The sequence below is a fragment of the Salmo salar genome, chromosome 18, assembly GCF_965601325.2.
Source record: "Salmo salar chromosome 18, fSalSal1, whole genome shotgun sequence".
NCBI classification, from domain to species: Eukaryota; Metazoa; Chordata; class Actinopteri; order Salmoniformes; family Salmonidae; genus Salmo; species Salmo salar.
Genome location: NC_138308.1, coordinates 96,961,533 through 97,022,554, shown reverse-complemented (window position 1 = coordinate 97,022,554; position 61,022 = coordinate 96,961,533). Strand labels below are relative to the sequence as shown.

At 41.9% G+C, this 61,022-nt stretch overlaps 5 protein-coding genes across 7 annotated transcripts; 4 read left to right on the top strand and 1 right to left on the bottom strand.

The window, feature by feature from the left end:
* The first annotated feature begins 3,232 nt into the window (after positions 1 to 3,232).
* On the top strand, positions 3,233 to 5,226 carry LOC123728775 (uncharacterized). Its single transcript, XM_082965371.1, has 5 exons — positions 3,233 to 3,369; positions 3,929 to 3,993; positions 4,593 to 4,724; positions 4,927 to 5,014; positions 5,090 to 5,226. The coding sequence occupies exons 1-5, from the start codon at positions 3,248 to 3,250 to the stop codon at positions 5,100 to 5,102; spliced, it is 420 nt and encodes a 139-aa protein (XP_082821497.1). The 5' UTR covers positions 3,233 to 3,247; the 3' UTR covers positions 5,103 to 5,226.
* A 10,897-nt stretch (positions 5,227 to 16,123) lies between these two features.
* Positions 16,124 to 23,749, top strand: LOC106578175 (equistatin-like). 3 transcript variants are annotated; one of them, XR_014381507.1, is made up of 9 exons: positions 16,124 to 16,635; positions 17,129 to 17,193; positions 17,783 to 17,914; positions 18,280 to 20,321; positions 21,388 to 21,453; positions 21,590 to 21,690; positions 22,114 to 22,288; positions 22,971 to 23,079; positions 23,227 to 23,749. XR_014381507.1 is itself a non-coding variant. In XM_014156808.3 (5 exons), the coding sequence occupies exons 2-5, from the start codon at positions 17,142 to 17,144 to the stop codon at positions 18,290 to 18,292; spliced, it is 285 nt and encodes a 94-aa protein (XP_014012283.2). In that variant the 5' UTR covers positions 16,487 to 16,635; positions 17,129 to 17,141; the 3' UTR covers positions 18,293 to 18,435. The 3 variants fall into 3 exon arrangements, 1 of the variants encoding a protein (XP_014012283.2); XR_014381506.1 differs by lacking the exons at positions 21,388 to 21,453; positions 21,590 to 21,690; positions 22,114 to 22,288 and adding an exon at positions 18,117 to 18,204 and having other exon boundaries at positions 16,475 to 16,635; positions 23,227 to 23,715; XM_014156808.3 differs by lacking the exons at positions 21,388 to 21,453; positions 21,590 to 21,690; positions 22,114 to 22,288; positions 22,971 to 23,079; positions 23,227 to 23,749 and adding an exon at positions 18,117 to 18,204 and having other exon boundaries at positions 16,487 to 16,635; positions 18,280 to 18,435.
* A 3,153-nt stretch (positions 23,750 to 26,902) lies between these two features.
* Positions 26,903 to 29,493, bottom strand: LOC123728776 (equistatin). The gene is made up of 5 exons (XM_045701700.2): positions 29,425 to 29,493; positions 28,065 to 28,128; positions 27,267 to 27,389; positions 27,082 to 27,177; positions 26,903 to 26,955 (listed from the first exon to the last, which is right to left on the bottom strand). The coding sequence occupies exons 2-4, from the start codon at positions 28,114 to 28,116 to the stop codon at positions 27,098 to 27,100; spliced, it is 255 nt and encodes an 84-aa protein (XP_045557656.1). The 5' UTR covers positions 28,117 to 28,128; positions 29,425 to 29,493; the 3' UTR covers positions 26,903 to 26,955; positions 27,082 to 27,097.
* A 13,949-nt stretch (positions 29,494 to 43,442) lies between these two features.
* Positions 43,443 to 44,687, top strand: LOC145861660 (equistatin-like). Its single transcript, XM_082964507.1, has 4 exons — positions 43,443 to 43,503; positions 44,147 to 44,278; positions 44,481 to 44,568; positions 44,644 to 44,687. Exons 1-4 carry the CDS (start codon positions 43,452 to 43,454, stop codon positions 44,654 to 44,656), a joined length of 285 nt encoding a protein of 94 aa, XP_082820633.1. The 5' UTR covers positions 43,443 to 43,451; the 3' UTR covers positions 44,657 to 44,687.
* A 9,072-nt stretch (positions 44,688 to 53,759) lies between these two features.
* Positions 53,760 to 55,075, top strand: LOC145861659 (equistatin-like). The gene is made up of 4 exons (XM_082964506.1): positions 53,760 to 53,818; positions 54,462 to 54,593; positions 54,796 to 54,883; positions 54,959 to 55,075. The coding sequence occupies exons 1-4, from the start codon at positions 53,767 to 53,769 to the stop codon at positions 54,969 to 54,971; spliced, it is 285 nt and encodes a 94-aa protein (XP_082820632.1). The 5' UTR covers positions 53,760 to 53,766; the 3' UTR covers positions 54,972 to 55,075.
* Positions 55,076 to 61,022: the final 5,947 nt, after the last annotated feature.

Below are 61,022 nucleotides of genomic sequence, written 5' to 3'. Positions count from 1 at the left end.
CAATCCTTTAATTATAAAAGCAAAGTGTTTTATTTTGACTTTTATTATGCCCACTGCATGCATTTTTTTATAATCAAATATAAAAATAGTTTTTTTTCAGGACAAGGATTATTGTGACTTTCAAGAATGCCTGAATTGCTTCACCTTGCTTTTCTGGTAGGCTCGATGCAAGTTTCACCATACAATTATTTCAGACATACAATGCAAGTTCCACCATGGCACGGACCATGATGATACATTCGCACAGACCATGGCGGTACGTTGGCACAGACCGCTTGTTTATTCCACACTCTAGGTATGTTTTTTTTTTTGGGGGGGGGGTGAAGTTATTACGTCCAGTTGTTTTTATCGACACAAGACAGTTCAACAGAATCTCACTGTAGCAGGCAATTGTCACATCTTTTTTCTATGCAAACTTTCTAAATGTCGACAAAATGTTTAAAGCTGAAGGTCTGGAGGAGGGAGAGTGAAAGTAGGACCAGGGTTTGTGTTGTTAGGAGAGGAGGAGGGGAGAGAGGTATGGGAGAGGGGAGGAGAGGAGTAGGGGAGAGAGGTATATGAGAGTGGAGAGGTTAGGGGAGGAGAGGAGGAGGGAAGAGAGGTATATGAGAGAGGAGAGGTTAGGTGAGAAGAAGAGAGGAGGAAAGATGACCGGTCAAGGTGTTATTAAAGGGATATTGTGAGATTTTGGTCTATTTAGCCCTCTTTCTTTAGTTTGAAGGACGTTTTTTAATTAACTACTGTAGCTTCAGCACAATTGCTAGCTATGAGAGCAGATCCCAAAGACTTCTAGTCATTGCGCTGACGCTAGTTAGTGATCACTGGAAAAACTACCTTCAAAGTCCTTCAAATTGCATGCAGAGACAAAATCTGACTGGGAAAGAAGAAAAAGGTTTTAATTGCCAAAATATTGCACTATCCCTTTAAGGAGGAAATAGCACCGGTTCCAATCCAAGTGCCATTTATCAAACTCCAGGCAGTGCTATGGTCAGATGACATGAAAATAGAGCTCTTTAGTTATGAACATCAGCGGTGGTTTCGGTGTGGAAAAACAGAAGCACGTGCAGTGAAGTACCTCATACCTACAGTAAAATATGGTTCTGCATCTTTAACGTTTATGAAGCTATTTTGCTTCCACTGGTTCTGTGGCCCTTTTTAAGCTCAATGGCATCATAAACTTTACCAAGTACCAGGACATTATAGCCCAAAAAAACGAGTTCTCTCTGCCAGGATGCTGACGTTGACCGCAAGTGGATATTCTAGCAAGACAATAACCCCAAGCACACATCAAAATCCACAATTAAATGGATAATTGACCACATGTTGCAATGTCCTGCTTTTTAAATTTTTACCCACCTATCAATAGGTGCCCTTCGTTGCAAGGCATTGGAAAACTCCCTGGTCTTTGAGGTTGAATCAGTGTTTGAAATGCATTGCTCCACTGAGGGATCTTACAGATAATTATATGTCTGGGGTACAGAGATGAGGTAGTCATTCAAACATCATGTCAAACATTATTATTGAACTCAGAGTGAGTCCATGCAACTTATAATGTGACTTGATAAGAAAATCTTTACTCCTGAACTTGTTTAGGTTTGCCGTAACAAAGAGGTTGAATACTTATTGACTCAAGACTTTTCAGCATTTCATTTTTCTTTTATTATCAAGCTGCATTTTTTTGGTGAAAATTATTTTCCCCAAATGAGAAACTCAGTTGCGGCAAATGTATTCCAGTTGGGCTCTACACATTGTAAAGGGGATTAATGTGCTTAATTTTTAAGAAGTTATTTGGCCACTTTAGTTGTGACACAAACCTTATCAAAACATATGAGGAGGCAGGGTAGCCTAGTGGTTAGAGCGTTGGACTAGTAACTGAAAGGTTGCAAGATCGAATCCCCGAGCTGACAAGGTACAAATCTGTTGTTCTCCCCCTGAACAAGGCAGTTAACTTCTCTGGAGAACACACTATTCAACAGCCAGTGAAATACAAAACAGCAATAATCTCATAATTTCATTTTCTCAAACAATAACCTATTTTACACCATTTTAAAGGTAAACTTCTCGTTAATCTAACCACATTGTCCGATTTCAAAAAGTCTTTACGGCGAAAGCATAAAATTAGATTATGTTAGGACATAAACTTCACAAGAAAAACAACACAGCCATTTTGAAAGCAAGTATGCATCACAAATGTGATTTTGGATCACACTATTCCACTACATGAACCTTTCTGATCCTAGACCCATTAAAACCTCACGACAACTCCACTACTTGGCTCTATCTGATCCTAGATCAATTAAAACCTCACCACTATTCCACTACATTACCCTTTCTGATCCTAGACCCATTAAAACCTCACCACTATTCCACTACTTGGCCCTATCTTATCCTACAGCAGGCCGGCAGCCTGGGAGAACGGGACACTATCGTTCATCACACCTTATAACTGTTCTGCTGTAAAATCTCATAACCCAAGGAGTTCTCTGCAGCTGCCACCACAACATACATTTTCGGTGATTTATGTTCCATTTCTGTGGTACAGTTGATAACCATGGCTATGAATGCTAAGAAACCAACCTTACTGAAACACATGTTATTCCTATCACTCTCTATTGGCAACGGCATACTCACAGGGAGCATCTCTGGATCCCTCGAAACTGGACCCATCTTCCTCTACAACTCTCTTCACTGCCTATGAAGACTCCTTCATTGAAAATGACTCAAGTAAAAGTGAAAGTCACCCCGTAAAATATTACTTGAGAAAAGGTCTAAAAGTATTAGGTTTTAAATATACTGAAGTATCAAAAATAAAAGTATAAATCATTTCAAATTCCTTATACTAAGCAAACCAGACGGCACCATTTTCTTGCTGTTTTTAATTTAATTACGGATAGCCAGTGGCACACTCCAACACTCAGACATCATTTACAAAGAAAGCATTTGTGTTTAGGGAGTTTGGCAGTATGGATGACCAGGGATGTTCTCTTGATAAGTGTGTGAATTGGACCATTTTTCTGTTCTGCTAATCATTCAAAATATAACGAGTACTTTTGGGTGTCAGGGAAAATGTACGGAGTAAAAAGTACATTATTTTCTTTAGGAATGTAGTGATGTGAAAGTTGTCAAAAACATAAATAGTACAGTAAAGATACCCCCAAAAAACGAATTATTAGTACTTTAAAGTATTTTTACTTAAGTACTTTATACCACTGGCTAATGGTGTACATCGGGATCTCTCGTTGGGTTAATGAGGCAACTAGTCACACCTGTGACAGGTCCTTTAAAAGGAGAGGTGGAAGAGGTAGACCATAACTCACAGACAACAGAGAGAGAGACACACCCAGTGAATTCCTTGGAAGAGTGCAGAAGGTCAGATTGTGTCATTATTTAATAGAGTCTCTGCATCTCAAATGGCACCTTAATCTTATGTGTCCCTGGTCAAATGTAGTGCACTATATAGGGTGCCATTTTGTGGAGTGACCGCCCTGCATTTAAGAGCATAGACTAATAGTTACCTTTGCAGTAAATGGGTAGTCTATGACTAGATCTAGGCTGCTTCCCAATCCCTATGTAGTGCATTATGGGCCCTCGTCAAAGATGGTTCACTACATAAGAAATGAGGAGCCATCTGTGAAGGATACATATTCCTGTGTGCCAGGCTTATCTATTGTATGCGGTTGAAGAGATGATACCTGAGTTTTGGCAGGAGACTAGTAGCACCGTGTTGCCAATACTCGGTTCTTGGGGTCCTCAGGACTGGATTTAGGAAAGGCTGCCTTAGCAGTTGCTTAAGTGTTGTAATTAACACAGGGTTTCCTTAACCTCTCCTCTAGTTCCACCAGCCATTCCACTGACTTGGAATATTCCAGTACTATCACAGCTGATTAAAATTCTCAACTAATCCTCTCTCTCTCTCTCTCTCTCTCAGGAGACCTATCATCATGGCGACATTGACCATCATTCTGCTTGTCAGCACGGTTTTTGCTCTGGGAGGTAGGAGTTACATACCTCACACCTGCATTTTAATAAACATTAGTGGGTGTTGCTCTGTCCTATTTTACACATGCAGGTGTGACTTGGAAATGTTTTCATAACCGGTTCTCCATGGGACACCCTCTGACACTGGAATAATCAAGGTTGTGCCTTGCTGAAGGGAACATAGATGGATATATGAACTACTGGCCTAACGGCAAGGCTACCTGCCACTCCTCTAGTTCCAGAGATGTATATCGGTGTCTAGATGCTGGACTGAGGTGTTCTGATATGATTGGTTTAATCATTCAACTGTATGTATGACTGGCTTGTCTAGCAAGTATCAGTGTCACTTCTTGATAGAATTTACCCCCACTTTTACAGTCTTTTTTTTTTCATCAGCAGTTATACAATATGATACAAACACAGGAACTGAATTGACTGTGGGCCCTTTAAACAAGTAGCAGAATTTCCATTTTTAGCCAGGAAGTCCCTAGGTTGCATCTGAAATGGAACTCTATTCCGTATAAACTACTTCTGAGTAGGGTCCCACACGGGAGGCAACCCAAGCTTCCAGAATGTTATGTCTACGTTACAATGTATGTTACCTGTGTGTCCAGATGCTATGAAACGACCCAAGACCCCTTGTGAGCGTGCTAGAGATGCTGTGATAAATGGCCCGCCTGGAGTCTACGTCCCCACGTGTGACTGCCAGGGAGAATACACCCCTGAGCAACACTGGGGATCTACAGGTTAATGCTCACCCAGTCTTGTACAGCTAACCTTGTGGGGACACACAATTCAGTCCCATTTAAAATCCTATTTCCCCTACCCTTAACACAAAAACCGTACCTTAATTCTAACCTTAACCCCCTTGGAAATAGCATTTGACCTCATGGGGACTAACAAAATAAGACTTATGCAACAGCTTTTTAACATGTCCACTTCTGGTAGGTTCCTCTTGGTGTGTTACCAGAACTGGACAAAAGATCCCGGGTACTGAGACTCCACCAGGCACTGCTTCTGTCAAATGTGCATGCAGGTACACTCATTCACTAAATGTTCATTCTTTGCAGCTTGTTCTGAGTGTTAATATTTGTTTTTTGTTTAATTATAGTGGCGCTCGCTGATGAGAGGCATTGGAACCAAGACGTTGAGAAGACTTTGCAAAAACATTGGAATTACTTTGATGCTTGTCTTTACAGTACTATGGGCGTTGATTCACATTCTATATGAATAAATCCAGAGCTAAAATTGTTGCTTCACTTCCTTTATTGTTGGTGTTATATGCTGAACCAGTCCATTTCTGGGAAATGGAAGGAATAAGGCTATGGTGACCGTATTACCACCACACCTGTGGTCATGAAGGCAGTCAATTCCATGTGACTGGGCTTTTCCAAGCTATGCTGATGGTCATAAGTAGCCTACTATACTTGATAACTGCCTGGTACTCAGCACTTTATTGCCCTCTAATCACTGACATCAATGCAAATGTAATTGCAAATCAACTATTGGTCACATGCAGGTTATTAGCAGATGTTGTGGGTGTAGCAAAATGCTTGCGCTTCTAGCTCCGACAGCGCAGTAATATCTAACAAATTACACAACGTGTATACACTTAAGTAGGAATGAATTAAGACTATAAACCTATGGAAGAAGTTACAGTATATACATATGAGATGAGGAATGGCAGATATGTAAATACTTTTGACGTGGCCAGTGATTCCTAGCCGCTTCCTATAGGTAGCAGCCTCTAAAGTGCTAGTGATGGCCTTGCGAGAGTAGCTATTAAGTCTCTCGGTTCTGGCTTTGATGCACCTGTACTGACTGCCTTCTAGATGATAGCGGGGTGAACAGGCAGTGGCTCGGGAGGTTGTCCTTGATCTTTTTGGCCTGCCGGTGACATTGGGTGTTGTAAGTTTCCTGGAGGGGGGATAATTTGTAATTCCTTGGCCAGACCGCACCACCCTCTGACGAGCGTTGGCGGCAATACAGCCTGACAGGATGCTTTCAACTGCATCTGCAATGTGTGGGTTTTAGGTGACAAGCCAAATTTCTTTATCCACAAGGTTGACGAGGCTCTGTTGTGCCTTCACCACACTGTGTGGGTGGTTCATTTGTCTGTCAGTGAGGTGTACGCCAAGGAACTTGAAGCTTTCCACCTTCTCCACTGTGGTCCCATCAATGTAGATAAGGGGGTGCACCCTCTGCTGTTTCCTGAAGTGCACGATCATCTCCTTTTGTTGACATTGAGTGAGAGGTTGTTTCCCAGGCACTACACTCCCAGAGCCGCCCTCCCTGTAGGCTGTCTCATCGTTGGTAATCAAGCCTTTTAGTGTTGTCTGCAAACTTGTGTTGGAGGCGTGCTTGGCCACGCGGTCATGGGTGAAAAGGGAGTACAGGAGGGGATGAGCACTCACCCTTGTGGGACCGCAGTGTTGAGAATCAGCGGAGTGGAGGTGATGTTTCCTACCTTCACCACCTGGGGGCGGCCTGTAAGTAAGTCCAAGACCCAGTTGCACAGGGTGAGGTTCAGGGCCTCGAGCGTAATGATTATTAAATGCGGTGGTTGGTGCGACTGCTACCATCTATCCACGGTTTCTGGTTAGGGTATTGAATAGTACGAAGCACAGGCACTTCCTGTTTGAGTTTTTGTCTATAGGACAGGAGGAGCAAGATGGAGTCGTGGTCAGATTTGCCGAAAGGAGGGCGGGGGAGGGCCTTGTAAGCATCCCGGAAGTTTAAATAGCAATGGTCGACTGTATTAGCAGCGCCAGTAGGACAGTCAATATGTTGATAGAATTTCGGCAGCGTAGTCTTCAGATTTGCTTTGTTAAAGTCCCCAGCTACAATAAATGCAGCCTCAGGATATGTGGTTTCCAGTTTACATAAAGTCCAATCAAGTTCTTTTGAGGGCCGTCGAGGTTTCGGCTTGAGGGGGGATGGAAACGGACGTGGCGATGACGGAGGAGAATTCTCTTGGGAGATAATATGGTTGGCAATTAATTGTGATGTATTCTAGGTCGGGTGAACAAAATGACTTGAGTTCCTGTATGTTCCTAGAATTACACCATGAGTCATTAATCATGAAACACGCCCTTCTGCTTCCCCGAGAGTTGTTTATTCCTGTCTGCGCGATGTACTGAGAATCCTGCTGGCTTTACTGACTCCGACAGAGTATCGCGAGAGAGCCATGTTTCCGTGAAACAAAGTATGTTACAGGCCCCGATGTTTCTCTGGAAAGAAATCCTTGCTCTAAGCTCATCAACTTTGTTAACCAAAGACTGAACATTAGCGAGTAATATACTCGGAAGCGGTGGGTGGTGTGCCCTCCTCCTAAGTCGAACCAGCAGGCCGCCTCGAGTGCCTCTCCTCCACCGGTGACGTTGTGGGTCGGCCTCTGGAATAAATTAAATTGCTCTGGGGAGAGTGAACAAAGGATCTGCTCCAGGGAAGTCGTATTCCTGGTCGTAATGTTGCTAGTTCTGCTGAGTTACCGCCGCTCTAATATCCTATAGTTCTTCCCGGCTGTACGTAATGACACAAAACATTTCCTGAACTAATAATGTCAAAAATAGTACACAAAGAAACAAAATACTGCAAAGTTTTCTAAGAGCTAGTTGTGAATCTGTCATCTGTCGGCATTTTATTTTTATTCGTTTTTTTTATTGAATACTCAAAACATACAATATACTTGCAGTGAAGCCGCTCAACAACTACATCATACCAGTCATCCACAGATTCCCATTCAGAGCGACACACAGAAGCATCCAGGGTCAATGCTCTGCTCAAGGGCATGTTGGCCGATCTACCACCAGGCCAAAAAACGTGAACCCGACCCCTCCAAGATCCCCCCCACATTCCCCCAATAGCTGTCCCTCAACCATTGGAGACCCCTCCCACAGTACCCCCAGGATGAGAAAAATAAATAAAAAATACAATTAATTCCACTCACCACCCCCAAGAACCCCCCAATGCACCAACAACCAAGAGAATGAAAGAGAAAAAAGGAAAAGACAGAAGAAAACAGCAAACAACAATGCAAATATAAAACAAAGGGCATCAAGGACAACTAAAATTGTAACAGCAATTCCAACTATATATGTTTGTGTGCATGTCTGGCACTATTACATCTATGTGTGTGTTATTATATGTGTTTATTTGAATGAGAGTGTGTGTGTATGCATGTGTACAAACACCTGCACGGCATCAGCCTCAGCAAACCGGCATTAGTTGTAAAAACACTGCCACTTAGTGTCATTCAAATGTACTTTTTATTAAGTTTTATGCAGAATTTTTTTATTTTTTACTTGTTTCTTAGAATGATGGTCAATCTCTCACACAGCAACTCCACACCCACTTGTCTCCAATTCCACATACCAACCCTCAGCCCATCCCATCTATCTCTGTTGGCCACCCACTTCGGGTTTCTACGCAACACATATCTTTCAACTATGCTGTGATGTTTAACGTACAATTTCAATCTATTTAATCGAATAGATTCCACAGATTGCGAGTTGAAGATAAATACTTTTACTAAGAGTGTTAGCATGTTAGTAATTGACTGACCTGGTCTCTCCAGATCTCCTAACAGTACTATATCTAGGGTCAATTTTAGATCAATGCTATGCATTTTCAGCCATTCCTGAACCTGAACCCAGAAACAGGCTACCTGAGGGCAATACCAAAATAAATGGTCTATTGATGCTGTATCCTCACAACAAAATCTGCAGAGCTTCGATGATTTTATGCCCCAAATATTCAACATTTTGTTGGTAGCAAGACTTCTATATAATAATTTCTGCTGAAAAGCACATAGTCTTGAATCATGCGTTGTTTTATATATCAACTCATACGCCCTGTACCATGGAATAGGTACATCATAAATCTCTTCCCAACTATTTTGCAATCTGTATGGCACAGTTGTCAACATCCTGGTCCTCTAATGAAACTGGTATACTTTCCTATTTATGCTATTTTTATTCCTCCGCAAGTTTTGATCCTTTATGTTGGGCAGACAGACCAGTTCCCTACCTCCTCCTGCTGCCACCTGCCTCCTCCTTTTTTGGAGTAATGCTGTAATCAATTGGTTGTACTCTTGGATTGAGCAGACCTTTCCTTACAATTCTGATAACTCCATGAAGGACATAACTATACCATTCCAATTTACAATATCATTTAAGAACAAAATACCCTTTTCAAACATCTTTCCCATAAATACAGGTATTTTATCAACCAGCACAGTTGAGTTCAGCCATAATGTGTTGTAATATTTGTTGTATCTTTTCAGGGGATGAAATTGAAATTGTAGCCAGCTCTGCAATGCTTGTTTGAAAAAGAGAGCTACTTTGAAAAAAGTATCATTTTCAATTCATATTTCGCTAATATGATTTCAAAAAATAATCATCAGGAGTGGGCAGCGCAATAAGTAAGTGAGTAAACTGACATATGACTAAGGAGTTAATCAGGGCCATTTTTTCATAAATAGACGTATTTACCTCTCCATGGTTGCAGGATCTTGTCTATTTTTACAAGTTTTCTATTGAAATTCATTGTGTAGAGCTTATTTTTATCTTTTGTGATATGAATACCGGAATACCGAGTACGTCTACTTCACCATCAGCCCATTTTATAGGTAAACATGCAGGGTAATGTAAAAGTTGTATTTTTTAAGGATCCAATACGTAATATTGAACACTTATCATAATTAGGTTTTAGTCCAGAGAGTACAGAAAAGTTATCTAGATCTTCAATGAGACAATGCAGGGATCTAGCTTGCGGACTTAATTTAAAAGTTGAGTCATTGGCATACATTTTTTTTTATTTTACCTTTATTTAACTAGAACAAATTCTTATTTTCAATGACGGCCTAGGAACAGTGGGTTAACTGCCTGTTCAGAACAACAGATTTGTACCTCGTCAGCTCGGGGATTTGAACTTGCAACCTTTCGGTTACTAGTCCAATGCTCTAACCACTAGGCTACCCTTCCACCCCATACATGGACAGCATTTGTTTTAAACCTTGGATATCTAATCCTCTAATGCTGTTATTGGATCTGATTTTCATTGCTAGCATTTCGATGGCCATAACGAATAGATATGGTGACAGCAGACACCCTTGTTTAACTCTTCTTGACATTGCAAAACTCTCTGAGAAGTAGCTGTTATTTACTATTTTACACCTGGGGTTGCTATACATTATTTTCACCTATTTCATAAGAGAATTACCGAAATTAAAAAAAAAGCAGGCATTTATAAATGAAATCCAGTCTTACTTTATCAAATGCCTTTTCAAAATCCGCTATAAATACTATTCCTGGCTTCTTATATGTTTCATGATGTTCTATTATTTCTAGTAGTTGTCGTATATTATATCCAATGTATCGTCCATGTCAAAAACCTGTCATTAAACCCTTTTAATTTTGATTGCTTTGCATTTTGCTAGTATTTAAGCATCACAACATTGAAGTGTAAGGGGCCTCCAGTTTTTTAGATAGACTGGGTCTTTATATTTGCCATCTGGGTCTTGTTTTAATAATAGAGAAATCAGACCTTCCTGCTGAGTACCTGACAGACTACCATTTCTGTAGGAGAAGCTAAAACAATCTAACAATGGAGCTTTTAGTATATCAATGTAACGGCTGTCTACGGAAGAAGTGGACCAAAATGCGGCGGAGTTAGGGTTGTCATTTTTAATGTTACGAACACCATACAATTCACAAAACAACAAAACTGACAGCCAACACAGTCCTGTCAGGTGCAACAACAGTGACAAGAACAATTACCCACCCCACACAACGGAAACGTAGGCAACTTATGTGTGACTCCCAATCAACCACAACCCTCTACAGCTGTGCTTGATTGGAAGTCACACGGCCAAAATTAAATGAAACAATAAAACACTCACTCCCTTCTGCCACGTCCTGACCCAACTACACCCTCTACTGGTCAAGACGTGACAATCAAGAAATACCTGATATACCTCTACCGGTATGCCATCAAGCCCTGGGGTTTTTCCAGACTGAAAGGATTTAAGTCTCAAAAAGTTATTCCTCTGTAATTTGGCCTTCACACTGATCTTTCTGTACATTTGTTAATTTTCCATTTGTTATATTATTTGGAAAGAATTCCTTACCATAATCTTCATTCAGTGGGAAAGGATGAGACGGAAAAGTGAACATCTGCCTAAAATAATTACCTTCCTCTTTTAAAAGATAATTCGGAGAATCATAGACGACTCCGTCTTCAGTAACGAGTTTCTGCAAATTATTTTTGTTAGCGTTCCTGTATTGGAGATTCAGGAAGAACTTGGTGCATTTTTCTCCATATTCCATCCAGTTTGCTTTATTTTTGTAATAGATTACATTAGATCGTTCTTGAATAAGTTCCTCAAGTTCTTTTTGTTTTTCCTCTAACTTATTTTGTATCTCTGCAGTATCATTTTTATTGCTATCTACCTGTACTATTAGTTCATGGATTTCCCTTGTTAGTCTTGTCTCTTTAGCCAGAAACTGTTTTTTTAATGTGTTGTGGTCCCCAGCATCAAGATATGTGTCGTCCCAAGTCCTCCTGGCCGTGCTGAAGCTCCAGTTTCAACTGTTCTGCCTGCGGCTATGGAGCCTTGACCTGTTCACCGCACGTGCTACCTGTCCCAGACCTGCTGTTTTCAACTCTCTAGAGACAGCAGGAGCGATAGAGATACTCGGAATGATCGGCTATGAAAAGCCAACTGACATTTACTGACTTGTTGACCTGTTGCACCCTCGACAACCACTGGGATTATTATTATTTGACCCTGCTGGTCATCTATGAACATTTGAACATCTTTGCCATGTTCTGTTATAATCTCCACCCGGCACAGCCAGAAGAGGACTGGCCACCCCTCATAGCCTGGTTCCTCTCTAGGTTTCTTCCTTGGTTCTGGCCTTTCTAGGGAGTTGTTCCTATCCACCGTGCTTCTACACCTGCATTGCTTGCTGTTTGGGGTTTTAGACTGGGTTTCTGTACATCACTTTGTGGCATCAGCTGATGTAAGAAGGGTTTTAAAAATACATTTGATTGATTTGATTGATTGCAAGTGATGCACAATCCAGCTACGCTCTGAAGACGCAAGTCTACATGGGCTGAGATGCAAGTTTACGTGGACTGAGTTATAACGTGTGGGCTGTGTCCTGTTCTGGAGAGTGAATTCATGACATTTTGTGACACAAAATAGGGGAGGGTATAAAAGAATGGGGAAATGGATAGAAAAAAAACTGAAAACAAAAATTGCCCTACCAACTAACCATACACACATTAAAACATCACCACTATTCCACTACCTGACCCTGTCTGAACATAGACCCATTAAAACCTCACTACTATTCCACTACCTGAACCTATCTGACTATAGACCCATTAAAACCTCCCACTATTCCACTACTTGACCCTATCTGACCTTAGACCCGTTATATATAATGCCATACAACTCTCCTTCCGTGGTCTCCAACTGCTCCTAAATACAAGTAAAACTAAATGCATGTTCTTCAACCGATCGCTGCCTGCACCTGCCCGCCTGTCCAGCATCACTTCTCTGGACGGTTCTGACTTAGAATTTGTGGACAACTACAAATACCTAGGTGTCTGGTTAGACTGTAAACTCTCCTTCCAGACTCACATCAATAATCTCCAATCCAAAGTTAAATCCAGAATTGGCTTCCTATTTCGCAACAAAGCATCCTTCACTCATGCTGCCAAACATACCCTCGTAAAACTGACCATCCTACCAATCCTCGACTTCGGCGATGTCATTTACAAAATAGCCTCCAATACCCTACTCAACAAGCTGGATGCAGTCTATCACAGTGCCATCCGTTTTGTCACCAAAGCCCCATATACTACCCACCACTGCGACCTGTACGCTCTCGTTGGCTGGCCTTCGCTTCATAATCGTCGCCAAACACATTGGCTCCAGGTCATCTACAAGACCCTGCTAGGTAAAGTCCCCCCTTATCTCCGCTCACTGGTCACCATAGCAGCACCCACCTGTAGCACGCGCTCCAGCAGGTATATCTCTCTGGTCACCCCTAAAGCCAACTCCTCCTTTGGTCGTCTCTCCTTCCAGTTCTCTGCTGCCAATGACTGGAACGAACTACAAAAATCTCTGAAACTGGAAACACTTATCTCCCTCACTAGCTTTAAGCACCAGCTATCAGAGCAGGTCCCAGGTCACTGCACCTGTACATAGCCCATCTATAATTTAGCCCAAACTACTACCTCTTCCCCTACTGTTTTTATTTATTTTATTTATTTTGCTCCTTTGCACCATATTATTTATATTTTAACTTTGAACTTTCTTCAAATAACAAATCTACCATTCCAGTGTTTTACTTGCTATACTTTATTTACTTTGCCACCATGGCCTTTTTTGCCCTTACCTCCCTTATCTCACATCATTTGCTCACATTGTATATAGTCTTATTTTTTTCTACTGTATCATTGATTGTATGTTGTTTTACTCCATGTGTAACTCTGTGTTTTTGTATGTTGTCGAACTGCTTTGCTTTATCTTGGCCAGGTCGCAATTGTAAATGAGAGCTTGTTCTCAACTTGCCTACCTGGTTAAATAAAGGTGAAATAAAATACAAAATAAAAATAACCTCACCACTATTCCACTACTTGACCCTATCTGATACTAGACCCATTATAAACTCACCACTATTCCACTACATGACCCTATCTGATACTAGACCCATTAAAACCTCACCACTATTCCACTACATGACCCTATCTGATACTAGACCCATTATACAGTGGGGGGAAAAAGTATTTGATCCCCTGCTGATTTTGTACGTTTGCCCACTGATGAAGAAAGGATCAGTCTATAATTTTAATGGTAGGTTTATTTGAACAGCGAGAGACAGAATAACAACAAAAATATACAGAAAAACGCATGTCAAAAATGTTATAAATTGATTTGCATTTTAATGAGGGAAATAAGTATTTGACCACCCTCTCAATCAGAAAGATTTCTGGCTTCCAGGTGTCTTTTATACAGGTAACGAGCTGAGATTAGGAGCACACTCTTAAATGGAGTGCTCCTAACCGCAGCTTGTTACCTGTAAAAAAGACACCTGTCCACAGAAGCAATCAATCAATCAGATTCCAAACTCTCCACCATGGCCAAGACCAAAGAGCTCTCCAAGGATGTCAGGGACAAGATTGTAGACCTACACAAGGCTGGAATGGGCTACAAGACCATCGCCAAGCAGCTTGGTGAGAAGGTGACAACATTTGTTGCGATTATTCGCAAATGGAAGAAACACAAAAGAACTGTCAATATCCCTATGCCTGGAGTTCCATGCAAGATCTCACCTCGTGGGGTTGCAATGATCATGAGAACGGTGAGGAATCAGCCCAGAACTACACGGGAGGATCTTGTCAATGATCTCAAGGCAGCTGGGACCATAGTCACCAAGAAAACAATTGGTAACACATTACGCCGTGAAGGACTGAAATCCTGCAGCGCCCGCAAGGTCCCCCTGCTCAAGAATACATATACATGCCGGTCTGAAGTTTGCCAATGAACATCTGAATGATTCAGAGGACAACTGGTGAAAGTGTTGTGGTCAGATGAGACCAAAATGGAGCTCTTTGGCATCAACTCAACTCGCCGTGTTTGGAGGAGGAGGAATGCTGCCTATGACCCCAAGAACACCATCTCCACCGTCAAACATGGAGGTGGAAACATTATGCTTTGGGGGTGTTTTTCTGCTAAGGGGACAGGACAACTTCACCGCAACAAAGGGACGATGGACGGGGCCATGTACCATCAAATCTTGGGTGAGAACATCCTTCCCTCAGCCAGGGCATTGAAAATGGGTCGTGGATGGGTATTCCAGCATGACAATGACCCAAAACACACGGCCAAGGCAACAAAGGAGTGGCTCAAGAAGAAGCACATTAATGTCCTGAAGTGGCCTAGCCAGTCTCCAGACCTTAATCCCATAGAAAATCTGTGGAGGGAGCTGAAGGTTCGAGTTGCCAAACGTCAGCCTCGAAACCTTAATGACTTGGAGAAGATCTGCAAAGAGGAGTGGGACAAAATCCATCCTGAGATGTGTGCAAACCTGGTGGCCAACTACAAGAAACATCTGACCTCTGTGATTGCCAACAAGGGTTTTGCCACCAAGTACTAAGTCATGTTTTGCAGAGGGGTCAAATACTTATTTCCCTCATTAAAATACAAATCATTTTATAACATTTTTGACATGCGTTTTTCTGGATTTTTTTGTTGTTATTCTGTCTCTCACTGTTCAAATAAACCTACCATTAAAATTCTAGACTGGTCATTTCTTTGTAAGTGGGCAAACGTACAAAATCAGCAGGGGATCAAATACTTTTTTCCCCCACTGTAAACTCACCACTATTCCACGACATGACCCTATCTGATACTAGACCCATTATAACCTCACCACTATTCCACTACTTGGCCCTATCTGATTCTAGACCCATTAAAACCTCACCACTATTCCACTACTTGGCTCTATCTGATTCTAGACCCATTAAAACCTCACCACTATTCCACTACATGACCCTATCTGGTCCTAGACCCATTATAACCTCACCAGTATTCCACTACTTGGGTCTATCTTATCCTACAGCAGGCCGGCAGCCTGGGAGAACGGGACACTATCGTTCATCACACCTTGTAACACTTCTGCTGTAAAATCTCATAACCCAACGAGTTCTCTGCAGCTACAACCACAACATCTATTTTCAGTGATTTATGTTCCATTTCTGTGGTACAGTTGATCACCATGGCTATGAATGCTAAGAAACCAACCTTACTGAAACACATGTTATTCCTATCACTCTCTATTGGCAATGGCATACTCACAGGGAGCCTCTCAGGATCCCTCGATACTGGAGCCATCTTCCTCTACTACTCTCTTCACTGCCTATGAAGATACCTTCAAAGAAAATGACTCAAGTAAAAGCGAAAGTCACCCAGTAAAATATTACTTGAGTAAAGGTTTAAAATTATTCGGTTTTAAATATACTGAAGTATCAACATTAAATGTAATTGATCAATTATACTTAAGTATCAATGCAAAAGTATAAATCATTTCAAATTCCTTACATTAAGCAAACCAGACCGCACCATTTTCTTGTTTTTTTTAAATATAATTACGGAAAGCCAGGGGCATACTCCAACACTCATTCACAATTTACAAACAAAGCATTTGTGTTTAGTGAGTCTGACAGGTCAGAGGCAGCAGGGATGACCATGGACATTCTATTGATAAGTGCGTGAATTGGACCATTTTTCTGTCCTGCTAATCATTCAAAATGTAACGAGTACTTTTGGCTGTCAGGGAAAATGTATGGAGTAAAAAGTACATTATTTTCTTTAGGAATGTAGTTAAGTGAAAGTTGTCAAAAATATAAATATTAAGGTAAAGATACCCCCAAAAAACGACTTAAGTACTACTTTAAAGTATTTCTACTTAAGTTGTTTACACCACCAGCTAATGGCCCGACATCGGGATCTCTCGTTGGGTTAATGAGGCAACTAGTCACACCTGTGACAGGTCCTTTAAAATGAGAGGTAGAAGAGGTAGACCATAACTCACAGACAACAAAGAGAGAGACTCCCAGTGAATCCTTGGAAGAGTGTAGAAGGTGAGATTGTGTCATTATTTAATAGACTATCTGCATCTCAAATGGCACCTTAATCTTATGTGGCCCTGGTCAAATGTAGTGCACTATATAGGGTGCCATTTTGTGGAGTGACCCCCTGCATTTAAGAGCATAGCCTAATAGGTACCTTTGCAGTAAATGGGTTGTCAAAGATGGTTCACTACATAAGAAATGAGGAGCCATTTGTGAAGAATACATATTCCTGTGTGCCAGGCTTATCTATTGTATATGGTTGAAGAGCTGATACCTGAGTTTTGGCAGAAGACAATTAGCACCGTGTTGCCAATACTCGGTTCTTGGGGTCCTCAGGACTGGATTTAGGAAAGGCTGCCTTAGCAGTTGCTTAAGTGTTGTAATTAACACAGGGTTTCCTTAACCTCTCCTCTAGTTCCAACAGCCATTCCACTGACTTGGAATATTCCAGTACTATCACAGCTGATTAAAATTCTCAACTAATCCTCTCTCTCTCTCTCAGGAGACCTATCATCATGGCGACATTGACCATCATTCTGCTTGTCAGCACGGTTTTTGCTCTGGGAGGTAGGAGTTACATACCTCACGCCTGCATTTTAATAAACATTAGTGGGTGTTGCTCTGTCCTATTTCACACATGCAGGTGTGACTTGGAAATGTTTTCATAACCGGTTCTCCATGGGACACCCTCTGACACTGGAATAATCAAGGTTGTGCCTTGCTGAAGGGAACATAGATGGATATATGAACTACTGGCCTAACGGCAAGGCTACCTGCCACTCCTCTAGTTCCAGAGATGTATATCGGTGTCTAGATGCTGGACTGAGTTGTTCTGATATGATTGGTTTAATCATTCAACTGTATGTATGACTGGCTTGTCTAGCAACTATCAAGAAGTGACACTGATACAATTTACCCCCACTTTTACAGTTATACAATCACAGAAACTGAATTTTGACTGTGGGCCCTTTAAACAAGTAGCAGAATTTCCATTTTTAGCCAGGTATTCCCTAGGTTGCATCTGAAATGGAACTCTATTCCGTATAAACTACTTCTGAGTAGGGTCCCACACGGGAGGCAACCCAAGATTCCACATGCAGCCCAAGCTTCCAGAATGTTATGTCTACGTTACAATGTATGTTACCTGTGTGTCCAGATGCTATGAAACGACCCAAGACCCCTTGTGAGCGTGTTAGAGATGCTGTGATAAATGGCCCGCCTGGAGTCTACGTCCCCACGTGTGACTGCCAGGGAGAATACACCCCTGAGCAACACTGGGGATCTACAGGTTAATGCTCACCCAGTCTTGTACAGCTAACCTTGTGGGGACACACAATTCAGTCCCATTTAAAATCCTATTTCCCCTACCCTTAACACAAAAACCGTACCTTAATTCTAACCTTAACCCCCTTGGAAATAGCATTTGACCTCATGGGGACTAACAAAATAAGACTTATGCAACAGCTTTTTAACATGTCCACTTCTGGTAGGTTCCTCTTGGTGTGTTACCAGAACTGGACAAAAGATCCCGGGTACTGAGACTCCACCAGGCACTGCTTCTGTCAAATGTGCATGCAGGTACACTCATTCACTAAATGTTCATTCTTTGCAGCTTGTTCTGAGTGTTAATATTTGTTTTTTGTTTAATTATAGTGGCGCTCGCTGATGAGAGGCATTGGAACCAAGACGTTGAGAAGACTTTGCAAAAACATTGGAATTACTTTGATGCTTGTCTTTACAGTACTATGGGCGTTGATTCACATTCTATATGAATAAATCCAGAGCTAAAATTGTTGCTTCACTTTCGTTATTGTTGGTGTGATATGCTGAACCAGTCCATTTCTGGGAAATGGAAGGAATAAGGCTATGGTGACAGTATTACCACCACACCTGTGGTCATGAAGGCAGTCAATTCCATGTGACCACTTAGCTTGGAAAAGCCTAATTACCATGACTATGATGCTGCTGATGGTCATTAGTAGCCTACTATACTTGATAACTGCCTGGTACTCAGCACTTTATTGCCCTCTAATCAATGTAATTGCAAATCAACTATTGGTCACATACACGTGATTAGCAGATGTGGGTGGGCTTATAGCTAAGACGGCGCAGTAATATCTCAAAAGGAATAAATTAAGACTATGAACCTATGGAAGAGAAGTCAGAGCGGAATGGCTCAATATACAGTGTACATGTGAGATGAGGAATGGCAGATATGTAAATTTTATGGAAGTGGCCAGTGATTCCTAGTCGCTGCCTATAGGCAGCAGCCTCTAAAGTGCTAGTGATGGCTGTTTAACAGTGTGAAGGCCTTGAGAGGGTAGCTATTAAATCTCTCGGTCCTGGCTTTGATGCACCTGTACTGACTTTGCCTTCTAGATGATAGCGGGGTGAACAGGCAGTGGCTCGGGTGGTTGTCCTTGATCTTTTTGGCCTGCCGGTGACATTGGGTGCTGTAGGTTTCCTGGAGGGGGGATAGTTTGCCCCCGGTAATGCCTTGGGCAGACCGCACCACCCTCTGACGAGCGTTGGTGGCAATACAGTATGCTTTCAACTGCATCTGTAAAAAGCCACATTTCTTTAGCCACAAGGTTGACAAAGCTCTGTTGTACCTTAAACACACTGTGTGGGTGGTCCATTTCAGTTTGTCAGTGACGTGTACGCCAAGGAACTTAAAGCTTTCAACCTTCTCCCCTGCGTTCCCTTCAATGTAGATAAGGGGGTGTACCCTCTGTTTCCAGTCCACGATCATGTCCTTTTGTTGACATTGAGTGAGAGGTTGTTTTCCAGGCACCACACTCCCAGAGCCCTCCTCCCTGTAGGCTGTCTCATTGTTGGCAATCAAGCCTTTTAGTGTTGTCTGCAAACTTGATTGTGTTGGAGGCGTGCTTGGTCATGGGTGAACAGGGAGTACAGAGTGGGGCCCCAGTGTTGAGAATCAGCAGAGTGGAGGTGATGTTTCCTACCTTCACCACCTGGGGGCGGCTAGTCAGGAAGTCCAGGACCCAGTTGCACAGGGCGGGGTTCAGACCCTGGGCCTCGAGCTTACTGATGAGCTTGGAGGGTACTATGGTGTTGAATGATGAGCTATAGTCAATAAACAGCGATTAATCAGACTCATTTTCCACAACAATTTGAACCCCTTTTTGTTCCATTCTTGGACTTCACTGTTGTCCACTCATCTTTCTCGCTAACTGTACACAACATACTTTCAACTTCAAACGACACTTTTGCTTCCGCAATCTCCACCAACCTCCTCACAAAACTCGAAAGGGAGGGGTCTGACTGGATCTGTCCATAAAATAGAGAGGTGGGAGAGATAGAACTCAGTTTCAGCCAAAGGGCGAGTTAGAACTCAACTCACAGTCAGGATTTCAGAAAGTGAGATTTCAACATCTGTTCATCTAATACTGTATGTGAATGTATCCCAAATAACCCTCTATTCCCTATGAAGTGCACTACTTTTGACCAGAGCCCATAGTGAATATGTGGCCCTGCAATTGTTTTGAAGGATAATGCTAATTCCACAAACTCCCAATTACCCTCTGGACACGCCCCTCTCCTGCTAACTCACAACACCTGAACTCACTCTGCTAATCACCAATTGCTCTTCCATTCCTTTGGTATAAGCAGCTTGTTTTGTTTGGGGTTGTTCAGCATTTGTGGTGTCCCAATTCCTTTACAGGTTGGCTAAAGTAAGTTCTTGCTATTGAAACATTTATAGGGTTTTAATTTCCTGCATTGTGGCATAATATCCTGTTCATCGTAGCTTGTGTATTGTTATGGTGTAGCCCAGTATTAGACCTTTAATTTAACTATACGGGACTTGTTACAGTTTGTGAGATGAGACATGGTCCAATGATGGTACCTGCTAGCAGAATGTGTCTTACATCTATAATCTGGTAGACTGTTCTGATTGGTTGCCATTTGCACTGTTTCTCAGTGAACAAGAAACTATGAAATCCTAATTTACTTTCACCCCCCCCCCCCCCCCATCAAAACCTTAAATGGATTTCATGTTGTGCTCAGCTGTCTAGCTAATCCACCTCACCATATGGGCACCATGCTGGGCCAGATTGGAAGTAGAAGAAACATGGATGTGCAAAGCCAGTACGCAACATTGGCAGCCATATTTGGATGGGTAGTGTCTAAACTAGACTTAGGTATTGATCAGTGCTGTAAATGGTGACTTATCACCATTTACACCATAAAATTTACAGGTTGACTTATTAGGGCTGGCTCTTCAGAGTTGGGACCCATGCTGCTAGCAGGTACCTCATTGAACCATATCTAGCAAGCTGTTGCTATGGAATGTCCTTAGACCTTGCTTCATTAACTAATAGGTCTAATATTGGGCTGTGGATGTATGTTAATGTGGAGTATTCCATCCAGCACCACGTGTTATCACAGCCTTTCCTGATGGCCATTTCACCCTACCTACTGGTGTTACAAGCCACTAAGCCTTAGCTGCCAGCCTTTAATATTATGCTTTTATTTTTTGTTGGATAATAAAAGAACCAGAACCATAATGCCTGCATTCTGACAGATTTGGCAATGGCCAAAGCTGCAGGGCATTTCTACATTTGGGGTCTAGGCCTCTTACTCCTGTATGAGTGGAGAGAAATACCTGCCCAGAAATTCTCCTCAGCCCTGCTTAGGGAGTAGGTTGGCATTTAGGAAAGCAGACATATTCCTGTTCTAATCAACTGTATGTGGAAGTGAATCTGTGGTTTTGATGGCTTCAGTCTTTGTTTCTCTCAGGAGACTCCATGACCATGTTGACTAGTCTTCTGATTCTCAGTGCTGCCTTTGCTCTAGGAGATGCAAGTAAGAGTCCACTCTTCTTGACTCATTCTGTATTATTCTTGTAGCATAGGTGACTGATCTACAAATAATATTGTAGCTGTGACTTGTACATGTGTCTCCACTGGCCTTTAAAGCCACATGTAACTTCTCCTTACAGATTCATTTATTGAAGAAGACTTGTGTCCTTCTGGTTGGACCAAATATGGATCAAGCTGCTTAATGTTTGTAAAGACTACACGGAGCTGGCCTGAAGCAGAGGTATAACCCTTAGCATCTACTGTGAATTTGAATGGGAAGTGTAGTTGAAATTAGCTCTTTGACATTACCTTAATGGTAATACTTCCTTAAATGGCAACACATGACTGATGTGAAATACTGAACATCCCTTTAAGATGGGTGTTTTCTATACATTTTAAATATTTTAATGTGGAGTCGTGCCTCCTTTATTTTGGAACCCACAGGACATGGCCTGAGGCGGCGATAAACTGTTATCTTTAAGAATGTTTTAAAAGGGAATTAGTTTTGGTGATCAATATTTGGTTGAGAGTCCAGAGGACAAATTGTCAGCAATGCCCACTGACTGATGCATGAAATGTCTTTCTTCCCATCTACTGCTTGGCTGTCATTGTAGATAATTTTCTTAATTGACTTGCCTCGTTAAATAAATACTTTCTTCTCTAGCGGCACTGTGTCCCTTGGTGATAAACTGGTGTCTGTACCCAATGTTGTGAAGTACCTTGGCGCAAACCTGGCATCTGTGCACAGCTCCGAGGAGGATGAGTTTCTACAGGCGTTGGTCTTGGTCAAGACTGTTGGTTTCCCTCCTACCTGGATTGGCGGATTTTATTCTGTTAAGGTGGGACCATTAAGCACAGTGTTATATAGAGCCATTACTGCAAGGAACTCCGTTCCATCTCATATTGCTCAAGTGAAGAGCAAACCTGGATTCAAAAAATAAACGTGAGGTGTGGCATGTAGGCACCTGTAATTATTTTTCGTAGTTCTGTGTTAGTTGTTTAATGCTATTTTGTGTGGACCCCAGGAAGAGGAGCTGCTGCTTGTTAACAGCTACTGTAATGGGTTCCATACAAAATATCAAGAGTAGCCGTTAAGACCATGGGGCCAATAAAGGCAAGGCTGCTAGTTTGAATCCCAGAGCTCACTCCGTGAAATCTGATGTGCCCTTGAGCAACGCCCTTAACCTAATTGATCCTGTAAGTCCTTCTAGATGAGACTCTACTAAATTACATTTAACTGTCAACTTCAGTAGGAGGCTTTTATACACATGTGAAACGGTTCTAGTTAAGTATAAATGTGATCAATTCCAGACAGTCTTCTTGTAAACATGTGTGTGGTCTTTGAAATGCATTGGGATGATTGCGGATGTGAGGATTAGGCTCCACGTTGTTCGTTACACAAGCAACAGTCCCAGTCGGAGGGTTTTGAAGTAGTGGTAGCTTTAACTGTTTTGTTGTTTCAGGTGGTAGAGGAAGGACTACATTTAGTTTGTATTCTGAAATCCCACTTTCCCCCCTCAGGACAGGCGGTGGTTCTGGAGCGATGGCTCCGACTTTGATCACCAGAACTGGGCAAAAGGAAGGCCTGATGCTGGTGCCAGAGAGGCCTGTATTCATATCAACTTTGGAGGTACAGTAATCCCAGTATCATTCATTGATCCAGTCATCAAATTAAACTTTATTCCCAGTTCATTCAACAATTGAATCTCATGTATACTTTCCTACTGTTGTGTGTCTGTGTACAGCTGACTATTTTGGTTCTGTGTTTCATCTTCAGGTCAAAAGCGCTGGAACAATGCTTTATGTGGAAGGAGCTTGCCCTCGGTGTGCTCCCTGAGACTCCTGCCGCTTCGCCAGACTATACATTAAAAGCAGCAATGCTATTCCGTAGTGTCTGCATCCTTAATACTTCATGGTAAAGTCAAATATTGTTGCTGCTAAATGAAGTTTCAGTTACTACACAAATGTTGGAGTTGTCTGCAGCCAATAAAATGTGTACACTATTTTGTCTCATGAGTTATTGAACATGATTGATTCGTTGTAGTTAGTACCTTTTCTTACTGGTCACCTGTGGGACTCAACTCACAACCCTGGCAAGTGCCATGCTTGACTGCGCCAAGTTCTTTTGATTATAAATGTTTCTTAAGTTGTGTGTTAAAGAACTGAGAAGGTCATTAAGTGTTATGCCTGTCCTTTGTCACCACTCAGCAGTGCCTTTGACTGCTGTGCCACTCAGGTGCAGGTTCCTGGAGTATCGTTTAGGAGTTCCCCCTAGTTACAATTTGAAGAACCCCTTGTAAGTGATCCTTGGAGAGAAAATAAAATCATGAGGTGACATGCAAGTCCAAATTTTCAGTGCCAAGAACCGTAAGGTTGTTCAAAGAACTGCGGACCTTAGAACTCTAGTTAAACCCCACATTTTTATTGTACTCTGACTAGGATTCAAAAGGCACTCGCACATCTATTTGCAGGTGCATGGTTTTGAATAAGACGAGAAAGAACACCGAACACTATGCTAGTCTGACTGCTCTAAAGCTGTACGTATCGCCCTCGTCAGAGCTTTCAGTGTTCACAACCTGCACCTCTATGTAGACATTGCTCCAACCACATCCGTTCAATGCATCCAATGGGGTTGGAGTATGAGAGAAAATAAGTGTTACCCAAAAATAACTGTGCGTTTCATGAGTATTCTAATAAAGTGTGAACATAACGTGTCAAACAAGACTAAAATCACAGAGAGGACATAGACCTATCAAGTAAGTTTCCGTACAAGAATAAAACATGAGTAAACTAAAGTGGCAGCATTAATTCATGTTCACATTTAAAACATAAATAGGCATTTCATCATTAAGACCTTTTGGGAATAATGAGGGTGAAAATCCCTAAACATTCTTCAAAAGACACTATGACCCCACCATCAAAAGATAAAATGGCGGTTGTTTTGCTTTTCACACAAGCCTCACAAGACTCATCTGAAGGTAGACCAGTTTAAATAATGAAAAGACATGTACACCCATCTAATACTGGGTTGGATCCCCCCCATTGCCTCCAGAAAAGCTTGAGTTCTTCAGGGCTTGGAAACATTGCTCATTTGGTATCAAGGGACTTAACGTGTACCAGGGAAACATTACACCTCCGCCACCAGCCTGTACCGTTGACACCAGGCAGGATGTGGCCGTGGACTGATGCTGCTTAGAGATTCATCGGGCCAGGCGATGTTTTCCACTCAATTGTCCAGCTTGCATGATACCTGACATTTTCTTTCATCAACTTGCTGTTTTCGCCCTAAAGTACTGCCACTGATTGGATGTTTTTTGTTTGTCGCAACATTCCCCTTGCTGACAGGTGTATAAAATCGAGCACTCAGCCATGCAATCTCCATAGACAAACATTGGCAGTAGAATTGCCTTACAGAAGAGCTCAGTGACTTTCAATGTGGCACCGTCATAGGAAGCCACCTTTTCAACAAGTTAGTTTGTAAATGTAAGTGCTGTTATTGTGAAGTGGAAAAGTCTAGGACCAACAACGGCTCAGCCACGAAGTGGTAAGTCACACAAGCTCACAGAATTGGACCGTCGAGTGCTGAAGCGCGTAACGCCTAAGTAAAAATCGTCTGTCCTCGGTTGCAACGCTCACTACCGAGTTTAGAACAGCCCGCTAGAAGCAATGTCAGCGCAAGAACTGTTTGTCGGGAGCTTCACGAAATGGGTTTCCATGGCCGAGCAGCCGCACACAACCCTTAGATCACCATGCGCAACGGCAAGAGTCGACTGGAGCGGTGTGTATCTCACCGCAATTGGACTCTGGAGCAGTGGAAACGCGTTCTCTGGAGTGATGAGTCACGCGTCACCATCTGGCAGTCCGACGGACACATCTTGATTTGGCAGATGCCAGGAGAATGCTACCTGCCTGAATGCATAGTGCCAACTGTAAAGTTTGGTGGAGGAATAATGGTCTTCTGCTGCATACAATGACATTGTAGACGATTCTGTGCTTCCAACTTTGTGGCATCAGTTTGGGGAAGGCCCTTTCCTGTTTCAGCATGACAGTCCCCCCCCCCCCGTGCAGGTTTATACATAAATGGTTTGTCGAGATTAGTGTAGAAGAACTTGACTCAACCCCATCGAGTACTTTTGGGATGAATTGGAACGCCAACTACGAGCCAGGCCTAATTGCCTAAAATCAGTGCCCGACCTCACTAATGCTCTTGTGGCTGAATGGAAGCACGTCCCCCACAGCAATGTTCCCGACATCTAGTGCAAAGCCTTCCCAGAAGAGTGGAGGCTGTTATAGCAAAAGGGGACCAACTCCATGATTTTGGAATGAGATGTTTGACGAGCAGTTGCCCACATTGTTCTGGTCATGTGTGTTTTAGTTATAAAATAAACTAGTTAGAAAATTATAGGCTGAACATTTACTTAACCCTCTGAAGTTATTCATTTCACTTCTTGGATGTCCTGTTCATATAGGGCAATGACGTGAATAACCGATACTTTAATGCTAGCTAATACTGTACATTTGTCATTTAGCAGACACTCTTATCCAGAGCGACTTACAGTAGTGAATGCATACATTTCTTCTCATACTGGCCCCCCCGTGGGAATCGAACCCACAACAACCCTGGCGTTGCAAACACCATCCTCTACCAACTGAGCCACCATTTTCATACAAGTTACTTCCCTGCCTCCAAATATTGGCATGACGTACCCTAACCATTAATAGATCATAGTCTGGCCCTAAAAGATCAGATGGCAGCAAATGACGAAGAGCATGTCATTTATTTTACAGGATGATAGAATGCATGAAGCAAACAACGCAATGATTTAGTGAAATGTGAAGATGTAGATTCAGTAAAGGGGTCTTTCATCCCTCAGTGGCCTGGAACAATTCTTCAGCCTCAGAGTAGCATGGTTCTGATTGTGGACTCTGCTGAACTCCTGTATATATTGGAATGACATGTTGATGTCTATAGAGAATGAAAGCTGCCATATAAAGACAAATCCACAAAGGAAATACTGACAGATTTGATTCCACAGTCCAAGTCCTCCAATCAGAGTTAGGATGCTAATATTTGTAAACTCTTTCAATTGTGTTCTGTGGGTGTCACTGAGTAAGCTGATGCCCCATATCATGGACCCAAGAGCCATAGGCATTAAAAAGGCCTTGCCTGTGTAAACTAACCCCACAACCCCCTTAACGGCTGTCCAACTTTTGTCAGAGTGATTAGAGGGACAATAGAGTGCTGAGTACCAGGCTACTAATGACCATCACCAGCATCAGAGCTTGGAGAAGCCTAACTACTACATGGTCACGTGGAATTTGACTGTCTTCATGTCCTGTAACCGCCGCTGTGGTGGTAATACAGTCCTACTCCTTCCTCTATTTCCCAGAAATGGACTGGTTCAGATAAATTGTTCAGCATATCACACCAACAATAAAGTAAGTAAATACAGTTTAATCTCTGGATTCCGTCATGTATTTATTTGTATGGAATGTGAATCAGTTCCTGTAGAACAGTAAAGACAACTGTCAGTCTTCTACATCTTTAGTTCCAACACCTTTCATCTACAATTAGACACATCAAGAACCAGCTGCAAGAAGTAACATTTAGTGAATGATTATATACACACACCTTGGGGGAACAGTTGCTAGCAGTTGATAGCAGTGCCTGGTGGGGTCTCTGTACCCTGGATCTTCTGTCCGTAGCTGGTCACACACCAACAGTAACCTACCAGAAAGACATGTTGCATATACAATATATACACATTGAATTATCACATTCAAGTGAATTTCGTGTGCATGTGCGTCACTGTTAACCTGTAGAGCCCGAACATTGCTCAGGGGTGTATTGTCCATTGTCGTCACACGTGGGGACGTAGGCTCCAGGTGGGCCATGTTTAGCGGCATCTCTAGCATCCTCACAGGGTCGTATCATAGCATCTGGACACAGGTAACATACATTGTAATGTAGACATCACATTACAGGAAAATGTACGGACAGAATATACATTTCTGGAATCTTGGGTTGCGTCCCATATGGGCCCTGGTCAGAAGAAGTTCATACGGAATAGGGTTCCGTTTCAGATGCAACCTAAATATTGAAGTTCTGCTACTTGTTTAAAAGCCCTGTGCAGTCAATTCTGTTTCTGTGTTCCATATAACAGCTGATGATACTAAGACTGGAAATTGTATCAGTGTTATTTCCTGATAGTTGCTAAACAAACCTATCGTAAATCCAGTTGAATGATCAAACCATTCATATCAGTATACCTCAGTCCAGCATCTAGACGCCAATATACATCTCTGGAAGTAGAGGAGTGGCAGGTAGCCTAGCAGTTAGAGAGTTGGGCCAGTAGGTCAAGTCAGTGAGCTGACAAGTTCATATATCCGTCTATGTTCCCTTCAGCAAGGCACAACCTTCATTTCTCCAGTGTCAAGGTTGATAATGGCTGACCCCTCATAGGGTGTCCCATGGAGAACCGGTTATGAATATTAACGCATTTCCAATTCACACCTGCGTATTAATACCTACATGTGTGTGAAGTAGGACAGAGCAACACCAACTAATGTTTATATTAAAATGTGGTGAGTAGGTGTGAGCTACGTCACTCTTACCTCCCAGAGCAAAAGCTGTGCTGACAAGCAGAATGATGGTCAATATCGCCATGGTGATAGTCTCCTGAGAGAGAGACCAAGAGCGAGATTAGTTGAGCATTTTAAATCTGGAATGGCTGTGGGTACTAGAGGAGAGGTTAAGGAAACCCACTGTTACTGTCAAAACTTAATCAACTGCCAAAGCAGAATTTTCTAAACCCAGTACTGAGGACCCCAAGAACCAAGTATGGGCAACACGGTGCTACTAGTCTTCTGCCAAAACGCATGTATCATTTCTTCAACCACACAATAGATTAGCCTGGCACACAGGAATATGCATCCTTCCCAAATGGCTCCTCACTCCTTATGTAGTGAACTACCTTTGATGAGGGCCTACAATGCACTACATAGGGAATGGGAAGCATTATAGATATTGTCAGAGACTACCCATTTACTGCAAAGGTACGGATAAGTCTATGCTCTTAAATTCAGGGGGCCGCTCCACAAAATGGCACAACTATATAGTGCACTACTTTTGACAAGGGCCACATAACATTAAGGTAGAATTTGAGATGCAGATCGTCTATTAAATAACGATGCACTCTCACAAGGGATTCACTGGGTGTCTCTGAGTTACGGTCTACTTCTTCCAACAGGACCTGTCACAGGTGTGACTAGTTGCCTCATTAACCCAATGAGCGGTCCCGTTGTCGGGCCGTTAGTTAGTGGTGTAAAGAACTTATTTAAAAATACTTTAAAGTAGTACTTAAGTCATTTTTTGGGTGTCTCTTTACTATTTATATTTTTGACAACTTTCACTTTACATTATTTTCAATGAGGTACCTGCTAGCAGCATGGGTCCCACCTCTGAAGAGCCATCCATAATGCACTAGATGGTTCTAGTAAGTCACCATTTACAGCACTGATCAATAACTAAATCTAGTTTATACACTACCCATCCAAATATGGCTGCCAATGTTTTGTTCTGGCTTTGCACATCCATGTTTCCTCTACTTCCGTTCTGGCCCAGCACAGTGCCCATATGGTGAGGTGGATTGGCTAGATAACTGAGTACAACATGGAATCCATTTTTGATTTGAAAGTAAAAATAGCATTTCATCGTTTCTAGTTCACTGAGACGCAGTGCAAATGGCAACCAATCAGAACAGTCTACAGGATTATAGATGTAAGACATTCTGCTAGCAGGTAACATCATTGGATCTTGTCTCATCTCACAAGCTGTAACAATTTCCTTACACTTAAATTAAAGGTTTAATACTGGACTAGCAACACCATAACAATACACAAGTTAGGATGAACAGGATATTATGCCACAATGCAGGAAATGAAAATCAGAGCCGTTTCAATAGCAGGAACTTACTTTAGCCAACCAACAGGCCCAATAAAGGAACGGGGACACCACAAACTCTGAGCAACCCCAGACAAAACAAGCTGCTTATATACCAAAGGAATGGAAGAGGAATTGGTGATTAGCAGAGTGAGTTCAGGTGTGGTGAGTTAGCAGGAGAGGGGCGTGTCCAGAGGGTAATTGGGAGTTTGTGGAATTAGCATTATCCTTCAAAACAAGTGCAGGGCCACATATTCACTATTGGCTCTGGTCAAAAGTAGTGCACTTCATAGGCAATTGAGGGCTATTCGAGATACGGTCACATACAGTATTAGATGAACAGATGTAGAAATCTCACTTTCTGAAATCCTGCCTGTGAGTTGAGTTCTAAGTCTCCCTCCTCTCCTTTTTAAGGACCCATCCAGTCAGACCCCTCCCTCGAGTTATGTGAGGAGGTTGGTGGAGATGGCGGAAACAAAAGTGTCGTTTGAAGTTGAAAGCAGATTGAGTACAGTTAGCGAGAATTGAGTCTGATTAGTCGTTGTTTGTTGGGGTACGTGATGTCATCACATAACTATAAAAGCAAAGTGTTTTATTTTTACTTTTATTATGCCCACTGCATGCAATATTTTTTTTATATCCAAAAAAACACGTATACAAAACACAGGGCTGAAACCTGAGTACCTCGAATAAATACACGGGACAAGACTCGTAATCATCTATGCACAATACAAGCGACACAAAAGCTAACACAACAAGGCACAGGTACTCACACGACCAACTACCAATGGACATTGGAACAATAAATCAATTGAGAACAAAGGGCAAACTTATACAATTACTAATCAGGGGAGAATATGGGGACCAGGTGTGAGTAATGACAGTTCAGTTCCTAGAGGCCGGTGACGTAGAACTCCGAAACTGGTGCACAGAAAGAGCAACAGTACCGGAGGGATCCGTGACAGAGAGGTTAAGGAAACCCTGTGTTAGCTGCAAAAATGATGCAACTGGTAAGGCAGCATTTTCTCAACTCGGTCCTGGTCATCCCAGGTATCATCTCTTCAACCACAGACAATAGATTCTCCTAGCACACAGGAACATGGATGCTTCCCAAATGGCTTCTTATCCCCTATGTAGTGCACTACTTTGGACCAGGACCCACAGTGAACTAAATAGAGAATAGCTCAGGGCCACAAAGCTAATATGGACCCTTGTCTAAAGTAGCTCACTACATAGGGAATAGGAGGTCAGTTGGGACGCAGACAGGGACAGTATTAGATGAAGAGATGTAAAAATCTCACCTTCTGAAGTCTTCAGTTGTAGCTTCACTTCTTCAGAGGTCTTCACTGGGTCTCTCTCTGTCCTGCCTGTGAGTTGAGTTCTACCTCTCCCCCCTCTCCTTTTTAAGGACCCGTCCAGTCAGACTCCTCCCTCTTTTTTTCTCAATCTATCTCTCATCCTTCAAACCTCTGCATACTTTCTGTCCAGCCCAACACCTGCTGGACCTGTCCAACATCTACCGGTTTGACAGGGTTGGGGTCAATTCAAAGTGAAGGTATTCAACTTTTGTAACACATTCATGTGTTGCATATTGGGTCACAATATGGTTATGAAGATACTTAATTCTACCTAATTGAAGCTGAGGAAGATGTAGTCTGAAGTGCATTATAATGTCTTGGAAACACAATGACATTTCAGAATGAGATAAATAATGAGCAGGAAAACCTTTTGTCATCATTGTGATGTCACCAGATAGACTTTAGATGCAACTTTAACTATAAGCTCTGGAATGTTACATTCATTTTAATTAACTGCCAACCCTGCTGTCTGTCTTATTGACCTTTTGCCCCAGAATGTTGGGCATCTGATCGTAGAGCTCCAATGAATAGCAACTGTCGTCAAGTCCAACACCTTGGACAAGCTCATGTTTAAAACACATGAAATTCATTGAGATGATTACAAAAAGGTAGAGTTTTCATTGAAAAACAAATAGTTCAAAATGGCTAAATACTTACTTCTGTGATTCCTGAAATGACGTAGGACCAGCAGCATTCCTTTGTGAGGAGGAGAGAAGGTGGGAGAGGGTGAATAGCTAGCGTGCCTTTCCTTTGTGAGGGTCAAGCCTCTCTTTCACCAAACCTTGTCATCAAGGTGACTTTCTGTATTTCTGGAAGAACACGACAATGGATGAGTTATGTCCCAAATAGAACCCTGTTCCCTACATAGTGGACGAGTTGTGACCCTATTGGCCCTGGTCAAAAGAAGTGTACTATGTAGGGTATATCTTGCAATAGGATTATTGTGTAAGATGGTTCTTATTGTACCCCTGTGGCAAAATATGTTGTCTTAAAAATTTAATTTAAAAGAGTCCTACACCTTCCTTAATTTCCCAGAAATGGATGGGTTCAGATAAATTGTTCAGCATATCAAACCGACAATAAAGATGTCACGTCCTGACCAGTAAAGGGGTTATTTGTTATTGTAGTTTGGTCAGGACGTGGCAGAGGGTATTTGTTTAGAGTGTTTAGGGGTTTATTAGATTATGTGTTTATGTAGAGGGTATTGGTTTAGAGTGTTTCGGTGTTGTCGGATTGTGTGTAGGTTAGATCTAGGTGATATAGTTCTATCTGCAGTTTTGATTTGACCTTCAATTAGAGGCAGCTGTTCCTCATTGCCTCTGATTGAAGGTCCTATGTATAGGGGTAATTTAGAATGGGGTATTGTGGGTGCATAGCTTTGTGTTTAGCCTGCAATCCTGTTTGTCCATACGTTTTTTTTGTAAAAATGAGCACTCAACCCACTGGTCCACTATCTACGACGGTCGTGATAAAATGGACAGTTTAATCTCTGGATTTCTTCATTTATTTTTATGGAATGTGAATCAGTTCCTGTAGTACAATAAAGACAACTGTCAGTCTTTTCAACATCTTCTTTCCAACGGTTTTCATCTACGCTCACATCTACAATTACAGACAGAAACAGCATTCAGAATCTGCTGTAAAGAATTAACATTTAGTGAATGAGTGAATGTGTGTGTGTACTTAGGTGAAACAGTTGATCTTGGTGGAGTATTAGTACCCTGGATCTTCTGTCCAGTAGCGGTCACACACCAACAGTAACCTACCAGAAATGGACATGTTAAAAACATGTTACATATAAACTCAGCAAAAAAAGAAACGTCCTCTCACTGTCAAATGCGTTTATTTTCAGCAAACTCAACATGTGTAAATATTTGTATGAACATAAGATTCAACAACAGAGACATAAACGGAACAAGTTCCACAGACATGTGATTAGCAGAAATGGAATAATGTGTCCCTGAACAAAGGGGGGGGGGGGGGTCAAAATCAAAAGAAACAGTCAGTATCTGGTGTGGCCACCAGCTGCATTAAGAAATGCAGTGCATCTCCTCCTCATGGACTGCACCAGATTTGCTCGTTCTTGCTGTGAGATGTTACCCCACTCTTCCACCAAAGCACTCGCAAGATTCCGGACATTTCTGGGGGGAATGGCCCTAGCCCTCACCCTCCGATCCAACAGGTCCCAGACGTGCTCAATAGGATTGAGACCCGGCTCTTCGCTGGCCATGGCAGAATACTGACATGTGATTGTATCCCAAATAGCCCTCTATTCCCTATGAAATTCACTACTTTTGACCAGAGCCCATAGTGAATATGTTGCCCTGGACAAATGTAGTGCACTTGTTTTAAAGGCTAATGCTAATTCCACAAACTCCCAATTACCCTCTGGACACGCCCCTCTCCTGCTAACTCACCACACCTGAACTCACTCTGCTAATCACCAATTCCTCTTCCGTTCTTCTGGTATAAAAGCAGCTTGTTCTACCTGGGTTTGTTCTGCATTTGTGCTGTCCCAGTTCCTTTACTGGTATTGTTGTTGGTTGGCTAAAGTACGTTCCTGCTATTGAAACATTTAAAGGGTTTTAATTTCCTGCATAGTGGCATAATATCCTGTTCATCCTAGCTTGTGTAGCGTTATGGTGTTGCTAGCCCAGTATTAGACCTTAAATTTAACCCCTACTCAACAGCCAGTGGAATCCCGTGGCGCGTTATTCAAATACCTTAGAAATGCTATTACTTCAATTACTCAAACATATGACTATTTTACAGCATTTTAAAGACAAGACTCTCGTTAATCTAACCACACTGTCCGATTTCAAAAAGGCTTTACGACAAAAGCTAAACATTAGATTATGTCAGCAGAGTACCCAGCCAGAAATAATCAGACACCCATTTTTCAAGCTAGCATATCAAATCAAATGTATTTATATAGCCCTTCGTACATCAGCTGATATCTCAAAGTGCTGTACAGAAACCCAGCCTAAAACCCCAAACAGCAAGCAAAGCATGTGAAAGAAGCACGGTGGCTAGGAAAAACTCCCTAGGAAAACCTCCCTAGAAAGGCCAAAAACCTAGGAAGAAACCTAGAGAGGAACCAGGCTATGAGGGGTGGCCAGTCCTCTTCTGGCTGTGCAGGGTGGATATTATAACAGAACATGGTCAAGATGTTAAAATGTTAAAATGTTCATAAATGACCAGCATGGTCAAATAATAATAATCATAGTAGTTGTCGAGGGTGCAACAAGCACGTCCGGTGAACAGGTCAGGGTTCCATAGCATATTTAAATTCACACAGGACACCGGATAAGACAAGAGAAATACTCCAGATGTAACAGACTGACCCTAGCCCCCCCGACACATAAACTACTGCAGCATAAATACTGGAGGCTGAGACAGGAGGGATCAGAAGACACTGTGGCCCCATCCGATTATACCCCAGGACAGGGCCAAACAGGCAGGATATAACCCCACCCACTTTGCCAAAGCACAGCCCCCACACCACTAGAGGGATGTCTCCAACCACCAACTTACCGTCCTAAGACAAGGCCGAGTATAGCCCACAACAATCACCGCCATGGCACAACCCAAGGGGGGGCGCCAACCCAGACAGGAAGACCACGTCAGTGACTCAACCCACTCAAGTGACGCACCCCTCCCATGGACGGCATGGAAGAACACCAGTAAGCCAGTGACTCAGCCCCTGTAAAAGGGTTAGAGGCAGAGAATCCCAGTGGAAAGAGGGGAACCGGCAAGGCAGAGACAGCAAGGGCGGTTCGTTGCTCCAGCCTTTCCGTTCACCTTCACACCCCTGGGCCAGACTATACTTAATTAATCATAGGACCTACTGAAGAGATAAGTCTTCAGTAAAGACTTAAAGGTTGAGACTGAGTCTGCGTCTCTCACATTAGGCAGACCATTCCATAAAAATGGAGCTCTATAGGAGAAAGCCCTACCTCCAGCCGTTTGCTTAGAAATTCTAGGGACAATTAGGAGGCCTGCGTCTTGTGACCGTAGCGTACGTGTAGGTATGTACGGCAGGACCAAATCGGAAAGATAGGTAGGAGCAAGCCCATGTAATGCTTTGTAGGTTAGCAGTAAAACCTTGAAATCAGCCCTTGCCTTAACAGGAAGGGAGGCTAGCACTGGAGTAATATGATCACATTTTTGGGTTCTAGTCAGGATTCTAGCAGCCGTATTTAGCACTAACTGAAGTTTGTTTAGTGCTTTATCCGGGTAGCCGGAAAGTAGAGCATTGCAGTAGCCCAGCCTAGAAGTAACAAAAGCATGGATCAATTTTTCTGCGTCATTTTTGGACAGAAAGTTTCTGATTTTTGCAATATTACGTAGATGGAAAAAAGCTGTCCTTTTAACAGTCTTGATATGTTCTTCAAAAGAGAGATCAGGGTCCAGAGTAACGCCGAGGTCCTTCACAGTTTTATTTGAGATGACTGTACAACCATCCAGATTAATTGTCAGATTCAACAGAAGATCTCTTTGTTTCTTGGGACCTAGAACAAGCATCTCTGTTTTGTCCGAGTTTAAAAGTAGAAAGTTTGCAGCCATCCACTTCTTTATGTCTGAAACACAGGCTTCTAGCGAGGGCAATTTTGGGGCTTCACCATGTTTCATTGAAATGTACAGCTGTGTGTCGTCCGCATAGCAGTGAAATTTAACATTATGTTTTCGAATGACATCCCCTAGAGGTAAAATATATAGTGAAAACAATAGTGGTCCTAAAACGGAACCTTGAGGAACACCGAAATTTACAATTGATTTGTCAGAGGACAAACCATTCACAGAGACAAACTGATATCTTTCCGACAGATAAGATCTAAACCAGGCCAGAACTTGTCCATGTAGACCAATTTGGGTTTCCAATCTCTCCAAAAGAATGTGGTGATCGATGGTATCAAAAGCGGCACTAAGATCTAGGAGCACGAGGACAGATGCAGAGCCTCGGTCTGACGTCATTAAAAAGTCATTTACCACCTTCACAAGTGCAGCCTCAGTGCTATGATGGGGCCTAAAACCAGACTGAAGCGTTTCATATACATTGTTTGTCTTCACGAAGGCATTGAGTTGCTGTGCAACAGCTTTTTCTAAAATTTTTGAGAGGAATGGAAGATTCGATATAGGCCGATAGTTTTTTATAATTTCTGGATCAAGATTCGGCTTTTTCAAGAGAGGCTTTATTACTGCCACTTTTAGTGAGCTTGGTACACATCCGGTGGATAGAGAGCCGTTTATTATGTTCAACATAGGGGGGCCAAGCACAGGAAGCAGCTCTTTCAGTAGTTTAGTTGGAATAGGGTCCAGTATGCAGCTTGAGGGTTTGGAGGCCATGATTATTTTCATCATTGTGTCAAGAGATATAGTACTAAAACACTTTAGTATCTCCCTTGATCCTAGGTCCTGGCAGAGTTGTGTAGACTCAGGACAATGGAGCTTTGGAGTAATACCCAGATTTAAAGAGGAGTCTGTAATTTGCTTTCTAATGATTATGATCTTTTCCTCAAAGAAGTTCATACATTTATTACTGCTGAAGTGAAAGCCATCCTCCATTTGCGAAGGCTGCTTTTTAGTTAGCTTTGCGACAGTATCAAAAAGAAATTTCGAATTGTTCTTATTTTCCTCAATTAAGTTGGAAAAATAGGATGATCGAGCAGCAGTGAGGGCTCTTCGATACTGCACGGTACTGTCTTTCCAAGCTAGTCGGAAGACTTCCAGTTTGGTGTGGCGCCATTTCCGTTCCAATTTTCTGGAAGCTTGTTTCAGACCTCGTGTATTTTCTGTATACCAGGGAGCTAGTTTCTTATGACAGATGTTTCTAGTTTTTAGGGGTGCAACTGCATCTAGGGTATTGCGCAAGGTTAAATTGAGTTCCTCGGTTAGGTGGTTAACTGATTTTTGTCCTCTGACGTCCTTGGGTAGGCAGAGGCAGTCTGGAAGGGCATCAAGGAATCTTTGGGTTGTCTGAGAATTTATAGCACGACTTTTAACCTGTTAGGGCTAGGGGGCAGCATTGACACGGCTGGATAAAAAACATACCCGATTTAATCTGGTTACCACTCCTACCCAGTAACTAGAATATGCATATACTTATTACATATGGATAGAAAACACCCTAAATTTTCTAAAACTGTTTGAATGGTGTCTGTGAGTATAACAGAACTCAAATGGCAGGTCAAAACCTGAGAGATTCCTTTACAGGAAGTGGCCTGTCTGACCATTTGTTGAACTTCTTTTCCATCTCTATCATTTACTAAGGATCTCTGCTCTAACGTGACACTTCCCACGTCGTCCATAGGCGCTCAGAGCCCGGGAAAAAACAGAATGTCGTCATTCCAGCCCCAGGCTGAAACACATTATCGCCTTTCTCAAGTGGCCGATCAAGGGACACTGGGCTTATGCTCGTGACCCCGACCGCCCCCGCCTTTGGGATTTTTTCCTCTGTTTGCCGAAAAGGAGATTCCCTGTCGGAATATTATCGCTTTTCTACGAGAAAAATGTCGTAAAAATTGATTTTAAACAGCGGTTGACATGCTTCGAAGTACGGTAATGGAATACTTAGAATTTTATTGTCACGAATTGCGCCATGCGCGTGACACTTCTTTACTATTTCGGATAGTGTCTGGAACGCACGAACAAAACGCCGCTATTCGGATATAACGATGGATTATTTTGGACCAAACCAACATTTGTTATTGAAGTAGCAGTTCTGGGTGTGCATTCTGACGAAGACAACAAAAGGTAATCAAACTTTTATAATAGTAAATATGATTATGGTGAGTGCTAAACTTGCCGGGTGTCTGAATAGCGAGCCCGTGATGCCTGGGCTATGTACTTAGAATATTGCAAAATGTGCTTTCACCAAAAAGCTATTTTAAAATCGGACATATCGAGTGCATAGAGGAGGTCTGTATCTATAATTCTTAAAATAATTGTTATGCTTTTTGTGAACGTTTATCGTGAGTAATTTAGTAAAATGTTAGCGAATTCCCCGGGAGTTTGCGGGGGGTATGCTAGTTCTGAACGTCACATGCTAATGTAAAAAGCTGGTTTTTGATATAAATATGAACTTGATTGAACAAAACATGCATGTATTGTATAACATAATGTCCTAGGGTTGTCATCTGATGAAGATCATCAAAGGTGAGTGCTGCATTTAGCTGTCTTCTGGGTTTTGGTGACATTATATGCTGGCTTGAAAAATGGGTGTCTGATTATTTCTGGCTTGGTACTCTGCTGACATAATCTAATGTTTTGCTTTCGTTGTAAAGCCTTTTTGAAATCGGACAGTGTGGTTAGATTAACGAGAGTCTTGTCTTTAACCTCTATGGGCTAAACAAGCCTGTTCTATGTTCACGTATAAAACCCCCACCCTGATTTTCTTTCATCAGACCAGGCCTCCACTCCATGACGAGTTGGCCAATAGTTTTGACCATCCAATTCCTCTACTGAAAGTTAAATAGCTGTAAAATAGTCATATGTTTGAGAAATTGAAGTAATAGGATTTTTAAGGTTTTGAAAATCACGCCACAGGCTGCCAGTGGCTGTTACGTAGGTGGGACGAATTCGTCCAGCCTAGCCCAGAGAGGTTATCAAATGCCTTTTCAAAATCCGCTATAAATACCATTCCTGGCTTATTATATGTTTCATGATGTTCTATTATTTCTAATAGTTGTCGTATATTATCTCCAATGTATCGTCCATGTAAAAAACCTGTCTGATCAGGATGAACAATACCTGGTAAAACCCTTTTAATTCTGAGTGCTATGCATTTTGCTAGTATTTTTGCATCACAACATTGAAGTGTAAGGGGCCTCCAGTTTTTTAGATAGACTGGGTCTTTATATTTGCCATCTGGCTCTTGTTTTAATAACAGAGAAATCAGACCTTCCTGCTGAGTACCCAGCAGACTACCATTTCTGTAGGAGAAGCTAAAACAATCTAACAATGGAGCTTTTAGTATATCAAGAAATACCTGATATACCTCTACCGGTATGCCATCAAGCCCTGGGGTTTTTCCAGACTGAAAGGATTTAATAGTCTCAAAAAGTTATTCCTCTGTAATTTGGCCTTCACACTGATCTTTCTGTACATTTGTTAATTTTCCATTTGTTATATTATTTGGAAAGAATTCCTTACCATAATCTTCATTCAGTGGGAAAGGATGAGACGGAAAAGTGAACATCTGCCTAAAATAATTAGCTTCCTCTTTTAAAAGATAATTCGGAGAATCATAGATGACTCTGTCTTCAGTAACGAGTTTCTGCAAATTATTTTTGTTAGGGTTCCTGTATTGGAGAATCAGGAAGAATTTGGTGCATTTTTCTCCATATTCCATCCACTTTGCTTTATTTTTTTAATAGATTACATTAGATAGTTCTTGAATAAGTTCCTCAAGTTCTTTATGTTTTTCCTCTAACTTATTTTGTATCTTTGCAGTATCATTTTTATTGCTATCTACCTGTACTATTAGTTCATGGATTTCCCTTGTTAGGTCTTGTCTCTTTAGAAACGTTTTTTTTTTTTATGGGTTGTGGTCCCCAGCATCAAAATATGGGTGGTCCCCAGTCCCCCTGGCCGTGCTTCTGCTCCATTTTCAACTGTTCTACCTGAGGCTATGGAGCCTTGACCTGTTCACCGGACATGCTACCTGTCCCAGACCTGCTGTTTTCAACTCTCTAGAGACAGCAGGAGGGATAGAGATACTCTGAATGATCGGCTATGAAAAGCCAACTGACATTTACTGACTTGTTGACCTGTCACACCCTCAACAACCACTGTGATTATTATTATTTGACCCTGCTGGTCATCTATGAACATTTGAACATCTTGGCCATGTTCTGTTATAATCTCCACCCGGCACAGCCAGAAGAGGACTGGCCACCCCTCATAGCCTGGTTCCTCTCTAGGTTTCTTCCTTGGTTCTGGCCTTTCTAGGGAGTTTTTCCTATCCACCGTGCTTCTACAACTGCATTGCTTGCTGTTTGGGGTTTTAGACTGGGTTTCTGTACATCACTTTGTGACATCAGCTGATGTAAGAAGGGCTTTATAAATACATTTGATTGATTTGATTGATTGCAATTGACGCACAATCCAGCTATGCTCTGAAGACGCAAGTCTACACGGGCTGAGATGCAAGTTTACGTGGACTGAGTTATAATGTGTGGGCTGTTGTCTGTTCTGGAGAGTGAATTCATTACATTTTGTGACACAACAAACAGGGGATGGTATAAAAGAATGGGGAAATGGATAGAAGAAAAACAGAAAACAAAAATTGCCTTACCAACTAACCATACACACATTAAAACATCACCACTATTCCACTACCTGACCCTGTCTGACCATAGACCCATTAAAACCTCACTCCTATTCCACTACCTGAACCTATCTGATGATAGACCCATTAACTTTTATAGGGTAGCTGGGACGTTCGCATCCCACCCTAGTCAACAGCCAGTGGAATCGCGTGGCGCGAAATACAAATACCTCAAAAATGCTATAACTTCAATTTCTCAAACATATAACTATGTTACACCATTTTAAAGACAAGACTCTCGTTAATCTAACCACATTGTCCGATTTCAAAAGGGCTTTACAGCGAAAGCAAAACATTAGATTATGTCAGGAGAGTACCCTGCCAAAAATAATCACACAGCCATTTTCAAAGCAAGCATATATGTCACAAAAACCCAAACCACAGCTAAATGCAGCACTAACCTTTGATGATCTTCATCAGATGACACTCCTAGGACATTATGTTATACAATACATGCATGTTTTGTTCAATCAAGTTCATATTTATATAAAAAAACAGCTTTTTACATTAGCATGTGTTGTTCAGAACTAGCATACCCACCGAAAACTTCCAGTGAATTGACTAAATTACTCACGATAAACGTTGACAAAATACATAACAATTATTTTACGAATTATAGATCCAGAACTCCTTTATGCAATCACGGTGTCCGATTTTAAAATAGATTTTCAACGAAAGCACATTTTGCAATATTCTGAGTACATAGCTCGGCCATCACGGCTAGCTATTTTGACACCCACCAAGTTTGGGGCTCACTTAACTCTGAATTACTATTAGAAAAATTGGATTACCTTTGCTGTTCTTCATCAGAATGCACTCCCAGGACTTCTACTTCAACAACAAATGTTGTTTTGGTTCCAAATAATCCATAGTTATATTCAAATAGCTCCGTTTTGTTCGTGCGTTCAGGTCACTATTCCATTACCGTACTTAGAAGCATGTCAAACGCTGTTTAAAATCAATTTTTATGCTATTTTTCTCATAAAATAGCGATAATATTCCAACCGGGCAACGTTGTATTCATTCAAAGGCTGAAAGAAAAAAATGGAGTAGTCTTGTGAATGCGCATCCCAGTCTCACTGTCCCCAGGCTGACCACTTACAAATTCTGCTGCTGTTCTTTGCCCAGCGACAGCAGACACCTCATTCCACTTTCTGGCGGCTTTAGAGAGCCAATGGAAGTCTTAGAAAATGTCATGTTACAGCACAGATGCTGTATTTTCGATAGAGATGCAACAGAAGGACAACAAATTGTCAGACAGGGCGCTTCCTGTATGGAATCTTCTCAGGTTTTGGCCTGCCATATGAGTTTAGTTATACTCACAGACACCATTCAAACAGTTTTAGAAACTTTAGAGTGTATTCTATCCAAATCTACTAATTATATGCATATTCTCGTTTCTGGGGAAGAGTAGTTACCAGTTTAAATCGGGTACATTTTTTATCCGGCCGTGCAAATACTGCCCCCTAGCCCAAACAGGTTAAAACCTCCCACAATTCCACTACTTGACCCTTTCTGATCCTAGACCCATTAAAACCTCACCACTATTCCACTACATGACCCTATCTGATCCTAGACCCATTATAACCTCACCACTATTACACTAATTGGCCCTATCTTATCCTAGACCCATTAAAACAGTACCACTCTTCCACTACATAACCCATTCTGATCCTAGACCCATTAATTAAAACCTCACCACTATTCCACTACATTACCCTTTCTGATCCTAGACCCATTAAAACCTCACCACTATTCCACTACTTTGCCCAATCTGATCCTACAGCAGGCCGGCAGCCTGGGAGAACGGGACACTATCGTTCATCACACCTTGTAACTGTTCTGCTGTAAAATCTCATAACCCTTGGAGTTCTCTGCAGTTGCCACCACAACATCAATTTTCTGTGATTTATGTTCCATTTCTGTGGTACAGTTGATAACCATGGCTATGAATGCTAAGAAACGAACCTTACTGAAACACGTGTTATTCCTTTCACTCTCTGTTGGCAACGGCATACTCACAGGGGGCCTCTCAGGATCCCTCGATACTGGAGCCATCTTCCTCTACTACTCTCTTCACTGCCTATGAAGATACCTTCAGAGAAAATGACTCAAGTAAAAGTGAAAGTCACCCAGTAAAATATTACTTGAGTGAAGGTTTAAAATTATTTGGTTTTAAATATACTGAAGAATCAACATTAAATGTAATTGATCAAATATACTTGTATCAAAGCAAAAGTATAAATCATTTCAAATTCCTTACATTAAGCAAACCAGACGGCACCATTTTCACGTTTTTTATATATAATTACGGACAGCCAGGGGCATACTCCTACACTCAGTCACAATTTACAAACAAAGCATTTGTGTTTAGTGAGTCTGCCAGGTCAGAGGCAGCAGGGATGACAAGGGACGTTCTCTTGATAAGTGCGTGAATTGGACCATTTTCCTGTTCTGCTAATCATTCAAAATGTAACGAGTACTTTTGTGTGTCAGGGAAAATGTATGGAGTAAAAAAGTACATTATTTTCTTTAGGACTGTAGTGAAGTGAAAGTTGTCAAAAACATAAATAGTACAGTAAAGATACCCCAAAAAAACGAATTAGTAGTACTTTAAAGTATTTTTACTTAAGTTGTTTACACCACTAACCAATGGCAGACATCAGGATCTCTCGTTGGGTTAATGAGGCAACTAGTCACACCTGTGACAGATCCTTTAAAAGGAGAGGTAGAAGAGGTAGACCATAACTATCAGACAACAAAGAGAGAGACTCACAGTGAATCCCTTGGAAGAGTGCAGAAGGTGAGATTGTGTCATTATTTAATAGACTATCTGCATCTCAAATGGCACCTTAATCTTATGTGGCCCTGGTCAAATGTAGTGCACTATATAGGGTGCCATCTTGTGGAGTGACCCCCCCCCCCCCCTGCATTTAAGAGCATAGACTAATAGTTACCTTTGCAGTAAATGGGTAGTCTCTGACTAGATCTAGGCTGCTTCCCAATCCCTATGTAGTGCATTATGGGCCCTCGTCAAAGATGGTTCACTACATAAGAAATCAGGAGCCATTTGTGAAGAATACATATTCCTGTGTGCAAGGCTTATCTAATGTATGTGGTTGAAGAGCTGATACCTGAGTTTTGGCAGAAGACTAGTAGCACCGTGTTGCCAATACTCGGTTCTTGGGGTCCTCAGGACTGGCTTTAGAAAATGCTGCCTTAGCAGTTGCTTAAGTGTTGTAATTAACACAGGGTTTCCTTAACCTCTCCTCTAGTTCCACCAGCCATTCCACTGACTTGGAATATTCCAGTACTATCACAGCTGATTTAAAATTCTCAACTAATCCTCTCTCTCTCTCAGGAGACCTATCATCATGGCGACATTGACCATCATTCTGCTTGTCAGCACTGTTTTTGCTCTGGGAGGTAGGAGTTACATACCTCACACCTGCATTTTAATAAACATTAGTGGGTGTTGCTCTGTCCTATTTCACACATGCAGGTGTGACTTGGAAATGTTTTCATAACCGGTTCTCCATGGGACACCCTCTGACACTGGAATAATCAAGGTTGTGCCTTGCTGAAGGGAACATAGATGGATATCAACTTGTCAGTTCATTGATATGAACTACTGGCCCAACGCTCTAACGGCAAGGCTACCTGCCACTCCTCTAGTTCCAGAGATGTATATCGGTGTCTAGATGCTGGACTGAGGTGTTCTGATATGATTGGTTTAATCATTCAACTGTATGTATGACTGGCTTGTCTAGCAAGTATCAGTGTCACTTCTTGATAGAATTTACCCCCACTTTTAGTCTTTTTTTCATCAGCAGTTATACAATATGATACAAACACAGAAACTGAATTGACTGTGTGGGCCCTTTAAACAAGTAGCAGAATTTCCATTTTTAGCCTGGAAGTCCCTAGGTTGCATCTGAAATGGAACTCTATTCTGTATAAACTACTTCTGAGTAGGGTCCCACATGGGAGGCAACCCAAGATTCCACATGCAGCCCAAGCTTCCAGAATGTTATGTCTACGTTACAATGTATGTTACCTGTGTGTCCAGATGCTATGAAACGACCCAAGACCCCTTGTGAGCGTGCTAGAGATGCTGTGATAAATGGCCCGCCTGGAGTCTACGTCCCCACGTGTGACTGCCAGGGAGAATACACCCCTGAGCAACACTGGGGATCTACAGGTTAATGCTCACCCAGTCTTGTACAGCTAACCTTGTGGGGACACACAATTCAGTCCCATTTAAAATCCTATTTCCCCTACCCTTAACACAAAAACCGTACCTTAATTCTAACCTTAACCCCCTTGGAAATAGCAGTTGACCTCATGGGGACTAACTAAATAAGACTTATGCAACAGCTTTTTAACATGTCCACTTCTGGTAGGTTCCTCTTGGTGTGTTACCAGAACTGGACAAAAGATCCCGGGTACTGAGACTCCACCAGGCACTGCTTCTGTCAAATGTGCATGCAGGTACACTCATTCACTAAATGTTCATTCTTTGCAGCTTGTTCTGAGTGTTAATATTTGTTTTTTGTTTAATTATAGTGGCGCTCGCTGATGAGGGGCATTGGAACCAAGACGTTGAGAAGACTTTGCAAAAACATTGGAATTACTTTGACGCTTGTCTTTACAGTACTATTCTATATGAATAAATCGAGAGCTAAAATTGTTGCTTTACTTTCTTTATTGTTGGTGTGATATGCTGAACCAGTCCATTTCTGGGAAATGGAAGGAATAAGGCTATGGTGACCGTCTTACCACCACACCTGTGGTCATGAAGGCAGTCAATTCCATGTGACCACTTAGTCATGGTAATTAGGATTTTTCCAAGCTATGATGCTGCTGGTCATTAGTAGCCTACTATACTTGATAACTGCCTGGTACTCAGCACTTTATATCCCTCTAATCACTGACATCAATGCAAATCAACTATTGGTCACATGCAGGTTATTAGCAGATGTTGTGGGTGTAGCAAAATGCTTGTGCTTCTAGCTCCGAGAGCGCAGTAATATCTAACAAATTACACAACGTGTATACACTTAAGTAGGAATGAATTAAGACTATAAACCTATGGAAGAAGTCAGAGCGGAATGGCTTAAGATACTGTATATACATATGAGATGAGGAATGGCAGATATGTAAATATTATTGACGTGGCCAGTGATTCCTAGCCGCTTCCTATAGGTAGCAGCCTCTAAAGTGCTAGTGATGGCCTTGCGAGAGTAGCTATTAAGTCTCTCGGTTCTGGCTTTGATGCACCTGTACTGACTTTTCCTTCTAGATGATAGCGGGGTAAACAGGCAGTGGCTCGGGTGGTTGTCCTTGATCTTTTTGGCCTGCCGGTGACATTGGGTGCTGTAGGTTTCTTGGAGGGGGGATAATTTGCCCCCGGTAATTCCTTGGCCAGACCGCACCACCCTCTGACGAGCGTTGGCGGCAATACAGCATGACAGGATGCTTTCAACTGTGTATCTGTAAAAATGTGTGGGTTTTAGGTGACAAGCCAAAGTTCTTTAGCCACAAGGTTGACGAGGCTCTGTTGTGCCTTACCACACTGTGTGGGTGGTTCATTTGTCTGTCAGTGACGTGTACGCCAAGGAACTTGAAGCTTTCCACCTTCCCCACTGTGGTCCCGTCAATGTAGATAAGGGGGTGCACCCTCTGCTGTTTCCTGAAGTGCACGATCATCTCCTTTTCTTGACATTGAGTGAGAGGTTGTTTCCCAGGCACTACACTCCCAGAGCCGCCCTCCCTGTAGGCTGTCTCATCATTGGTAATCAAGCCTTTTAGGGTTGTCTGCAAACTTGATTGTGTTGGAGGCGTGCTTGGCCACACGGTCATGGGTGAACAGGGAGTACAGGAGGGGGCTGAGCACTCACCCTTGTGCGACCGCAGTGTTGAGAATCAGCGGAGTGGAGGTGATGTTTCCTACCTTCAGCACCTGGGGGCGGCCTGTAACTAAGTCCAAGACCCAGTTGCACAGGGCGTGGTTCAGGTCCTCGAGCTTAACCAACATAAAAATATCCTGTGGCGTTCTGCATTAGCATCGAACTGCCCCCGCGATATGCAACTTTTCAGGGAAGTTAGAAACCAATACACACAGGCAGTTAGAAACGCCAAGGCTAGCTTTTTCAAACAGAAATTTGCTTCCTGCAACTCAAACTCTAAAAAGTTCTGGGACATTGTAAAGTCCATGGAGAATAAGAACACCTCCTCTCAACTGCCCACTGCACTGAGGATAGGAAACTCTGTCACCACCGATAAGCCCACTATAATTGAGAATTTCAATAAGCATTTTTCTACGGCTGGCCATGCTTTCCACCTGGCTACCCCTACTGCATTCAACAGCACAGGAAAATAATTATATGAAATGTATGCATTCAGTACTGTAAGTCGCTCTGGATAAGAGCGTCTGCTAAATGACTAAAATGTAAAATGTAAAATGTAACAGCACTGCACCCCCCACAGCTACTCGCCCAAGCCTCCCCCATTTCTCCTTCTCCCAAATCCATTCAGCTGATGTTCTGAAAGAGCTGCAAAATCTGGACCCCTACAAATAAGCTGGGCTTGACAATCTGGACCCTTTCTTTCTAAAATGATCTGCCAAAATTATTGCAACCCCTAATAATAGCCTGTTCAACCTCTCTTTCGTGTCGTCTGAGATTCACAGAGATTGGAAAGCAGCTGCTGTCATCCCCCTCTTCAAAGGAGGTGACACTCTTGACCCAAATTGCTACAGACCTATATCCATCCTACCCTGCCTTTCTAAGATCTTCGAAAGCCAAGTCAACAAACAGATTACCGACCATTTTGAATCCCACCGCACCCTCTCCGCTATGCAATCTGGTTTCAGAGCTGGTCATGGGTGCACCTCAGCCACGCTCAAGGTCCTAAACGACATCGTAACCGCCATCGATAAGAAACAATACTGTGCTGCCGTATTCATTGACCTGGCCAAAGCTTTTGACTCTGTTAACCTGTTTAGGATAGGGGGCAGTATTGACACGGCTGGATAAAAAACATACCCGATTTAATCTGGTTACCACTCCTACCCAGTAACTAGAATATGCATATACTTATTACATATGGATAGAAAACACCCTAAATTTTCTAAAACTGTTTGAATGGTGTCTGTGAGTATAACAGAACTCAAATGGCAGGTCAAAACCTGAGAGATTCCTTTACAGGAAGTGGCCTGTCTGACCATTTGTTGAACTTCTTTTCCATCTCTATCATTTACTAAGGATCTCTGCTCTAACGTGACACTTCCCACGTCGTCCATAGGCGCTCAGAGCCCGGGAAAAAACAGAATGTCGTCATTCCAGCCCCAGGCTGAAACACATTATCGCCTTTCTCAAGTGGCCGATCAAGGGACACTGGGCTTATGCTCGTGACCCCGACCGCCCCCGCCTTTGGGATTTTTTCCTCTGTTTGCCGAAAAGGAGATTCCCTGTCGGAATATTATCGCTTTTCTACGAGAAAAATGTCGTAAAAATTGATTTTAAACAGCGGTTGACATGCTTCGAAGTACGGTAATGGAATACTTAGAATTTTATTGTCACGAATTGCGCCATGTGCGTGACACTTCTTTACTATTTCGGATAGTGTCTGGAACGCACGAACAAAACGCCGCTATTCGGATATAACGATGGATTATTTTGGACCAAACCAACATTTGTTATTGAAGTAGCAGTTCTGGGTGTGCATTCTGACGAAGACAACAAAAGGTAATCAAACTTTTATAATAGTAAATATGATTATGGTGAGTGCTAAACTTGCCGGGTGTCTGAATAGCGAGCCCGTGATGCCTGGGCTATGTACTTAGAATATTGCAAAATGTGCTTTCACCAAAAAGCTATTTTAAAATCGGACATATCGAGTGCATAGAGGAGGTCTGTATCTATAATTCTTAAAATAATTGTTATGCTTTTTGTGAACGTTTATCGTGAGTAATTTAGTAAAATGTTAGCGAGTTTGCGGGGGGTATGCTAGTTCTGAACGTCACATGCTAATGTAAAAAGCTGGTTTTTGATATAAATATGAACTTGATTGAACAAAACATGCATGTATTGTATAACATAATGTCCTAGGGTTGTCATCTGATGAAGATCATCAAAGGTGAGTGCTGCATTTAGCTGTCTTCTGGGTTTTGGTGACATTATATGCTGGCTTGAAAAATGGGTGTCTGATTATTTCTGGCTTGGTACTCTGCTGACATAATCTAATGTTTTGCTTTCGTTGTAAAGCCTTTTTGAAATCGGACAGTGTGGTTAGATTAACGAGAGTCTTGTCTTTAACCTCTATGGGCTAAACAAGCCTGTTCTATGTTCACGTATAAAACCCCCACCCTGATTTTCTTTCATCAGACCAGGCCTCCACTCCATGACGAGTTGGCCAATAGTTTTGACCATCCAATTCCTCTACTGAAAGTTAAATAGCTGTAAAATAGTCATATGTTTGAGAAATTGAAGTAATAGGATTTTTAAGGTTTTGAAAATCACGCCACAGGCTGCCAGTGGCTGTTACGTAGGTGGGACGAATTCGTCCCGCCTAGCCCAGAGAGGTTATCAAATGCCTTTTCAAAATCCGCTATAAATACCATTCCTGGCTTATTATATGTTTCATGATGTTCTATTATTTCTAATAGTTGTCGTATATTATCTCCAATGTATCGTCCATGTAAAAAACCTGTCTGATCAGGATGAACAATACCTGGTAAAACCCTTTTAATTCTGAGTGCTATGCATTTTGCTAGTATTTTTGCATCACAACATTGAAGTGTAAGGGGCCTCCAGTTTTTTAGATAGACTGGGTCTTTATATTTGCCATCTGGCTCTTGTTTTAATAACAGAGAAATCAGACCTTCCTGCTGAGTACCCAGCAGACTACCATTTCTGTAGGAGAAGCTAAAACAATCTAAATATGGAGCTTTTAGTATATCAAGAAATACCTGATATACCTCTACCGGTATGCCATCAAGCCCTGGGGTTTTTCCAGACTGAAAGGATTGAATAGTCTCAAAAAGTTATTCCTCTGTAATTTGGCCTTCACACTGATCTTTCTGTACATTTGTTAATTTTCCATTTGTTATATTATTTGGAAAGAATTCCTTACCATAATCTTCATTCAGTGGGAAAGGATGAGACGGAAAAGTGAACATCTGCCTAAAATAATTAGCTTCCTCTTTTAAAAGATAATTCGGAGAATCATAGATGACTCTGTCTTCAGTAACGAGTTTCTGCAAATTATTTTTGTTAGGGTTCCTGTATTGGAGAATCAGGAAGAATTTGGTGCATTTTTCTCCATATTCCATCCACTTTGCTTTATTTTTTTAATAGATTACATTAGATAGTTCTTGAATAAGTTCCTCAAGTTCTTTATGTTTTTCCTCTAACTTATTTTGTATCTTTGCAGTATCATTTTTATTGCTATCTACCTGTACTATTAGTTCATGGATTTCCCTTGTTAGGTCTTGTCTCTTTAGAAACGTTTTTTTTTTTTATGGGTTGTGGTCCCCAGCATCAAAATATGGGTGGTCCCCAGTCCCCCTGGCCGTGCTTCTGCTCCATTTTCAACTGTTCTACCTGAGGCTATGGAGCCTTGACCTGTTCACCGGACATGCTACCTGTCCCAGACCTGCTGTTTTCAACTCTCTAGAGACAGCAGGAGGGATAGAGATACTCTGAATGATCGGCTATGAAAAGCCAACTGACATTTACTGACTTGTTGACCTGTCGCACCCTCAACAACCACTGTGATTATTATTATTTGACCCTGCTGGTCATCTATGAACATTTGAACATCTTGGCCATGTTCTGTTATAATCTCCACCCGGCACAGCCAGAAGAGGACTGGCCACCCCTCATAGCCTGGTTCCTCTCTAGGTTTCTTCCTTGGTTCTGGCCTTTCTAGGGAGTTTTTCCTATCCACCGTGCTTCTACAACTGCATTGCTTGCTGTTTGGGGTTTTAGACTGGGTTTCTGTACATCACTTTGTGACATCAGCTGATGTAAGAAGGGCTTTATAAATACATTTGATTGATTTGATTGATTGCAATTGACGCACAATCCAGCTATGCTCTGAAGACGCAAGTCTACACGGGCTGAGATGCAAGTTTACGTGGACTGAGTTATAATGTGTGGGCTGTTGTCTGTTCTGGAGAGTGAATTCATTACATTTTGTGACACAACAAACAGGGGATGGTATAAAAGAATGGGGAAATGGATAGAAGAAAAACAGAAAACAAAAATTGCCTTACCAACTAACCATACACACATTAAAACATCACCACTATTCCACTACCTGACCCTGTCTGACCATAGACCCATTAAAACCTCACTCCTATTCCACTACCTGAACCTATCTGATGATAGACCCATTAACTTTTATGGGGTAGCTGGGACGTTCGCATCCCACCCTAGTCAACAGCCAGTGGAATCGCGTGGCGCGAAATACAAATACCTCAAAAATGCTATAACTTCAATTTCTCAAACATATAACTATGTTACACCATTTTAAAGACAAGATTCTCGTTAATCTAACCACATTGTCCGATTTCAAAAGGGCTTTACAGCGAAAGCAAAACATTAGATTATGTCAGGAGAGTACCCTGCCAAAAATAATCACACAGCCATTTTCAAAGCAAGCATATATGTCACAAAAACCCAAACCACAGCTAAATGCAGCACTAACCTTTGATGATCTTCATCAGATGACACTCCTAGGACATTATGTTATACAATACATGCATGTTTTGTTCAATCAAGTTCATATTTATATAAAAAAACAGCTTTTTACATTAGCATGTGTTGTTCAGAACTAGCATACCCACCGAAAACTTCCAGTGAATTGACTAAATTACTCACGATAAACGTTGACAAAATACATAACAATTATTTTACGAATTATAGATCCAGAACTCCTTTATGCAATCACGGTGTCCGATTTTAAAATAGATTTTCAACGAAAGCACATTTTGCAATATTCTGAGTACATAGCTCGGCCATCACGGCTAGCTATTTTGACACCCACCAAGTTTGGGGCTCACTTAACTCTGAATTACTATTAGAAAAATTGGATTACCTTTGCTGTTCTTCATCAGAATGCACTCCCAGGACTTCTACTTCAACAACAAATGTTGTTTTGGTTCCAAATAATCCATAGTTATATTCAAATAGCTCCGTTTTGTTCGTGCGTTCAGGTCACTATTCCATTACCGTACTTAGAAGCATGTCAAACGCTGTTTAAAATCAATTTTTATGCTATTTTTCTCATAAAATAGCGATAATATTCCAACCGGGCAACGTTGTATTCATTCAAAGGCTGAAAGAAAAAAATGGAGTAGTCTTGTGAATGCGCATCCCAGTCTCACTGTCCCCAGGCTGACCACTTACAAATTCTGCTGCTGTTCTTTGCCCAGCGACAGCAGACACCTCATTCCACTTTCTGGCGGCTTTAGAGAGCCAATGGAAGTCTTAGAAAATGTCATGTTACAGCACAGATGCTGTATTTTCGATAGAGATGCAACAGAAGGACAACAAATTGTCAGACAGGGCGCTTCCTGTATGGAATCTTCTCAGGTTTTGGCCTGCCATATGAGTTTAGTTATACTCACAGACACCATTCAAACAGTTTTAGAAACTTTAGAGTGTATTCTATCCAAATCTACTAATTATATGCATATTCTCGTTTCTGGGGAAGAGTAGTTACCAGTTTAAATCGGGTACATTTTTTATCCGGCCGTGCAAATACTGCCCCCTAGCCCAAACAGGTTAAAACCTCCCACAATTCCACTACTTGACCCTTTCTGATCCTAGACCCATTAAAACCTCACCACTATTCCACTACATGACCCTATCTGATCCTAGACCCATTATAACCTCACCACTATTACACTAATTGGCCCTATCTTATCCTAGACCCATTAAAACAGTACCACTCTTCCACTACATAACCCATTCTGATCCTAGACCCATTAATTAAAACCTCACCACTATTCCACTACATTACCCTTTCTGATCCTAGACCCATTAAAACCTCACCACTATTCCACTACTTTGCCCAATCTGATCCTACAGCAGGCCGGCAGCCTGGGAGAACGGGACACTATCGTTCATCACACCTTGTAACTGTTCTGCTGTAAAATCTCATAACCCTTGGAGTTCTCTGCAGTTGCCACCACAACATCAATTTTCTGTGATTTATGTTCCATTTCTGTGGTACAGTTGATAACCATGGCTATGAATGCTAAGAAACGAACCTTACTGAAACACGTGTTATTCCTTTCACTCTCTGTTGGCAACGGCATACTCACAGGGGGCCTCTCAGGATCCCTCGATACTGGAGCCATCTTCCTCTACTACTCTCTTTACTGCCTATGAAGATACCTTCAGAGAAAATGACTCAAGTAAAAGTGAAAGTCACCCAGTAAAATATTACTTGAGTGAAGGTTTAAAATTATTTGGTTTTAAATATACTGAAGAATCAACATTAAATGTAATTGATCAAATATACTTGTATCAAAGCAAAAGTATAAATCATTTCAAATTCCTTACATTAAGCAAACCAGACGGCACCATTTTCACGTTTTTTATATATAATTACGGACAGCCAGGGGCATACTCCTACACTCAGTCACAATTTACAAACAAAGCATTTGTGTTTAGTGAGTCTGCCAGGTCAGAGGCAGCAGGGATGACAAGGGACGTTCTCTTGATAAGTGCGTGAATTGGACCATTTTCCTGTTCTGCTAATCATTCAAAATGTAACGAGTACTTTTGTGTGTCAGGGAAAATGTATGGAGTAAAAAAGTACATTATTTTCTTTAGGACTGTAGTGAAGTGAAAGTTGTCAAAAACATAAATAGTACAGTAAAGATACCCCAAAAAAACGAATTAGTAGTACTTTAAAGTATTTTTACTTAAGTTGTTTACACCACTAACCAATGGCAGACATCAGGATCTCTCGTTGGGTTAATGAGGCAACTAGTCACACCTGTGACAGATCCTTTAAAAGGAGAGGTAGAAGAGGTAGACCATAACTATCAGACAACAAAGAGAGAGACTCACAGTGAATCCCTTGGAAGAGTGCAGAAGGTGAGATTGTGTCATTATTTAATAGACTATCTGCATCTCAAATGGCACCTTAATCTTATGTGGCCCTGGTCAAATGTAGTGCACTATATAGGGTGCCATCTTGTGGAGTGACCCCCCCCCCCCCCCCCTGCATTTAAGAGCATAGACTAATAGTTACCTTTGCAGTAAATGGGTAGTCTCTGACTAGATCTAGGCTGCTTCCCAATCCCTATGTAGTGCATTATGGGCCCTCGTCAAAGATGGTTCACTACATAAGAAATCAGGAGCCATTTGTGAAGAATACATATTCCTGTGTGCAAGGCTTATCTAATGTATGTGGTTGAAGAGCTGATACCTGAGTTTTGGCAGAAGACTAGTAGCACCGTGTTGCCAATACTCGGTTCTTGGGGTCCTCAGGACTGGCTTTAGAAAATGCTGCCTTAGCAGTTGCTTAAGTGTTGTAATTAACACAGGGTTTCCTTAACCTCTCCTCTAGTTCCACCAGCCATTCCACTGACTTGGAATATTCCAGTACTATCACAGCTGATTTAAAATTCTCAACTAATCCTCTCTCTCTCTCAGGAGACCTATCATCATGGCGACATTAACCATCATTCTGCTTGTCAGCACTGTTTTTGCTCTGGGAGGTAGGAGTTACATACCTCACACCTGCATTTTAATAAACATTAGTGGGTGTTGCTCTGCCCTATTTCACACATGCAGGTGTGACTTGGAAATGTTTTCATAACCGGTTCTCCATGGGACACCCTCTGACACTGGAATAATCAAGGTTGTGCCTTGCTGAAGGGAACATAGATGGATATCAACTTGTCAGTTCATTGATATGAACTACTGGCCCAACGCTCTAACGGCAAGGCTACCTGCCACTCCTCTAGTTCCAGAGATGTATATCGGTGTCTAGATGCTGGACTGAGGTGTTCTGATATGATTGGTTTAATCATTCAACTGTATGTATGACTGGCTTGTCTAGCAAGTATCAGTGTCACTTCTTGATAGAATTTACCCCCACTTTTAGTCTTTTTTTCATCAGCAGTTATACAATATGATACAAACACAGAAACTGAATTGACTGTGTGGGCCCTTTAAACAAGTAGCAGAATTTCCATTTTTAGCCTGGAAGTCCCTAGGTTGCATCTGAAATGGAACTCTATTCTGTATAAACTACTTCTGAGTAGGGTCCCACATGGGAGGCAACCCAAGATTCCACATGCAGCCCAAGCTTCCAGAATGTTATGTCTACGTTACAATGTATGTTACCTGTGTGTCCAGATGCTATGAAACGACCCAAGACCCCTTGTGAGCGTGCTAGAGATGCTGTGATAAATGGCCCGCCTGGAGTCTACGTCCCCACGTGTGACTGCCAGGGAGAATACACCCCTGAGCAACACTGGGGATCTACAGGTTAATGCTCACCCAGTCTTGTACAGCTAACCTTGTGGGGACACACAATTCAGTCCCATTTAAAATCCTATTTCCCCTACCCTTAACACAAAAACCGTACCTTAATTCTAACCTTAACCCCCTTGGAAATAGCAGTTGACCTCATGGGGACTAACTAAATAAGACTTATGCAACAGCTTTTTAACATGTCCACTTCTGGTAGGTTCCTCTTGGTGTGTTACCAGAACTGGACAAAAGATCCCGGGTACTGAGACTCCACCAGGCACTGCTTCTGTCAAATGTGCATGCAGGTACACTCATTCACTAAATGTTCCTTCTTTGCAGCTTGTTCTGAGTGTTAATATTTGTTTTTTGTTTAATTATAGTGGCGCTCGCTGATGAGGGGCATTGGAACCAAGACGTTGAGAAGACTTTGCAAAAACATTGGAATTACTTTGACGCTTGTCTTTACAGTACTATTCTATATGAATAAATCCAGAGCTAAAATTGTTGCTTTACTTTCTTTATTGTTGGTGTGATATGCTGAACCAGTCCATTTCTGGGAAATGGAAGGAATAAGGCTATGGTGACCGTCTTACCACCACACCTGTGGTCATGAAGGCAGTCAATTCCATGTGACCACTTAGTCATGGTAATTAGGATTTTTCCAAGCTATGATGCTGCTGGTCATTAGTAGCCTACTATACTTGATAACTGCCTGGTACTCAGCACTTTATATCCCTCTAATCACTGACATCAATGCAAATCAACTATTGGTCACATGCAGGTTATTAGCAGATGTTGTGGGTGTAGCAAAATGCTTGTGCTTCTAGCTCCGAGAGCGCAGTAATATCTAACAAATTACACAACGTGTATACACTTAAGTAGGAATGAATTAAGACTATAAACCTATGGAAGAAGTCAGAGCGGAATGGCTTAAGATACTGTATATACATATGAGATGAGGAATGGCAGATATGTAAATATTATTGACGTGGCCAGTGATTCCTAGCCGCTTCCTATAGGTAGCAGCCTCTAAAGTGCTAGTGATGGCCTTGCGAGAGTAGCTATTAAGTCTCTCGGTTCTGGCTTTGATGCACCTGTACTGACTTTTCCTTCTAGATGATAGCGGGGTAAACAGGCAGTGGCTCGGGTGGTTGTCCTTGATCTTTTTGGCCTGCCGGTGACATTGGGTGCTGTAGGTTTCTTGGAGGGGGGATAATTTGCCCCCGGTAATTCCTTGGCCAGACCGCACCACCCTCTGACGAGCGTTGGCGGCAATACAGCATGACAGGATGCTTTCAACTGTGTATCTGTAAAAATGTGTGGGTTTTAGGTGACAAGCCAAAGTTCTTTAGCCACAAGGTTGACGAGGCTCTGTTGTGCCTTACCACACTGTGTGGGTGGTTCATTTGTCTGTCAGTGACGTGTACGCCAAGGAACTTGAAGCTTTCCACCTTCCCCACTGTGGTCCCGTCAATGTAGATAAGGGGGTGCACCCTCTGCTGTTTCCTGAAGTGCACGATCATCTCCTTTTCTTGACATTGAGTGAGAGGTTGTTTCCCAGGCACTACACTCCCAGAGCCGCCCTCCCTGTAGGCTGTCTCATCATTGGTAATCAAGCCTTTTAGGGTTGTCTGCAAACTTGATTGTGTTGGAGGCGTGCTTGGCCACACGGTCATGGGTGAACAGGGAGTACAGGAGGGGGCTGAGCACTCACCCTTGTGCGACCGCAGTGTTGAGAATCAGCGGAGTGGAGGTGATGTTTCCTACCTTCAGCACCTGGGGGCGGCCTGTAACTAAGTCCAAGACCCAGTTGCACAGGGCGTGGTTCAGGTCCTCGAGCTTAACCAACATAAAAATATCCTGTGGCGTTCTGCATTAGCATCGAACTGCCCCCGCGATATGCAACTTTTCAGGGAAGTTAGAAACCAATACACACAGGCAGTTAGAAACGCCAAGGCTAGCTTTTTCAAACAGAAATTTGCTTCCTGCAACTCAAACTCTAAAAAGTTCTGGGACATTGTAAAGTCCATGGAGAATAAGAACACCTCCTCTCAACTGCCCACTGCACTGAGGATAGGAAACTCTGTCACCACCGATAAGCCCACTATAATTGAGAATTTCAATAAGCATTTTTCTACGGCTGGCCATGCTTTCCACCTGGCTACCCCTACTGCATTCAACAGCACAGGAAAATAATTATATGAAATGTATGCATTCAGTACTGTAAGTCGCTCTGGATAAGAGCGTCTGCTAAATGACTAAAATGTAAAATGTAAAATGTAACAGCACTGCACCCCCCACAGCTACTCGCCCAAGCCTCCCCCATTTCTCCTTCTCCCAAATCCATTCAGCTGATGTTCTGAAAGAGCTGCAAAATCTGGACCCCTACAAATAAGCTGGGCTTGACAATCTGGACCCTTTCTTTCTAAAATGATCTGCCAAAATTATTGCAACCCCTAATAATAGCCTGTTCAACCTCTCTTTCGTGTCGTCTGAGATTCACAGAGATTGGAAAGCAGCTGCTGTCATCCCCCTCTTCAAAGGAGGTGACACTCTTGACCCAAATTGCTACAGACCTATATCCATCCTACCCTGCCTTTCTAAGATCTTCGAAAGCCAAGTCAACAAACAGATTACCGACCATTTTGAATCCCACCGCACCCTCTCCGCTATGCAATCTGGTTTCAGAGCTGGTCATGGGTGCACCTCAGCCACGCTCAAGGTCCTAAACGACATCGTAACCGCCATCGATAAGAAACAATACTGTGCTGCCGTATTCATTGACCTGGCCAAAGCTTTTGACTCTGTTAACCTGTTTAGGATAGGGGGCAGTATTGACACGGCTGGATAAAAAACATACCCGATTTAATCTGGTTACCACTCCTACCCAGTAACTAGAATATGCATATACTTATTACATATGGATAGAAAACACCCTAAATTTTCTAAAACTGTTTGAATGGTGTCTGTGAGTATAACAGAACTCAAATGGCAGGTCAAAACCTGAGAGATTCCTTTACAGGAAGTGGCCTGTCTGACCATTTGTTGAACTTCTTTTCCATCTCTATCATTTACTAAGGATCTCTGCTCTAACGTGACACTTCCCACGTCGTCCATAGGCGCTCAGAGCCCGGGAAAAAACAGAATGTCGTCATTCCAGCCCCAGGCTGAAACACATTATCGCCTTTCTCAAGTGGCCGATCAAGGGACACTGGGCTTATGCTCGTGACCCCGACCGCCCCCGCCTTTGGGATTTTTTCCTCTGTTTGCCGAAAAGGAGATTCCCTGTCGGAATATTATCGCTTTTCTACGAGAAAAATGTCGTAAAAATTGATTTTAAACAGCGGTTGACATGCTTCGAAGTACGGTAATGGAATACTTAGAATTTTATTGTCACGAATTGCGCCATGTGCGTGACACTTCTTTACTATTTCGGATAGTGTCTGGAACGCACGAACAAAACGCCGCTATTCGGATATAACGATGGATTATTTTGGACCAAACCAACATTTGTTATTGAAGTAGCAGTTCTGGGTGTGCATTCTGACGAAGACAACAAAAGGTAATCAAACTTTTATAATAGTAAATATGATTATGGTGAGTGCTAAACTTGCCGGGTGTCTGAATAGCGAGCCCGTGATGCCTGGGCTATGTACTTAGAATATTGCAAAATGTGCTTTCACCAAAAAGCTATTTTAAAATCGGACATATCGAGTGCATAGAGGAGGTCTGTATCTATAATTCTTAAAATAATTGTTATGCTTTTTGTGAACGTTTATCGTGAGTAATTTAGTAAAATGTTAGCGAGTTTGCGGGGGGTATGCTAGTTCTGAACGTCACATGCTAATGTAAAAAGCTGGTTTTTGATATAAATATGAACTTGATTGAACAAAACATGCATGTATTGTATAACATAATGTCCTAGGGTTGTCATCTGATGAAGATCATCAAAGGTGAGTGCTGCATTTAGCTGTCTTCTGGGTTTTGGTGACATTATATGCTGGCTTGAAAAATGGGTGTCTGATTATTTCTGGCTTGGTACTCTGCTGACATAATCTAATGTTTTGCTTTCGTTGTAAAGCCTTTTTGAAATCGGACAGTGTGGTTAGATTAACGAGAGTCTTGTCTTTAACCTCTATGGGCTAAACAAGCCTGTTCTATGTTCACGTATAAAACCCCCACCCTGATTTTCTTTCATCAGACCAGGCCTCCACTCCATGACGAGTTGGCCAATAGTTTTGACCATCCAATTCCTCTACTGAAAGTTAAATAGCTGTAAAATAGTCATATGTTTGAGAAATTGAAGTAATAGGATTTTTAAGGTTTTGAAAATCACGCCACAGGCTGCCAGTGGCTGTTACGTAGGTGGGACGAATTCGTCCCGCCTAGCCCAGAGAGGTTATCAAATGCCTTTTCAAAATCCGCTATAAATACCATTCCTGGCTTATTATATGTTTCATGATGTTCTATTATTTCTAATAGTTGTCGTATATTATCTCCAATGTATCGTCCATGTAAAAAACCTGTCTGATCAGGATGAACAATACCTGGTAAAACCCTTTTAATTCTGAGTGCTATGCATTTTGCTAGTATTTTTGCATCACAACATTGAAGTGTAAGGGGCCTCCAGTTTTTTAGATAGACTGGGTCTTTATATTTGCCATCTGGCTCTTGTTTTAATAACAGAGAAATCAGACCTTCCTGCTGAGTACCCAGCAGACTACCATTTCTGTAGGAGAAGCTAAAACAATCTAAATATGGAGCTTTTAGTATATCAAGAAATACCTGATATACCTCTACCGGTATGCCATCAAGCCCTGGGGTTTTTCCAGACTGAAAGGATTGAATAGTCTCAAAAAGTTATTCCTCTGTAATTTGGCCTTCACACTGATCTTTCTGTACATTTGTTAATTTTCCATTTGTTATATTATTTGGAAAGAATTCCTTACCATAATCTTCATTCAGTGGGAAAGGATGAGACGGAAAAGTGAACATCTGCCTAAAATAATTAGCTTCCTCTTTTAAAAGATAATTCGGAGAATCATAGATGACTCTGTCTTCAGTAACGAGTTTCTGCAAATTATTTTTGTTAGGGTTCCTGTATTGGAGAATCAGGAAGAATTTGGTGCATTTTTCTCCATATTCCATCCACTTTGCTTTATTTTTTTAATAGATTACATTAGATAGTTCTTGAATAAGTTCCTCAAGTTCTTTATGTTTTTCCTCTAACTTATTTTGTATCTTTGCAGTATCATTTTTATTGCTATCTACCTGTACTATTAGTTCATGGATTTCCCTTGTTAGGTCTTGTCTCTTTAGAAACGTTTTTTTTTTTTATGGGTTGTGGTCCCCAGCATCAAAATATGGGTGGTCCCCAGTCCCCCTGGCCGTGCTTCTGCTCCATTTTCAACTGTTCTACCTGAGGCTATGGAGCCTTGACCTGTTCACCGGACATGCTACCTGTCCCAGACCTGCTGTTTTCAACTCTCTAGAGACAGCAGGAGGGATAGAGATACTCTGAATGATCGGCTATGAAAAGCCAACTGACATTTACTGACTTGTTGACCTGTCGCACCCTCAACAACCACTGTGATTATTATTATTTGACCCTGCTGGTCATCTATGAACATTTGAACATCTTGGCCATGTTCTGTTATAATCTCCACCCGGCACAGCCAGAAGAGGACTGGCCACCCCTCATAGCCTGGTTCCTCTCTAGGTTTCTTCCTTGGTTCTGGCCTTTCTAGGGAGTTTTTCCTATCCACCGTGCTTCTACAACTGCATTGCTTGCTGTTTGGGGTTTTAGACTGGGTTTCTGTACATCACTTTGTGACATCAGCTGATGTAAGAAGGGCTTTATAAATACATTTGATTGATTTGATTGATTGCAATTGACGCACAATCCAGCTATGCTCTGAAGACGCAAGTCTACACGGGCTGAGATGCAAGTTTACGTGGACTGAGTTATAATGTGTGGGCTGTTGTCTGTTCTGGAGAGTGAATTCATTACATTTTGTGACACAACAAACAGGGGATGGTATAAAAGAATGGGGAAATGGATAGAAGAAAAACAGAAAACAAAAATTGCCTTACCAACTAACCATACACACATTAAAACATCACCACTATTCCACTACCTGACCCTGTCTGACCATAGACCCATTAAAACCTCACTCCTATTCCACTACCTGAACCTATCTGATGATAGACCCATTAACTTTTATGGGGTAGCTGGGACGTTCGCATCCCACCCTAGTCAACAGCCAGTGGAATCGCGTGGCGCGAAATACAAATACCTCAAAAATGCTATAACTTCAATTTCTCAAACATATAACTATGTTACACCATTTTAAAGACAAGACTCTCGTTAATCTAACCACATTGTCCGATTTCAAAAGGGCTTTACAGCGAAAGCAAAACATTAGATTATGTCAGGAGAGTACC

Bases quoted from the DNA above. Each gene is read 5' to 3' on its own strand.
- LOC106578175 (XM_014156808.3), top strand. From the start codon at position 17,142: ATGGCGACATTGACCATCATTCTGCTTGTCAGCACGGTTTTTGCTCTG. The intron at 17,194-17,782 runs GTAGGAGTTACA...CTGTGTGTCCAG, and splicing joins CACGGTTTTTGCTCTGGGAG to ATGCTATGAAACGACCCAAG. The intron at 17,915-18,116 runs GTTAATGCTCAC...CACTTCTGGTAG, and splicing joins GCAACACTGGGGATCTACAG to GTTCCTCTTGGTGTGTTACC.
- LOC145861660 (XM_082964507.1), top strand. From the start codon at position 43,452: ATGGCGACATTGACCATCATTCTGCTTGTCAGCACTGTTTTTGCTCTG. The intron at 43,504-44,146 runs GTAGGAGTTACA...CTGTGTGTCCAG, and splicing joins CACTGTTTTTGCTCTGGGAG to ATGCTATGAAACGACCCAAG. The intron at 44,279-44,480 runs GTTAATGCTCAC...CACTTCTGGTAG, and splicing joins GCAACACTGGGGATCTACAG to GTTCCTCTTGGTGTGTTACC.
- LOC123728775 (XM_082965371.1), top strand. From the start codon at position 3,248: ATGAGGCAACTAGTCACACCTGTGACAGGTCCTTTAAAAGGAGAGGTG. The intron at 3,370-3,928 runs GTCAGATTGTGT...TCTCTCTCTCAG, and splicing joins TCCTTGGAAGAGTGCAGAAG to GAGACCTATCATCATGGCGA. The intron at 3,994-4,592 runs GTAGGAGTTACA...CTGTGTGTCCAG, and splicing joins CACGGTTTTTGCTCTGGGAG to ATGCTATGAAACGACCCAAG.
- LOC145861659 (XM_082964506.1), top strand. From the start codon at position 53,767: ATGGCGACATTAACCATCATTCTGCTTGTCAGCACTGTTTTTGCTCTG. The intron at 53,819-54,461 runs GTAGGAGTTACA...CTGTGTGTCCAG, and splicing joins CACTGTTTTTGCTCTGGGAG to ATGCTATGAAACGACCCAAG. The intron at 54,594-54,795 runs GTTAATGCTCAC...CACTTCTGGTAG, and splicing joins GCAACACTGGGGATCTACAG to GTTCCTCTTGGTGTGTTACC.
- LOC123728776 (XM_045701700.2), bottom strand. From the start codon at position 28,116: ATGGCGATATTGACCATCATTCTGCTTGTCAGCACAGCTTTTGCTCTG. The intron at 27,390-28,064 runs GTAAGAGTGACG...ACCTGTGTCCAG, and splicing joins CACAGCTTTTGCTCTGGGAG to ATGCTATGATACGACCCTGT. The intron at 27,178-27,266 runs GTTAACAGTGAC...TCTTTCTGGTAG, and splicing joins GCAATGTTCGGGCTCTACAG to GTTACTGTTGGTGTGTGACC.